The 72089-nt window shown below is 39.9% G+C and overlaps 2 protein-coding genes across 5 annotated transcripts; one reads left to right on the top strand and one right to left on the bottom strand.

Moving 5' to 3' along the window:
- Window positions 1-25982: 25982 nt before the first annotated feature.
- On the top strand, window positions 25983-32322 carry KCNV2 (potassium voltage-gated channel modifier subfamily V member 2). The gene is made up of 2 exons (XM_079330572.1): window positions 25983-27721; window positions 31090-32322. The coding sequence occupies exons 1-2, from the start codon at window positions 26282-26284 to the stop codon at window positions 31363-31365; spliced, it is 1716 nt and encodes a 571-aa protein (XP_079186698.1). The 5' UTR covers window positions 25983-26281; the 3' UTR covers window positions 31366-32322.
- A 10680-nt stretch (window positions 32323-43002) lies between these two features.
- Window positions 43003-67585, bottom strand: PUM3 (pumilio RNA binding family member 3). 4 transcript variants are annotated; one of them, XM_079330674.1, is made up of 18 exons: window positions 67478-67585; window positions 67198-67304; window positions 65420-65602; window positions 63749-63884; window positions 62935-63010; window positions 62156-62249; window positions 61886-61952; window positions 61175-61349; window positions 59501-59604; window positions 58908-58986; window positions 57133-57231; window positions 56015-56068; window positions 54417-54497; window positions 52531-52673; window positions 51629-51851; window positions 50729-50816; window positions 48775-48865; window positions 43003-43255 (listed from the first exon to the last, which is right to left on the bottom strand). In XM_079330674.1, exons 2-18 carry the CDS (start codon window positions 67292-67294, stop codon window positions 43126-43128), a joined length of 1920 nt encoding a protein of 639 aa, XP_079186800.1. In that variant the 5' UTR covers window positions 67295-67304; window positions 67478-67585; the 3' UTR covers window positions 43003-43125. The 4 variants fall into 4 exon arrangements, with proteins under 4 accessions (XP_079186800.1, XP_079186799.1, XP_079186798.1 ...); XM_079330673.1 differs by having other exon boundaries at window positions 67198-67331; window positions 67488-67575; XM_079330672.1 differs by having other exon boundaries at window positions 67428-67551.
- Between the last annotated feature and the right edge of the window lie 4504 nt (window positions 67586-72089).

Below are 72089 nucleotides of genomic sequence, written 5' to 3'. Positions count from 1 at the left end.
AAGGACACAAAACAAGGCATTGTTCTTTGAAAATAGAATGGATTCAAATCCAGATGTCAGCCACCAGAGTGAGTAAGAATGAGATCTTTGGCACAACTATCATAATGCTTTTGATGAAAAGAAATATATTTCAGGGCCTGACTCAGTGAGCTTTATATGTTGACAAGCTTAAGACTGAATTTTTTTGTTAACTCACAGCCTCAGTCAGTAGCTGCAAGACACATATCATGCATATATTCAGGTTGCATAGGAAGTTCAACAATAATCTGGATTTACTTTATGTTGTTTGGAAGTCTCATGTACATACCCACTGTATTGGTCATGCATTGACAGCATAAATACATTTTCAAAAGCATCAAGCTAACAGTGTGAAAAAAGGCCTTAAGGATGTAAAGCTGCTGACCTTCCAATGTTTCTATTCAGTTTTATAGGACTATGCCACTAAGAATATTTTTTAAATCAAGATTTCTCTAAAACCTAAGAGAACTATGGTGCACTGTTGTGATTGTGACAATTACATTGTGATAGTGCTAAACCATCTATGTCCCAAAGAAGTGGAGAATTTATCAAAAGTGTAAGTTAAAGGAGAGAAGAAGGGAAGTGTCTTGGGCTGATTAATTTATTCATCCCAAAGACAAAAAAGTAAAAATCAACACAGCTTAAATCACTATACCATTTTGTTTTGACAGAAGACTGGCATTGGACCTGGATGTACTGTACCAATCTGCCCATCCTTTGCTGTATTACAGGAGAAAATTTGAATAAAATGTGCTATTTGAAAACTGCCTGGTGGCATTAAAAAAGTAATTTGTTAGCTCTTTGATAAAGCTGTAGTACTGAACATGGTTCTGTAAATGGTTCCCTGACTTTGCCTGCTTTGCTTCCAATCCTGTACTGCCTTCTCCCTGGAAGTAGGCATTTTCCACCATAGGTGGTCTTTTGCAGAACAGTCATGAGAAATGTTTCATTTCTGTGTTAATATTGCCATATGATGCTTTCATTTTTAGTTTCTACAGTGCCCAACTTCCTTCTCAACAGACTCCTGAAGTCATTAGCAAACATGAGCAGTCTGGGATAATCAGTTACATAAGAAACAAGACATCAGAGTCAGTAATGTAGGAAGAGACATCTTTCTGCTGGAAGCTATGTCACCCCTGTAATGTTGATGATATCAAAGAAATCAAAGGCTTTTTTTTGTCTCTGCAAACGGCGCTGGGTGTTCAAGTTCATGTGCTGAAGAAATAAATTTCACTGGTAAGTTGGCAGGCCACTCCCCAGCTGATTTCTATCTCCTTGCCCTTCTGCAGTAACACAAAAGGAGCAGAGATGTGCCTGCAGGAGAGCTGAACAAACCTGGACTGTGGTGTGGCAGGAGATCACACTTAACCAGAGCCCTGCTGCAGCCTGGCAGACCCTTTGCTGAGTGGGATGGTCCTGTTCGTGCTGGGGGATTGGGACAGCCCTGAAGAAGCAAAGGAGCACAAAGGTTGTACAGCTGCTCAGTTCCTTCCCTTGCAGCTGGGACTGTGCCAAGCACAGGCGAGCCCTGAGGATGTGTGCTGTCTCCCTCCCTCCTCCCTGCAGCAGCTGTGCACTCCAGCACCCAAAGAAGTCTTAATCACTCCATGGTGGCTCTTTTGTTCAACTGTTTTTGAACTTGAGACCCATTTATGCAGTCAAGTTAACACAAGATTCGGGGCTTGAATCTGCATTGTTGTCTGCTTTGTGCAGTAATTTGATGGGCATGCCAAATGGTAGCTCAACAGCACTAAACCCTTGACCAGTTTTTTTTTTTAAATCTTTTGTATACAGACAATCGATTATACAAGAGGCAAAAGAGAATAGCTTGTTTGATGTAAAACAAGCTGCAAATTTTGTCGTATTGTCATTTGCATCCTTACTACAATAAATTAAAATTCACATCATGCAGCTATAGAAAGAGAGGCCCATACTGAGATACATGCATGACTATACCCAGGCATAACAATTGACATTAGGTGTAGCATTGTGCACACTTAAGGTGGAATGACTTTTTTTCCCTGAATGTTTATGCAAGTTTGCCTTGTTTTCAACAAAATCAAAACAAAATTACTAGCTTTAGACAAAGAGGGGAAAGGAATGGCACAGATTACAGAAAGAAGTTGTATTAGGAGTATTAGGAGGTTTTTTAATTGGTTACTGCTTCAGAATTAAATATTTTTAACAGTATAAAAATAAAATTTTCTGTGTCTGAGACCCTAGTGTGTTTGAGATCTGATTGTGTGGGGTCTGGAGCACAGTGCTTCCTCCAACACCCACAAGAAGCTGGAACCCTGGGACTGGAACCTGGTTTCCTCAAAGTAGCAGCTTCACAGCCCAAGTAATTGCCTGAAAGTAACAGTCAGCTAAGGTCAGCAGGATACATTTTACAGAAGAAAAATCCCCATGATGAGAACAGCTTAAATGGTAGTGGTAATGAGGATATTACTGAGATTAATTGGTTAAATTTACAGCAAAACTTTTCTGTCTCAATTGTCAGGTATCTTGTTCACTGCTCTGTGCAGGAAACAGCAGTCTTTGCACGAGGGGAAAATGTCTGTGATACTGTAAAGATCTGGAGTGTGTATTTATTGCACAACAGTTTAATCTTCTCGAGTCAATAGGGTTTGTCACAATTATACCAGCTTAAGAAACCAATGAAGCATTAAGGACACACCCTGAGTTTAGAATAACCCTTCTCTTCAAGAATAATTTTGATCTGCCTTTAAGAAAGAAAAGAGAGTTTTCTCTGGGTTTTTGGGTTGAAAAATCTATTTTTACCACATGGAGTCAAATGCCAGAAGGAATTCTCTTGCTTGAAATTATGCAAAGAAAATATATATGACATATTTCAATAGTCAATATTTAGACATTCCAAAATTCAAACTACCTTGATGGCAAAGGACATCTTCATAGGTTTAAATATTTAAATAGTAGAATTATCTGTGTTACTTTAAAAAAAAAAAAGAAAAAAAAATTGAACAAAATCATTGGAAGCAAAATTTTGTCTTCTGATGTATTCAGATGCACATGTAGATCCAGCACTATTGTGAACATGAACTATTTAACAAGAAGAACCATGTTATTTCAGAGCTTCCAGGAAAAAAAAAACCCAAACCCTATACTTGAATATGAAGACCCATAAAACAGAGAAAATTATTATTTTAAGAAAAGAATATGTTTTAATTATCGGTGTGTAGCAGAGTAACATGTTTAAATGGAAGAAAATTAATAAATGTAACAATGCCAGCCACCAGTAAGAGCAAGGAAATTTGCACAGAGAAATATCTGGCTTATAGCTTTTATCTTTTGTGTTGTACATCCACTAGAGGCTAAAACTATGACATCATGGATACTTTCCTCATGACACATCTTTGTGTCCACCATGGAGGGCAATGCGATAAATTTTCATCAGGCAGTCTGTCACCCAGCTGGCAGACACTGAAATACAATACTGTCAGAGGGCAAGCCAATAAAGAAAAGGACAGAGACACAATGTTTTCCTGTCCTATGACCACCATTTTAGTTATGCTAATCCAACAAATTAAATGCAAGAAAATCTACTTAAAAGGCAATGTTACGCTCCAGCCGCCAAAAAAATGGAGAAATTGGAGTGTGATGCTGCTTCCAAAATGTGTCCTCTCCACGTGCACATGCACACGTACACAGACACACAGGCTGGTTATGTCATGCTCAAAAGTAAAGCTGAATGTTCCATTTAAAGGGAGCCAAGCAGATGAGTGAGTAAATTAGTGTTCTCAGAACAGCTGGAAATCAGTTTTTCTGTCTGACCCTTTTCAATTTATTCTCATATATTGCATTAATATTCTGTTTTCTGCTGTAAGAAAGAGGGGAAATAAAAGCAGCAGATAATAAATTCCTAGTTTAGCATTTCCATTGTCTTTCATGTAAATGGGTTTTCCCAGTCTCAGGGCTGTACCTTACATTATGGGGCAGCCTGTAATAATTCCTCTGAACAACTAGCTGTTACACTTCAGTATAAATCTGTAGGTTTAATATCATTTTCTACTCCTTTTTCACCACAGACCATGTGTACAAACACATTGTTTCTTTCCTGTGATTTAAATAAAAATATGTTTGGCATGGAATTCAGCAAGAGTTACTTGTAATAAGGAGACAATCTCATTTTGGTATCTACTATTTAAATTGTAGATTTTATTTTAAAGATAACAAGTTATTGTTTTATTGAATTAAAATAATTGCTTTAATTCAAATTACATTAAAAAATTATAGGGCCATCATTTCCTATATTTGTAGATTCTTTTTAAAGAGCTTCTTCTGTACCAGCTCAATTCTCTTGTGATTATATGTCTCTCTTTGACAAGCTGAAAGGGGGTCATGTTACTAAACTGAGATTTTACTTTTTTAGAAAAAGGGGATTGGGTCCTGTAACTGGTAACTGAGGCCAAACACTGTAGTATGAAGCTGAATAAAAACCAGACTCTCCAGGCAGTTTTCTGCTCAAGGAATTAAAAGATGGCAAATAGGACCTTGAAGCAGAAAATCCATGAACTGTTTTGCTACTGCAAATCTGAATGCATCAGGGAGGCAGTAGGTGTGCTTTCCTCCTCACAGAGTAGGGTGGGTATGCCCTGACAGGTGGGAAAGTGTGTGAGGGGTTTCCACATACAAAACTATTTATCCACCTAATTACAGACAGAAAGAATCAAATAGACAGGAAGAATCCAATGAACTGTCATGAGAGAGAGATAAGAGAGGACATACAAATCTTTGGCTCGTCACAGGATGACTACACACAACCTGTTTGGGGTTTCAGTGGCCCTCAGCCATTCAGCAGCAGCCTGGGAAAGGTCTGAAAAGAGAATGCAACTATTATTGACCTCATGAGTCATTAATCTTCCAGTATTATTATTCTTAATTACTAAGACACCATGTGAAAAATAGCAATTCCTAAACTACAGTTCAAGCATGCCATTAAAGACATAAGCATGATGGCACTGTTGGCTGTGTTAGCATCACACTCTGCAACTTAGTGCCCACAAAGGTGTGAAGCAGAGATTCCCATGGCTGGCTCCACACAGAAGGTGCAATTTCAAGCAAAAAAAATTTCAATTTTTCAGGGTCCCCTAAACCAACCCTGGAATATCAAGTTAGTGCAGTTAGGGCATGGAGTTTGGCACTCTTGGAGGCAGAGGCAGGAGAATGCTCTAAGCTTTATGGGGCTTAGAGCTCTCCACACTGCTCCCACCTGCAGGCAGGGGGACTGGGAATGGCACTTTGGTTTCTCCCTTCTTCCTGGGGAAAAGCAGCAGCCCCAGAGGTTACCTGAAAAAGCACAGTACAAGTGGCAGGATTTAAAACTTCTGCCATGGTCTTCCAATGAGACCCAGGGAATGTTGCACTTAGCAGAGGGATGCAATACACCTGGCCTTGGTGTCTGTCTTTACATATGGCAGGCAGATGACTGGGGAAAATTGCATGCTTATATACCCAGGATAGCTTTAAACAGTTTGTGTCCTAATGAATTAAATTTCCTTGGGTTATCAAGAATGAAGAACCTCTGATTTTTTTTGGCCCATTGCTATACCATGGCTTGTTCAAGTAAATCTAGGCCTTTCAGAAACCTTTACCACCATCAATTATATCTACCATCTATTATATCCCTCAGCCTTTCAACCACATTTTCTATATTTTCTCATTTCCAGACCGACTGACATAACAGTTGCTTTCAGGGGTTATAATCTTTAATTAATCAACTTACTAGCAGATGTTTTCTGCAGGCTATAATTTCTCATCTAAAAAGACATTTTTCGACCAAGAAAATATGAGACTAGTAAAAAAACCCAACAAATTGTAGCTGTAAAAAGTAGTAATTTCCTCTGCTGTAAACTTCATCTCATCACTCCAGTGATATGATTTGGCAGCCTAATCTTCAGGGTCTCTGCTGTCAATGCCCATTATTGCACCTTCTGGTGAATGCTGGAGTGTTGAAGCACCATCACAAATAAAATAAATTATGTTGCTGACTTGATTTTTCACAGTGATGGCAGAACCACAATAGTAGCAATAATGACACTTTTTACTCCATAATTGACCTTAGTGAAAACAGGAGCAGAAAATAGGAAAAGAAATTCCAACCTTATATCAAATCATCTGAATTGTTCACCCTCCTTTGCAAATAGTTTTGCAGCTGTTTACCTGTAGAACTGAAAAATGTTAGATGCATCCCTAACCAAAAGTTTATAAAATTAAGAAAGCACAGTGAGCCCCTATTCCTTAGCTGAGTTTCATACAGCTGCTATCACAGTACAAAAGCTGATCATTAGCAATTCTTCTGGTCTTGAAACTTAACTTCATGGCTGCATCACATCCAAGAATATCTAGGGTCCCAGAAAATGTTATGGTTGGCTCTTAGTCTAAGATCACAGTCTGTGGCTGTCAAAGAGTATGAAAAAAAACTATATGGCTTTTGTACAGACTCATTGTTAAAGTTATTGAGACATTTGCCTACCACAAATTCATATAGCAAAATTCAATATCTATCATTTTTACAAAACTCAATCCAATTTATCTGTACAGTTATCAGACTTTTTTGTGTAGCATTGTAAGTTTAGCCTTTGTTTCCTTGTAAATATAATAATAAATGATATTTGGTAATCTGTGCCACATCTCCAGCACCTGTAGCCTCAGATAGGCAGGGCCCAATGCCTTCACACACTGTCGTCTGTCTGCAAAGGGCAGCAGGATTGGGCACCAGGAACTGGGGCTGAACAGCATGGTATGCAGCAGGCACCTGAGCACCAGTGGCTGCATGAAATCTTAGGTCTGCTTTAGTGATATAACCTAAAACAGAACTTGAGGGCTGTAAAATCTGCCTGTTTGGGGTACTGTCTAATCATTGAACAGCATGTGGTCATTTGCATTCCTACTAGCCAGCTAACAGAGAACTGGAAAACACAGGATGTACATTTTCCTCTCATTAATTTCCCTGTCTTGCCAGTCCTTTTATGTTTTAATAAGACTCAATAACATGTCCAAACAGCTCCTGAATGGGAGATGTCACATGAGAAATTTACATTTGACAAAGTTATGAAGAGGGCAAGCCAGGATGGAACTCCTGTCACAGTGACCAGAGTGAGAGTACAACAACTGTTACTCCCACAGCAAATGCAGAAAATCTCAGTCTGAACTGAGAAATCACACTGGAATTTCTCTTAACGAAGTGAAGTTATATCGCTGAGAATTTTGCAGCAGGGCATAGTTGCTTTTTCTATCCAACTCAGCATTAATCATTACAATCCACCTAGATAAAAATAATTGGTGTTTTGTCACATCCTATCACTTTAATGTTACTGTATGGCCACTGTAGTTTTTTATTTGGGGCACATCTGAAGTCTGTAAATTTGAAGAGGCTCAGTCCAAGACAGAAATCAGCAATTGGGTAGTTAGTTTTAGTCAGAAAACTGAGTGCACTGTTTATTGCACAATAGCAGGGGAAATTAATAGAAGAATATCATCTTTATTTTAATGTTACTGACATTTCAGTATAATCCAAATCCACTATAAAAGTAGGGGCTGCCTTGTGTGAAATAATGAACAGAGACAGGACAAGTGATCCTACCTCCTTTCCTACCCTAAAGGATTTCCAGTCCATTGGGAACAGAGTGTAATACAAGGAATAACATTCAGGCAAAATATACAATCATAACAGTCTCTAAACAGTCTCTAAAATGTTTCATTTCATTATCATCATAATAATATTTTCTATACTCAGGAATAGATCTATGAACTGAGCTGCTTTTCACAGTCCTTAGAGCCACAAAGTGAAGCCTTCAGGCATCATTCCAAAAACCAGAGCCCTGAGCAATATTCAAATACTTCCTCCCAATACAAGAGGGGAGGGGGAGAGCTGGGCATCCACATTAGGATTTCCCCAAGCTGCTTTCCCCCAGCAAAAGCCTGACAACAGTGCTCTTGAAGTTTTGCAGACTTAGGGTAATTTTTGAAGAGTCCATAGGATAGCATACATTTGGTCAAAATGTAACAGGGAAAACCGGAACCAAAGCAGACACAGTATTGAAGGAAGCATCAGAAACTAAAGCTGGAAAAGCATTTTCCAGCAGTAGGTTAAAAGAATCCATAGCACAATCAAATTATGGATTTCCACATTTGTATTGATTTGTATTTAACAAACAGACATGGTAATGAGCAAACAACTAAGAATGTGTCTCACAATCATCTGGTGTTCAAGCAGGGAATCTACCTGCAGGTACAGCATGATCCTCTCCTTCCTTTTGTAATGGAACCTCTGGAGCTTAGAATAGATTTGCCCCCTGAGGACAGTCTGCCTACTGGTGTTAGACTTAAGAACCTAAGATTTGCTGTTAAGCTTCCTGGGGATACAGTAAGGTCACAGATGCTGTGTGCCACACAGTGTTTTCTTAATGGATTATTTTTATTGCATTACTCCTTGTAACTTTTCTGTCTTCCCTGCGACTTTCATCTGCAAAGTTCTTTTAGTCTCTCTGTCGAAAACCTTGGTTTTGTAGATAATCACTTCACTGTTTCATACTTCAGACAAAGAACTGCCTACTAAGAACTCCACTCCATCCCCATCATTTTGTCATGATTCACCTTTTTATTTATTCACAAACCTTGGCCTTCAAAACTCTACAAAAATTAGACAATTTTTTTAATGTTCCCTTTAAAAAAAAAAAAAAAAGAGGGAAAGAAATAGTTCCTCCTCACATTCTGAACCTTTCCTTATTCTCTTGACTGGCTTCCCAATAGTTGGGTCATATATATTCTATGTAACCAATACCAAGGACATGAAGAAAGAGGCTCAGTTTGTTCATTTTTTGCCTAATTAGAGTGCTTACTATCCAGGTAGTATTTCCCTGTTATCACAGATGAGCAAAGCAGCAGGGACCAGCCCTTCTGGAAAGGTGAGATAAGGTACAGAAGCATCAACAGCTCTGTTAGGAACTGGTTTCTGAAACTTAGGCAGAGTGGAAGAAAAAGACAAATTTTTGGTTGGCCAATGTGTATATTTGTATTCTTTCACCAATGTTTAATGGTCTATAAAAAGACTTCTAAATTCCACTAAGACTTTCTCCTTCAGGGCAGTGTTACTGATCTTTAAAAGCAGGAGACCCACTAAAGGATGGAAAGTAGAAAAATTTACTGTCCAAGGTAGAACTGCCCTAATTCAGTAGAAATAATAGTTATTTATATAAACTTTGAATTTTTCTTTGCTTCTCTTCTAAGCATAACTAAATTACTGAAAAAGCTACAGGAGAACAAAAAGCCCAATTAGAAATGCTTTCTCATTCAGCTGCTGTTTTCATATGATCCTTTGTTTCAGCTTTACAACAGCCAGAAATGTTGAAACAGTGAGTTTCAAAATTTTTATACTCTAAAATTCTGACAGATTTCAAAGACTGCATAATGGACCAGCATAAGTTCTACACTGTCCTATAATTATGTTAGATATGCCATTGCATTATATATAACTTAAGACCCTACAGAGATTTTAACCTCTTTTACCCCATCCCCAAGCACAGTGGCTGAATCGTGAGCACCCTGACCAAAGTCCATATGATGTTCAGAAAATGTACATGCACCATACAGTCCCACAAGGGCCTCATGTTCTTACTCATTTCCTGCTTTACTGTGCTTTATTGTGCAGTGTTCAGGGTCTGAATGGGTGCTCTGCCAGCTGGAGGTAGCTGTGATTCTGTGATGAGTGAAGCAACCCATACACTGTGGGAGCCTAAGTTTACAGCATGGTACTCTCGGTGTAAATTAGCTGGAACCCTTTAAAATTAATGGAGTGGTGCTGATTTACTGCCTGGGAAAATGGAGATGTTGGTTACTGTGGAGTGTGGCTCTCAGCAGCTCATTAATGAGATCGAATGGCGTCGTATTTTTGGACCTCACAGAAACCAGACTGAACAACTCTCAGTCATTTGGCTGCCCTGAGAGAAAAAAGCGGTAAAGTATGTTGCAATTCCTTGTCTGTGGAACTGGTGATTCAAACTTAGATGGTGCAAATAAAGAAAGCCTGGTAATGTTGAATTCTACATACCCATCCAATTCTCAAGGGAGTGTACACATTTCCAAGTACTTTTGACCTGCTTTTCCAATTGAAAAGATGATGATCCGTCAAAGGTTAGCTGTGACCTTAGAGGTCTTTTCCAACCTAAGTGGTTCTGTGACTCACAGCCAAAAAAATTCTGTTTTCAAATGACAGGATAGTTGAGGTGTCAGCTAAACTCCTCTGGCTGATACATCAACATTTACTGGAATCCCTGTTCTTTTCAACCAGTTTATTATGCACCTTTAATGATCTGTCTGAAGATTGCTCAGCGCTATAACAGCCATAAAGATTCTTCAGGTTATGTTATGCCCTGCAGGCCCTTCATTATCCACTCTCCTGATTCCAGATTACATTGGGAATGTCACGTTTTGGCCAAAGCAAATGAATTGTTCGTGACACATTTTACCTCAAGAATTACTGCATTTTACATCCTGTGCCAAACAGGTAATTGTAACAGGCTATTCTACTGCTATAATGATACTGCTAGGATGAGTATTGTATTGTTCTCTTCTCCAAATCCTTCATGAATGCAAACCCAAAATCTGACATACTTCCAGTGTCACAGTTAGAGTCCCTGAACAGATTGTTACTCTCAGAAGTGAAATCAAATACAGTAAATTGAAAGCACTTCTGACTCCCTCTTACCCTGAGGCGCACAAATGACAAGTGTGCACCTGCAGTGGGAGGCACTCTACTTTTTCCAGTTTTGCTTTTTGAAATGCCTTCTGCCTTTTCTCCCATATCTCATCAGCCAAAAAATCTGAACCTTATTTTGCTCTTAAATAGCATTCACTGCATAAAGATGACCTTATGGCAGGAGGGAAGGCTGATACACTGTCTTTCCAAAAGTGAAAATTTATTTCTCTGTTATTTTTAAGGTGTAGAGTGATGAATACATATCCTCTTGTGAATCACTTATTCCATACCATGAGACATGCTGAAATAAAACCTTTTTTTTTTTTTTTTTTTTTTTTTTTATTTTTTAGAACCTGGGATTTAGAGGGGAACATTGTGCAAAAGTCCCCAAACTAGCTTTTGTTTCCACAGCAATTGTGTCACTCTTGTAACACATTCTCAGTGTGATGGTGGATGAGCTGTTACATATTTAGGTTATGTGCTGCAGGAAGGAGGAAGGGCCATATGGAGTCTCACAACAGCCAGCTCCTACTTCAGCAATTGTTGAATTGGTGGTACACATAGCAGCTGACAGGATGGCACAGTAGGGTAATGCTAGACGTTGTGCCTCACTTTTCTGGACTGCTGCATGGTTAGATTTTACACACCTGGAGATGTTCTACCTAGTCACTTAAGTGTTTTAAAAGCATTTGGGAGAACGGTGTTCTCCATGCAACAAGTGAAAAATGCCAGAAGAAGGACATTATGACAAGGTTGCATTATGATAAGGTTGCATTATGATAAGTACATTCTGATTCCAGATGTGCCTGCAAAATATCCCCTCTGGGCCAGGGAGCAATCCTTGAGTATAAATCAGCTTTATCAGGCAAAGGCAAAGGGTTTCCCTCACCATTTCGCAACCAGTAACAGCAGCAGATTACCAGCCCTAGCAAAAAAAATTATATTGTGCAGACTTAGAAGAGGAATAAGTTCTGCATTCTGTTTAAACTAATCCTTTAAAACACTTCAAGCAACACCATGGTTGAGTGTGGCACCACAGACTACTGTACATTCCAAAGTCATTGAGGCAGAATGGAACTGGCACCACTGTGTGAGCACCAACTACAGAATAATGTCTGTACTGCAGCACTGACCCACTTGCCAACTTGATCAACACTGTTACATGTATTGTCTCATGGCTAGGAATACCAAATATTCAATCAAATTCCCTTGATTTTATAAATGCAGAATACCAAAGCTGTGCTGCCCTCATGACTTCCTGTCAGTGGGCATATTACAGACAACAGTTACAGCAGATGGACAAGGTCATCACATGAGGAGAAAATACCAATTGTGCCAGGGCATATCAGAGATCTATCTCACCCACTGTCTGCTCCCTGGCAGTAGCCATCTGTGGGTGCCTAGGGAGAATTTAAGGACACCATACAGGGGTACTTCAACAGAATACTTTGACAGAATACTTTGTCACTTAAATGAAGTTGCCTTCCTTCACAACTGTCCTTCACATTTTATTCTAAGTATTCATCTAATCTCTTTTATGAGCCATGTAAACTTTAGCACACACAGTGTCTTTGGGTGAGGGACTTCACAGATGATCTAGTTTTGACTGGAGTGGAATTGCTTTTCTTCACAGCAGCGTGGGCTGTGGTTTGGATTTTCGTTGAAAACAGTGTAGGTAACACGGAGATGCTTTCATTATTGCTGATGTTTTCATTACTACACAGCAGCACGGCCTTTTCTGCTGCTCAGCCATGCCATCAGGGAGCAGGCTGGGCATGCAGAAGCACAGCTGACCCCACTGACCACAGGGACATGCTGTACCATATGGTGCCGTGCTCAGCACACAGAGCTGGGGGAAGCTTAGCCAGGGAAGGCTGCAGCTTCGGGCCGTGCATTTCTCCTCAGGGGCTGGCAGGAGGGGATTAGTAGCAGAGCAATTCGGATTTCTGAGCTCGCTGTCCTAGGACTCCTTCAGCCTTGCACCTGGTGACGGGGCTCAGCCTTTGCTCAGCTGCATCACCAGCACACAGACCTGTCCACAGCTGAGCCCTGCCAAGTTATGTCCAAAGCTGTCTGTTCCCTATCCATCCACACCTACAGCTGTGCTTCCACACACTGCTCCCAGCTGGGGAGACTGCAAGGTCTTGTGTTTTAGTCGTCTTGCTGAATCCACTAAGGCAGGGAGAAAGGCTGTGTCTGGTCTCATCAGTATACTGAATATTACACTTATCATACAGAGAGCAGCAACAACTCCGGGGTAATTAATTACTTAAGGTACTCCAGCTCTCAGAAACACAGTAAACAATTAATACAGTTTGACTTTACAGCTAACAAATTAAAATACAGAAAAAAAATCACCCCCCCCCCACTTTTTTTTTTTTTTTTTTTTTTTTTTTGTTCATTAGGCAGGACATAAACTCTCCTGTGAACAGGCCTGATAAATGGAATTTCCCTTTAGGGCATTTCTGATGAAAAATGACAAGTGTAGTATTTCTATCTAGCACTTTGCTGAGAAATCTCCAAACCTTGCAGTCCCAAACTACTCTAAGGAAGATTCTATACCAAAGTCTCTTAGGAGATCCTTCTTTCCCAAACTATGTTGGTGTTCTGACATTATGGTGTTGTTCCTGGAAATGCTTTAAAACCCCAAAGTACTGCCCCTCCCCAGCAGAGCAAATCTGGTTCATAAAAAATAAAATTTTGATCTCATAGGTAGATAAATGTGCTGTGCAAGCATTATGCTGAAACACAGAGAATTTTTCAGCTAAACTGATATTATTCCATAAAAATACAATGTTTCATCTGCCTATATATACTTCCAATCACCATGGCATCCAGTCACAACAAATGGAGAAAAAAACACAAAAACCCCTCTTAATTTGTTAGACATTATTATCAGCATGTACAAGACATTAGATCCTGTTTCCATCGCTCATGCAAGTGCCCTTTACAGCTTCCAGGGTGCTGCATCTGCAGTCTGAATGTGTAGCACTAATTTCTAACTACAGACAATGTGCCATGCTGAATTCTTTAATGCTTTCTCCACTGGAAAGTTTTTTTGGCCATTTGCTTTTGAGGTGGAACACCACTGGAAGCTTGCATAAACTAAAACTAAAAGGGGATTTCTCTGTCAGTGACCTATTAACATCTATTAATGTATATCTTAGTGTGCATATCTTAAGTCTTGCACTGTCTTGAGTTTGAAGGCATCAGTTCATCTCAAATGGACTGAAAATCCATCATCCCACATTCTTTGTCACTGTAACTTGTTAGAACTACAGCTAAAGCAGCATTCCCTTCTGCTATGCACAGTATCATGGTGATTTACACTGATTTCTTTGGACAGAGGACCAAGCTTGCAGAAGACTTGCTTCTTCTACCACGGCTGAGCATGTGTGAGTGCAGGTTTAGCTTGCCTAAATCAAATCAAGGAGGGACTATTTCAATGCTCTTGAAATTCAGCTGAGGCTCAAGGGCCGGTTTAACCCACCTGCTTTCCATTACAACCTAACAAAGAACCTGAATTATTTCGCTCAATCCACCATTCTAGCCAGGCTCATGTTTCTATGGTCCCCCCTGGCACCAAGTTATCAAGCTATCCCTGCCCACCCACCTGGGGATACAGGAGCCCAGGCTAGGCCGTGGCCTCCCAGAGAAACCTGTGTGGGTTGGTGACACCATGGTGCTGATCCCTGGGGAGCAGAAGTGCAGTCCCATGGGCAGCTGCTAGAGGAGATAGTGGTGGCAGTGTGAGGCAGGTTCCCCTCTGCCTATGACACAGGCACTAGTGCCCCAAACTCCCCTCTCAGTGCCTTGTAACTTGGACATCTTAATTAAATTTACTGATTTATGCCATCTGTAGTTAAATGTATTATGTGTGTATATTTCTTCAAATTATAAATAAGACTGCAGTCAAGTAAATTATATTCCTTGTGTGCTGCTTCACTTTCCAAATTGACTATAATGTCTTTTCTGTGCTCTTTACAATTTAGTCTTACCAGCCTAGGATGGGTATGCAATGCTCACATTTGAGAAGAAAATCAGAAAGAAAGAATAAAAAGAGAAAGTACAAGGAATCATGAGAGATATATTATTGGGTTAATTTAAGATCAAGATTTAGCCTAAAGCATAGTCTATGGCAAAACAAAACTAACTGCAGTTTGTAATTCTGAGCACCAGGAAAACAGCAACCTAGGACATTGTAAGGTATGTCAGGTCCCCTGCTATTCTCAGGGTAGCCAAGGAGTAGAAAATACTTCCCCAAAATTTATGCACATCACTGTTTGCAATGGAGCACCACAGGCTTCAGGACAGGCTGTGGTCACCAGCAGCAGACAGGAGCAAGAAGGTGGGAGGAGGCAAAGTAGTGGGAACATCTGAACTGCCAGCACCCCAACCTACAGCTCTCTGTGGTGATCTAATTTTAAGAAAAAATACTTTACGTGAAGTCCCATGAGTATGTGGCAAGTTCAGAGCTGCCCTCTGATGCTTCATGACTACCATGCACTGTCTTGCCTCCAGCAGACTCTGTGTGAACATGTTGGTTCATCTCCATGGGGAGACATGGAGGAAGAGCCAGGAAAAATAAAAATAGCTCTGGAAGCCACCTCTGTGAAGGTTCAGAAAAACAAATGCTAGGAAAACAGTCCAGAGAGCAACTTTCTCTTTAAATATCTCTCACCTTTTAAAAGTTAAGCTTTCTTCTCATGGTCTACAAAATCTACCACAGACCTTGAAAAGCTGAGGTAACTGATGAACTGTGACTATTGGTTATCACAGGGTCACAATCATTTCACTCCCACTGTAAGCCTTCTCCTACATGTGCATTACTACTTTATCTTTTGCAGTGAACTCCAGTCTTAATTAATTTCGGATGAACCACGTTGTTTTTTGTATTACATGGGTCCTTCAGTGAGGATGGGTTTTGGTGCTTCATCTCCTTGCTCTTCAGTGCTCAGTATCTCAGCATCCCTTGGCCAGGAACTATCATTCCTGTGCTGATGCCCTCCACTACTGTGCCCAGAGCTGAAGCAGCTTCTTGTCACCAGGTGTGGTCTTCCTGACTGTTTCCAACCAGGAAGGCCAGCAATCTGAGGTTTCTTCCTTCCTTGTTCTCCACTTCAAAGGTACTGAAGAGGGAGGGAAATGGTGGTGATGTTTTTGTGTCAGTGGTGGTAGGCTTGCTCACAGCAGTAGCTAAAATCTTGAGTGCAACTCGTTGCCTTTGTGCTGTAGAGTAGTAAAATATCACAGAATGGATAATTTCTTTTTTCATTGCAAAAGGGAAAGTGTAAGAAAAGGAATGCCCTCTTTAAACACCTTCTTTATCACTCTCTGGAGTCTTAGAGCAATTTGATATGATGGTTCCCTATTTCCTTGCCTGCCTGACTTCCTATGAAATCTTTAAATGTGAATACCCCCCTGCATGTGCTGTTTTATACCAAGTCTCTTCCTTTCCTTGCTTCCACTCGTCCTTCTGATCTGCAACCACTGCTCCCTACAATTTCGCCCTCACACTTAACTCTCTCTATAATGGCATCCCACAATTTTCATAGCTAAATTATATCTGGCAGATTATTGAACCCCTTGACCCCATATAGACAAGTTTTGCTGTGAAGATACTTGCAAAAACTACAGTGATGAGCCAGTGGAGAATTAAACTGGTAACAAAGTAAAACATTGGATGGAGGACAGTTAATGAAGTCAGACACAACTTAATGCAGTTAGTGAAGCAGAATGGTGACAGAGAATTGTCCTTCAGGACCCACTTGTCCTAGTGGAGGATTTTAGCAAGTTACTGAGAAAGAAATCTGTATTGAAGATATTAAGGAAATCACTGAATGACAGAATATGAAAATGATTATTGGACCATATGGTCTCAGAGGCAGGAAAATATCACATAAGCATGTGTGCCTGACCCATCACAAATGCCTGACTAATCACAAGCCAAGGACCATGCTGGAAGGGACCTCCTGGCCATTAACTCCATATCCTCGGTCCTGTAAGTGGTATCAAAACACATGCAAAAAAATTTAGCATGCATTGTACTGTATTTTACAGCTCCTCAAATGGATTTCAAGCAGAGGTGCCAACAATTTAGACAAATCCCTGTTTGTTACATTGCCTAGAACCTTCATTACATATTATCAGTTAGTTACACATGGATCGCTTCTCCCGAATCTCCTTCATTTGTGAATGAACTGTTCCCTTCCCTGACTGCATTTCCTACTCTTCTTGTTGCTGCCTCAGGTCAAAAAGTGCCAACTTATTCTAGGAAATATTTCCTTCCTTCCTTCCTTCCTTCCTTCCTTCCTTCCTTCCTTCCTTCCTTCCTTCCTTCCTTCCTTCCTTCCTTCCTTCCTTCCTTCCTTCCTTCCTTCCTTCCTTCCTTCCTTACTTCCTGTCCTTCCTTCCTTCCTCTCCTTCCTTCCTTCCTTCCTTCCTTCCTTCCTTCCTCCTTCCTTCCTTCCTTCCGTCTTCCTTCCTTCCTTCCTTCCTTCCCCTTTCCTTCTTCCTTCCTTCCTTCCTTCCTTCCTTCCTTCCTTTCCTTCCTTCCTTCCTATCCTTCCTTCACTTCCTTTCCTTCCTTCCTTCCTTCCTTCCTTCCTTCCTTCCTTCCTTCCTTCCTTCCTTCCTTCCTTTCCTATCCCTTCCTTCCTTCCTTCCTTCCTTCCTTCCTTCCTTCCTTCCTTCCTTCCTTCCTTCCTTCCTTCCTTCCTTCCTTCCTTCCTTCCTTCCTTCCTTCCTTCCTTCCTTTGCCCGTTCCTTCCTTCCTTCCTTCCTTCCTTCCTTCCTTCCTTCCTTCCGTTCCTTCCTTCCTTCCTTCCTTCCTTTCCTTCCTTCCTTCCTTCCTTCCTTCCTTCCTTCCTTCCTTCCTTCCTTCCTTCCTTCCTTCCTCCTTCCTTCCTTCCTTCCGTTCCTTCCTTCCTTCCTCCTTCCTTCCTTCCTTCCTTCCTTCCTTCCTTCCTTCCTTCCTTCCTTCCTCCCTCCTTCCCTTCCTTCCTTCCTTCCTTCCTTCCCTTCCTTCCTTCCGTCCTTCCTTCCTTCCTTCCTTCCGTCCTTCCTTCCTTCCTTCCTTCCTCCTTCCTTCCTTCCTTCCTGCCTTCCTTCCTTCCTCCTTCCTCCTTCCTTCCTTCCTTCCTTCCCTTCCTTCCTATCCTTCCTTCCTTCCTTCCTCTCCTCCTCCTTCCTCCTCCCTTCCTTCCTTCCTCCTCCCCTCCCTCCCTCCTTCCTTCCTTCCTCCCTTCCTTCCTTCCTTCCTTCCTTCTTCCTCCCTCCCTCCCTCCCTCCCTCCCTCCCTCCCTCCCTCCCTCCCTCCCTCCCTCCCTCCCTCCCTCCCTCCCTCCCTCCCTCCCGCCCTCCCTCCCTTCCGCCCTTCCTTCCGCCCTTCCTTCCTTCCTCCCTCCTGACACCCTCACACAGGGTGAATAAGGATGCTCTTACACTTTGAGCATTAGCTTCAGCATGCCCATATAACCCCAGAAACTGTGTCTCACCACTTATGCCACAAGTGCACTTGCATCTGGGAAAAGCTCACCTATGCCTGACTTTTTCTTCTGATTTCATGAAGTCACTCATGATCAAATTAATGTTACTGTGAATCACCTTTCGTTAATATATTTTACTTTTCTAAGTCTACTTAGAGATATAAACTGCAAGTCTGCTGATATTGTTTTTTAGCTATCTAGATCATTTATTTGTGCAATGGTTATTCACAATAGCAATGACATGTTTCTGCAGAATATTTTCTAAATACTCTTTTCCAAGTAAATCTCATGAGAACATCTTGTGTACAGAGGTCTGCAATTCCAGTTTGACAGAAAGCATCTTGGAATTAGCACGTCATTACAGCAAAATTAACATTCATAATTACAGAATAGGTATTTGTGATCTTTTTTAAAACAGCAGAGCACAATGTATTTTCTAAAAGAACCAATTTTCAAGATTATTTTTTAAGCAGTATTTGACAAAGCTAATGATTAGCTTAAACAGGCACTTGTTACTCTGTCACATTAGAAAGCATTCTGCAGTTTTTTAGCTCTACCTATTTCTTTCTCTGGCCAGCCTTTGAGGGCAGGGAAAGGAATGAACTAGTTTTTTACTAGAAGTCAAAATCAAAGGAATATTATCAAAGATATATTCATTATTTCTTCAGAGACAATATCAGCAAGAGATCTTTTCTCAGTCTTGTTCACTCTCCAAACAATGACAGTTTCTGAGAAAAACAAAGAAAAATGTTGTGGGTCCTGCATTGCATTGAGCAAGTATGGAGTTGAGAATTCAATTCTTCTCTAGAAAAGTTTAACCTGTAAATCAAGCCAGTGCAGTGCAGTGAATGGCCACAGCAGGAAAATAAACGATAACTTGTTCAAATCACTAAACTATATTTTCATGATATGCCCAAAATGCTCACTGCATTAAAGTGGTTTGCAAATGGCACATAGTTAGGATAGAAATAGCAAACTTGCTGACAGATTTGCACACATATGTGTAAAATATGTGTGTATGCAAACATCCATACACAAAAACTGGCTAATATCCAAGCTTGCAAAAGCTTTTTTTGCCCCTGAACTGATTTGTTCCTTGGTATGCAGTTCTAAGATAGAGAGCTTTATTATAAATCTGTTAGTGTTCAGAAAATATCCCCCAGAATTTAAAATCACAATCACCTCTGAATTAAGCATGTCAGTAACAACTGAAATCTTCTCTTCCACTGCACAAAGTTAACTAATTTCCTCTGAAAAGTTCAAGGAGCAGCTAGTTTATTTTTAGCCAATCTTCCATGTGTGTAAGGAAACTGTAATAATTTTGCAGCATTTCAATTGGTATGCTAAAAGCATACACTTTGTATTCTTTGAACTTCATCATGACAGAGCATATTAAACTCTCATAATGAAGCTGACAGATGAGCCCTCAAACATGCTGTGGGTAGAGAAGTCTTCATGAGCAACATAAATACCTGACTCAGAGTAATGCTAGTGTGATTGATTTTGCAGGGAGAGATGTTGCTGTAGAACAGCAGATAGGTGGGATCAAGGCAGTACAGCACAGATACAACAGGGGCAGAGAAGGAAGCAAGAATAAGTGCCGGAAAAGCAGAGGACATGCAGGCTGCAATCCCACACTCACAGGGAGAGGAAGGAAGGAAAGGGAAAGATGTGATATGCATATGCATGAAGCAAACAGAATTTCACAACACTACAGCCTTAAAACACCCACTATAGATTATCTGGGGTCAGAAAATTCCCTTCAGGGAGCATGGCACCCCTTTTCCCTTCCTTAAAGATTATGTTTGTGGGAAGCTGGTTGCTCTGGGTGGAGGATCTAGCTAATGCCAAGGTGTTCTTTTGGATTTGGAATGTAGTATTTCATTAGACCTGCACATGATGGTAATTCACCTGCAAAGTAGCAAGTAAATGTTCAGGAGACAGGTAAGCTGTTCTAATTCACAGTCACTGGTAGTGCTAGTATAAGAAAGGCTCAGGAGGAGCAGTTATGCCCAAGGAAACAAGAAGGAGCAATGTAAAAAGTTATTACAATGGATATGTTTGTTAAGGGGCAGAACTTGAAAAAGACTATTCCTGGATATATGCCTTGCACTAAGTCCTTCCAAAGTCTGTATGATCTGGTTACAAGGAAAGTGCATGAATGAGTTGTTTTTTTACATTTTACTAGCTGTTTTTAGTGAAGTCTTGAGTAAAGAACCAGCAGTTTTCAGTACAGCGTACGATAGAATGCATAAATCAAAACAAAATTCCATCCAGAGGCCATGACACATATATCTATCATATTGTTCTGTGACTGAGTCCAACACACTCACTGTTATGCCACCAATTGGAATCCAAGGTGAAATGTACCTCCTTCTTTTCTGGAAGGGGGCTGGCAAAGGTGGGGTGGGGCAGAGGGGAGTTGGTTGGTTGGTTGGTTGGTTGGTTGGTTGGTTGGTTGGTTGGTTGGTTGGTTGGTTGGTTGGAGGTTTTTGTTTGTTATTTTCCAAGATCTTGATTTTTGGATCACTCCAAACTATGTAAATTTGAGATTTGTGTTCCTTTTGGCTGGTTCTTGCTAGGGGTGGGATGCGAACATGGTAAAAAGGAGGAAGTGATGACTGGAACTGTACCGGAATGGTCCAGTTTACAAATGCAGTAGGCTCTTTGTAATTCATAGTACAGATGGATGCCTAGCCCACCACTGATCCTAAAATCAGACAAGGGAATGCATGTCATGCTGCTCAGTGTGCCACGAAGGGCTGTTTGGTTGTTCCACACCTGTGGCTTCTATTTTGTGACTTTATTAGTGTTGATTTTTTGATGTTTTTTCTTTGTATAGCAGCATTTTTGCAGGGAGCTCTCACATTGAAAAAAAAAGCACTTTATCACTGCATGCTGTCAGTCAAAAGTTCCTCTATCATATACAAAGAAACAGCAAAACAAATAAAAAGCCGACAAGTTTCCTGGGGGAGAGAGGAAGTGGAAACACTGTATAAACATATCAATACTTCCTCACATTCAGAGATATGAAAAAGATTCTCCAAGTAAAACTGGCAAATCTGTCAGCAAGAGAAGTGTTTATTCCTGTAAATCTGTAATGCTCAGAAAATGTAAAGCCTGTTGATTGCACAAGTCACTCCTCCCATACCTCTAGCAATGTGTTACTGCCATGACTTGGTCTCTGCTTCCAGCATATTTCCTGTTTCTTTACATAGTTCATATTCATTTCCACTCATTTACTAAACTTTTTCTTGCTGCTGCTGTTGTGTGCTTTTTCTGTTTGCATATGTTCATGGCAGGGCTGGCACCAGTTGCCTGGTGAGCTGTAGAGCTGCTTATGTTTATGAATGAGCCACCACATACAGTAAGCAAGGCCCAGTGGAAAACCCAGCAATATGGAATACAGAAAATACTGTTTTATTCTTCTCCTGCTTGTTTCCAGGTTAAATCACTTTGTTCTTCAGCATCCTATCTGTATAAAAGGGTTATCAACTCACTGAGATAAGGAATGCGGTACTGCTGCTTTTGTGTGTGTCACATTTCATGTGTGTTTGCTGCTGTAAGGCATTGACTTGCTGAAGCACCTAAACACTGTTATTTTGCCTGTTGAAAAAAACTGCAACTTACAACAATAAGTAGAAGTTCACTGGGAAAGAAAAGTGGCCAAGGTAGAGATACCAACAAGGACACACTGATACACAACAGCAGTGGGAGTGCATGTCAGTTGTCCGGGTTTCTGGATTCAGGCATGCTGCTGCAGACAGCTGGTACATCTCTTGGACATACATCACTGCTGCTGCCCTGGATGACACAGCCTGAATGCTCAGGCGAGGAGACGACAACCCCAGCCTGCCCCTCTGCCTCCTGTCTGCCTGTAGCTGGCATCCTGTGCTCTTTCCTTTCCAGATGAAGGCAACACTCTCCATGAACGCATTGCACAGGCACGTGAGCTCTCACCTGGAAGCAGGAAGAGGTCGACTAGATGACACTGATTATCCCTCCCCTCAGTTACCCTCTCTTCCCACGTATCCAACTTTTCTAAGCACTAGCTGGCTGGCTGCAGCAGCAGGGTTGGTAAGTGAGGGAAAAAGAAAACCCAACAAGCAGAAATAGAGAAAGCAATGACCAGGAGTCCTGGGGTGACTTTGTGATGTTGAATTGTAACCCCATTTGTCTGTCTAACCCAGAAGTAAGTTTTGTACCTTTAAGGTTGGATTTGAGAGTGAAGGGAGGAAAGAAGTGGTGAAATGTCTGAGGCAGTTGTTTTCAAAACATAGAGATAGGAATTCCATTGCTTCATCCCCTGGGCTGTGTTGCTGTGGTGGACAGCAGGAGAGGGCTCTTCTCTGAGAGCTTTGCCCTAAACCAGCAGGCTAGGACAATAAAAGAATTACAAGCCCAAAAAACCTAGGGACCAAAGACATATGAAGGCCTCCACCCCAAGAGACATTATGAATTCAAGCAACATGGCTACTGACTGCTTTGTCCCAACACAGTAATTACAACCAAAATTACAACATTTACCAAAACCCTTTGAGCCTGACTCATTTGCCAGTTGCTCACACATCCCATTATGGACTCAACCAGTTGTGTGCCAGGCAGTTTATCCAGCAGGATACTGTGGTAGACAGTACCAAAAAGCTCTTCTAAAACAAAGAACAGTCCACATCTAGCAGCTTCCATTGGTCACCTAGATGGGTTACTTTGACATAAAATAAAATTAAATTGGTCAAATAGAACATTTCCCTTGTGAACCTGTGCTGGCTGTAACCAATGACTGCATTGTCTCTCAAACATTTTTTAGTAACTCCCAGAAAAACCTTCCCTATAATTTTACCACGTGCTGCAGTGAAAATGTCAGGCCTATAACTTAAAGAATTTTCTTTTTTACCCTTCTTGAGAACTGGGACAAATTTCCAGGTTTCTGTTGATTGGAACATCTCCAGATTCACAAGACAAATGAAATATAATGGAGAGAGGTTCTTCCAAGTACAACAGCCAGTTCTTCCATGGAAAGAATCCTATCCAGCCTCATACACCTGTGTATGCGTTCAACTGAAACAGCAAGTCTCAACTTCAGGATTGCCTGGGAATCTATCATTCCCCAAGTGACAGCCTTCCAACAACAGCCTCCAAGGATCCCAGTTCATCATTGGTCTTGAAAACAGATGGCAAAGGTGGCATCATATTCTGCTGTGTCTGCAATTTTATTCGCAGAGGACCAATGTTATATCTGATCCTTTTTTTGCTGTTAACATGTAAAAACCCAAAAAACCCATTTTTATTTACTTCACAGCTTGTCCTGGACAGCTTGAATTCTATCTGAGTTTTGGTCACCCAAATTTTCTCTCCACAGAGATGAGCAGCATCTCTGTAATCCTCCCATGTCAGCTTGCTTCCAATATCCCTATGCCTTCTTTCTCCATCTGAACACACTGCTCAGCCAAGCCAACCTTCTGCCCCATTGCCTTGGCTTTCAACATGTTGTGTTTGACTGCTTCTGCACTCTTAAAAGAGAGCTCTTGAGAAGGGACAAGCATGTAACTCAAAAAAACTTTAAAAAAAGGTTCCCCAAGAGACTTCCTAACTAGTTCTTTAAGCAGCCCATAGTCTCTTCCCCATACAAAAAGACATGCAATTATTACTAATGACATTTATGAAGAAAACCAGCACATTGAATAATAGGTAAGGGGGAAAAGTGGTTCCTTTCTAGTCACTTCTTCTTCTTATGTATCTGTGCTGAGAATCTAGTGTCTCAGAATCAACTACCACCAGAAAATAAAAAACATATATGAAATTATTTGTTTTAGCTATTTTGTCAGAGGCGAGTTTGAGCAGAGTGGAGTGCTTAGGTGCCCCAGAGCTCTATTCCCAAGAATATTTAGGTCAAAGAGATTAGTCTGTTCAGAACAAAGCTAATGATCATCCTTGCTTTGCTTAGTAAGGATGTCCATGAGGAGCTGGTGCCTGACAGTCATGAAGTTCACCCTGTGGAAGCTCCTGCTGCTGCAATATGGTGTAAGAAATGATCTCTTGAATAGTGAGCAATAAACCATTACTGGATATCTACCAGAAGAGGCCAGGGGGCCTGACATAAAGCAAAATTAATTGCTACAGCAGAGAATGGCATGAGGAATATGATTATAGTCTACCCTGGATCTTGATTAAGAAATATTCAAGAATTTCAGCACTAAAATGATGGCATTGTGAACTACCTTTTTCTGGCATCCGAAATAGTTTTCTTAGGAGAAAGAAAAAGCCTTGAAACTTGGCATGAATTTGTATTAAGGTTGCCATACAAAGGACTCACCATGGAATGGTTTAATGCTCAAAGCAAACTGCAAACCAGGTTGGTATCTCTAAAGAGGTACTGACGATCCCTATTAGTAGGGGCCTTGCCTCTTTTGCAGCAAGAAAGAGAACTGGCAGGAGAGACCAATTCACTTTTAAGCAGAGTTATATATGAATTACAAATAATTCAGGCACCTTAAATAGTGTGACTCACAGAAACCTTGAACAGTTTAGTGTGATCCACTCACTAGAATACAGACTGAGGCCAAAAGTATTGCAAAATGCTGAGCTATGGCATCTTCCATTTTGTCAAGAACTAATAAAAATAAATGCAAAAGCTACAACAGGAGGTAAGGAAATAGGAAAAAAGAAGGAGGGATTCTCATAACATCAGCAATTGCTTCATACAGGACACCACCAAAACAACAATATCGGGGTCTGTAGATGCAAGAACACGAGACCAATGCAGAAGAACAGGAGTTTGGGGACAGTAAAGTGAAAATACTGCGGCAGTGCTCTGGGATCCACTGTACCAGCAGCCTGTGTGAAAAAGAGCTGTGAGCAGAAGGCAGGCTACAGAACTGCAGGTGGGAAGCCTTCCAGACCAGCAATGGTGTTGCCAAAGCTAGTAGTTTTCCAGTGCCTTGTCTCTTCCTGCACCAGCCTGCATACAAGTGGAATAACAAGCTGCTGCTTAGGAGCCACAAGTCAGGTGCTAAGAGCATGCACAAGGACCAGAATTTTATTGTGTGCATCCCCCGCTTTACAGGAGCAGCAGCTTAGCTGAAGTGCTCTCAGTGACAAAGGGAAGTAACCTGTTTTTTGGGATGCTCATTGTGACAAGAATCCCTGGTGAAGATGAAACCTCCATCCAAACAAAGAGATTTCTCTGTCCTGTTAGTTACCCACTACAGCTTTACACTACTCCAACACTATCTGCAAAAGAAACAAGAGTGGGTTTATGCTGTTTCTCAGGAGCTCATGGAGAGTTTGAATCTGGAAACCCCTTCACACCACTGTCCTTTGCTTCCAGTGTGCATTAGACCTGCACTTCCAGAGTACATCCAAAACTTTAGGCACAGACTGAAATATTCCTTAACTCTTAACCAAATGGAGGTATTATAACTGTGAATAAAATGAAATTGCTTCATTTTGCTCACCTTTCAGAAACATTTTAAGAGCTACTCCAGTGAGTTCCTCCCCTATATCTGCATATAAATTATTAATTGTTTTCTTTAAAGAAAACCAAGCCATGCTATGCTCATGAGGATGAAAGAAATTTGTAATGCTCTCTTTCTCTCTGCCCCTCATACATTTTTATTTGAGATTATTTTTAATCCATATATACTTGAAATAGGAAAATGTATGGGTTTTATTAGCAATAAAACTTTAGGAGATTTCCCCCCCTACTGATTTTTCATAGTTTTATGGATCCATAATCATTCACGTCACAGCCTAAGGGAAACGAGGCTTGAACAGGATAATAGCCTTTAAATCCCCTCCTCTAAGCACTCAGATCTTTGCTGTCAGCAAGATTAAAACGGTCAACAGCAGTCTTCATGTGTCTATATCCCACACGGAGCTTTCACAACAACTGGAGTGGTGGCTGGCCAGGAGAAATATGCAGAACCACTGCTGCACATGATACTTCTGAGATAAAGAGAGAAGAAAAGCAGATTGTCAGTTTCTGCAGTGGTGAAAAGGACTGGTGTTAACTGCTGGATCGGGTGAATGAAAAGAGGGCAGAAGAGTAAGGAGTAATATTATGTTGCAGTTTAACAGGCAGCAAGAGTTTCCTTTCCTAAAACATAAAGGCAGAGAGATGGAAGCACCAAACATCCTCCTGCAGCCCAGCAAGGGGAAGGAAAAGGAAGTCATTCATGTAGACAAACAGAGTGGTTCCTCTGCCACCACTCCCTCGAATGCCCAGCCCCTACTGCTACTAGGACCTGAGGGGAATTACAACTATTACGTGGATGATGAAGATGAGGAAGATGAAGAGAAAGAACAGGAAAAATGGCCACATGAAGATGCATTTAGAGGAGAAGGCAAGGCCTCATCATTTATCCCTTGTTCCCCTGCTCTTTCCCCTAGATCCCCTGCCACAGCATCTGCTCCCTCTGTGCTGAACATCAATGTTGGTGGCCAAAGCTACCGCCTCACCTACCAGGCAGTGGCCACCTATCCCAAGACCCGCCTGGGCCGCCTGGCCACCTCCACTGACCGTCGTTGCCAGCTGGGGCTGTGCGATGACTACGCTGCCCAGGTGGATGAGTACTTCTTCGACCGGGACCCAGCTGTCTTCCAGCTGGTGTACAACTTCTACGCCTCGGGGGTGCTGCGGGTGAGGGACGAGCTGTGCCCCCGCAGCTTCCTGGAGGAGCTGAGCTACTGGGGCGTGCGTCTCAAATACACACCGCGCTGCTGCCGCATCTGCTTCGAGGAGCGCCGCGACGAGCTGAGCGAGCAGCTGAAGGTCCAGCGGGAGCTGCGCTCCCAGGCAGAGGCTGAGGAGAACGAGCAGCTCTTCCACCACATGCGCTACTACGGTCCCCAGCGCTGGCGCCTCTGGAACCTCATGGAGAAACCCTTCTCCTCTGTCACCGCCAAAGTGATGGCAGTGGCCTCCAGCTTCTTCGTGCTCATCTCTGTGGTGGCCCTGGCACTCAACACAGTAGAGGAGATGCACCAGGTAGACTGGAAGAGTGGGGATAGCCGGCCTGTCTTGGAGCATGTCGAGACCTTGTGCATTGCTTTCTTCACACTGGAGTACCTGCTGCGCTTGGTCTCTACCCCAGACCTGCGCCGCTTTGCCAGCAGTGCCCTCAATGCAGTAGACCTCATTGCCATCCTGCCCCTCTATCTGCAGCTGCTGCTCGAATGTTTTACTGACGACGACCAGCCCCGGGGCCGGGGCTCCCAACATGAGCACGATATTGAGAAGGTGGGACGGGTGAGCAAGGTAGGACAAGTGCTTCGCATCATGCGCCTCATGCGCATCTTCCGCATCCTCAAGCTGGCCCGTCACTCCACAGGGCTGCGTGCCTTTGGCTTTACCTTGCGCCAGTGCTACCAGCAGGTGGGCTGCCTCTTGCTCTTCATTGCTATGGGCATCTTTGCCTTCTCTGCCATGGTCTACACAGTGGAGCACGATGTCTCCAGTACCAACTTCACCAGCATTCCCCATGCTTGGTGGTGGGCTGCCGTAAGTAAACACATCTTACCTTGCTGGGTAGCCAGAGACCCTCCCTTCCTTCCCCTCCCCTTCCTTGCTGGAGTTGCTGACAGACTTGAAAACAACAGGCTCAGATCAGCGAACATCTGCTGTGAATTCTGAGCTTACAGGACATATGTGCACGCACACACACACACACGCACGCACATGCACTCATTCACCTCTCTGTAAGCTTAAATCAAGGCTTAATCAGGCAGGCGGGCTTGAAATTCCCACATCTCCAAATGCAGACAGTATTTTCATTTTTAAAGAAGAAGGCAGATGCATAGGATAAAAAAGCGTTTCCCAATTTACTGCTGTTGTCACTGTTGCCAAAACAATAGGGAAAAATCTGCCAGCATTAGGCTATCTAGTTACAGGGTTTTCATTCTTATTCTATGCACAGATCTTCTGTGACCCATCAGAATACTGCAAGATGGTAAGACACGGTTTATTAACTACAGTCAGATCACTCAAACTTTAAAAGTGAAAGCTGTCCCAGAACTCCGGCTGTTAAAAATCCAGAATCTCTTGTTTTACACAAGAGATTGCATTCTGCTGTGCTGCAGAAGATGTGTGTATTTACAGCATCCTAGACAAAACCAGTGGGTAGCTAGACATTGTCAATGCCAAGGGAAGGCACAGGACCCACATCTTGGCCAACCATAACCCTAAGGCTTGTTCTAGGCTCTTGTCACACATTTTGTTTTGCAGCAGCTGATGCCAGCCTGCACAGTCCATTTTTATGTGGGGGTCCAGGAGCACTTCTGACCCCTGGGCAAGACTATGGGTCTGGCTCTGTCCCAGCCACTTCCCCAGAGAAAGAAGCCCATGCAAATAGACTGGATAGGAGTTAGAATATCTCATGCTGGATGATCAGCACAGACACTGGATGCACAAAGATGCATATGGGGTCCACTGCATAGTAACCCAAACCCATTCAAAGTCACTTCTCCTGGCCAGCTGTCCTGGAGCCCAAGGTCTGCACTTCTGGTTTAGCCATGGACAATGAGATGTGATGGTTTACCACACATTTGCAGTGATTCAGCATATGGCAGAAAAAATGCCTTACAGACAAGCATAGATGCACACATTTATATGCACACATGCAAATGTGTAACTGGGCTGAATATCCTTTAAGGTGGGCCATGTAAGGATGGAAAAATCAGTGAATATAGGAAAGGGTCCTATAATGTGATCTTCACAAACTAAGTGATATACAAAGGCTATGAAAACACTGGTGATTCAGAAATTGCTAAAATGTGTTTTGTTTTCTGAACATTCAGGTTATATGCAAAGTCTTCAGGGCTCATTTTTGCTAACTGTTGACATCAAAATCATTTGGATATTCCTAATAAACTTACATGGCCTGGTGAAAAAGACCTATTTAGCTGAGCAATTCTAGCTGTCTTCAAAACGGGCAATTTTGGATTGTCTTCAAAGCAGAAGCTGTATACTGCATACTGCAATTCCAAAGCATAAAACACTTTTGGAAAGCCTATTTGTTCTTTAAGACTCTAAATTAAAATAGCTAGACCATTCAAATTTTATAAAAATCTAACAGTATTAACCATCCATTTACCAGAAGAAGCATCCCTCCTAAATTGTTACAGACAATATGTATAGGACTATGCCAGTAGTACAGAACCTTACCACAGGATAATGTTTTTGTCCTGGCTGGAACATCTTGCCTTCATCTCAGTATTTATTTTTGGAGATATTTATCCTGTATTATCATTCAAATCCAGTGACTTAATTTCCATTAAACTGAATCACTAATCCTTTTTATTCCACAGGAAGCACCAGGTGCATCCTAAAATTGTGCTCACCCAGTGTTGTCTCATGTACTCTAATGCTTTCTTCATTTAAAATATCATTCTATTTACCATTTTAGAGGGTGGCAAACTCTACACAGTGACCTTCTGAAGACTTATTTCCATGCTAAAGCCACAAGGGTATTACATGTATGTGGCTTTTTTTTTTGACAGAGTTTTAGATTACTGTTTAACAGATACACAGAGAGTGTTGAGACACTGCAAAAAAATTAAATAAAATTCACTGACTGAAAAAGATGCCTTGCACAGACTAGAAAGTGAGAGGTGACAGAAACATGCAAGTTTTAGCTGCCAGAAAAAGAACGTAAGCTATATTTACTAAGTGTAAAAATTATAACACATTAAGACGTGTACAGTGAAACTAAACAAATTAGAAGTTATCTTATGTTGACTTTTGAGAGTATATCTTTCAAATATAGCATCTCCACAATCGTCGATTCATTTTTTATCTGAATTTTACAATGAAAGTATTTCAGTAGTTGGTGCAGCACTGGACCCATAACACAGTTCCCTCTAAAAAGAGAAAATTATACTGGCTGAGAAGAAAAATGTGAAGGTATATGCACAAAGAGCTGGCAAAGTGTTCAGATTTATATAAAACAAATATACTAAACATCATCATTTGTAAAAAAGCAAATTCAGAAGAAACCAAATACAATAACCAAAGCTCAAACATTTTTAACAACCCCTAAATTCTTCTTCATAAGTAAATTCAGCAAAAATTACCCAGCTGTGTACTTTTTTAAAGCTATAACTATACATGTTGCAACCATACACTGCAAGCAAAAACTTCCAGGCCACAGTTCCTTGTAGGTATGTAATTATTGAAGGAGATTTTATCTAGAAACTTGGAAGTCCTGCATCACTTCTTTCTGTATTGCAAATAGGAAAAATCATTTCATAATTAATCGAAGGTTTTCATGTTTTTTTCACTAGTTCCTAACATATATATGACAAATAAGGGCAAAGCTCAATATACAGCCCACAGAATAAGTCCCAAATACAGGGCTTTATCAGCACAGTGGATTTAGACACAGGACATCTGTTCCAAGTGACATGATGAGGGAGCAGGGTTGTAGCTATCAGTGGATTTGCATGGCCAGGGAGTCACATCTCTCCTCTCCCTACAGCCAAGCAAACTCACCTTCTGGACAGGCTGTTGTGGAAATTGGCCGGGAATTCCCTCCGCAGGGTAAAAATCTAAAAATCCTCCTGGACAGCATCAAATCATTGTCTTTCTTTACTTCATGAGAGGGAATTTTTTAATTTTAATTTTAATTTTTATTAGGGATATTTTGCATAAGATAGCTAATATACACAACAAAACCCTGCAAACAAACTAACAAACAAAAAACAACCCCTCAAAAACCATCCCCTCCCCCCAAAATAAACCCCAGCAGAGAGTATTTTTTCAGACTTACAATGCGAAGTACAAAAGAGCTAACTTTATCATTGTCCCTGATCAGTGAACATATCTGTCTATGTATCTCTTCTCTAATAAGTTGCATATTGGTTTACCTGTAGGTCAGCATCTCTACAGTGGGATATGGAGATATGTGTCCAGAAACTCACCTTGGACGCCTGTTTGCTTTCCTCTGCATTGCTTTTGGAATAATCCTGAATGGCATGCCCATCTCCATCCTCTACAATAAATTCTCAGACTATTACAGCAAGCTGAAGGCCTACGAGTACACAGCTCTCAAGAAAGAAAGAGGGAAGGTCGACTTCACACGGAGAGCCATGAGGAAAATATCTGAGTGCTGTGGAGAGGGCACATCCCACCCTCTGTCACAGCAATGATAGAGCTTTGGATACTGGGGAGAAACCAAGAAGCTGGAGGAGAAAGAGGAAAAGTAAATCAGCCAAAAGATAAACAAAAAGGGCCAAAAGCAGCAAAAGTAGATGGTGAAATCTGTTTTGAAGAGGGTTGTTTTTAAAACTAAAAAGGCTCAGATTAAAACAACAGATTTTTTTAAACTCTGATACCCTGTGAGCAGCACCAAAGTGCTCATCAACTCTCTGAAATTACTTCCTTCAGATTAAACACTCTGAATAAGTCCCACAGGAAGATCAAACTCCCTGCTACTGATTAGACTGACAATAAAGACCCAACATAATTGTATAAACTGAAAACAAATTGCTGTCATTAAGGGTCAGCCACCTTAACTCTGTCAAGGCAGTATCAAAAGTTAAACAAATAGAATACCCAATATACTGACTGCATCACTTAAATGAGTTTTGCATCAGTTTTCAATTAGAGGAAAATGACTTCAAGCACTTACCTAAATACTAGCAGCAGCTACACTTCTTAAAATATCAGCCTCTGTTTCTATGGCCAGATAGCTATGCTTCATTGTTCCAATTTTATTTTTCAAATGCAGTCCTGCAAATGAGCCCTCCTATCTTCAAGCCTAGTCAAGTAATGCACTGCTTTTAGCATTTCCCATCCCCCCACCTCTATAGTCATATTTCAGTATGACAAGAAGTAGTGAAGAATTCTGGAGTCTGAGTTGATAAATCTCATTGATCAAATCTGAAAACATTTCCAAACCAAATCCTTTTTAGGTATAGGATTAAGTGATAATTTAATTTGCAGTATTTAATGTATCTACTTATTGGATTGTTAGAATAATAGACCTGTCAAAGAACATAAGTATTAAAGAAGTATTTAAAAAATAATCAAAGGAAATATGATTCCTTTGAGTAATGGGTACTAACTCTTAAAAGATCACACCAAGGATATTATTAGCATCTAACTGTAACCAATTTAAAATATAATTTTAAATCAAGATAATTGATATTATCTGGTAGATACAGCCATTAGGGACACAATCCTGACACCTTAGTTCACCCTCAGGAGTACCTTATGTCTTAAGATTACTGTGTCTTATTGCACAGCTGAAGGGGATTTCTCATGTGTCTAAACTCATTCAAACACATAAATAACAAATAAAACCAACAATAATCAAATGGAATTGCAGTTTTATGTATTATTTCAGAGACTATCAGGAATATTTTTTACATAACAACAGTCATGCCAATTTAGAAACAGTAATCTGAAAAACAGATCTGAAAGAAAAACGATTTTATTGATAATCAGCTGCAAAGACCTTAAAGAAAAGCAGCATAATGAAAAGGTTCAACAGTAACAGTGCACTGATATGACCCATGGCTCTTACTCAGCAGTGCTCCTGCTGCAGGGCATCTTGATGGCAGAGATGCATTTCAAAACTCTTGAACTCTCACATTGTGTCTGTGCTGCCCTGATGAATGCAAACGGCTGCATTAAGATCTAAGGGCCACATGGGACACAGTGGTGTGAAGTTCACTCTGGGACAGCCAAGGGTGAAAACCTTCATTAATTTTGACACATCCATGCGAATTGTGTCAAGCATGGGGACATTTCTCCTTTCAGTGGTGGGAAGGTAATTAGTAACCAACTTGCACTTCTCATTCTCTACCTCCAGACAAACGTATCATAAGCCCATCTGTCATTTTGTTCTTTAGGAATGACAGTCAGAACACTGTGTGCTGATCAGCTCTGTTAAAAGCTAAACCATGTCTTTAAGGCACAGCTGAGCCCTGGGAGTTCAACGTGATAGATGTTTGCTGTTCTGGACTGCACACAATGCAACAGCACAATCCTGGCACTCACTGAGAAGAATAGCTGCTTTGCTTTGCCTGTAGGGAATTTGCATAGCTCTTCTGCACAGCAACAACAGGGCAAGAAGCTTCCAGGAACCACAGGAAACCTCTGACTGCAGTTCAGTGAGGTGACAAGTTACAAGCATGTAGAAACATGACTATGATTCATTTTCAATATGCAAATTGAGTTAGACCCATTAAGAGGTCTTAAAATGTGATGATTACTGAAACTGCCAAAATACAGGACACTGTAAACCAATTTCTTTGCTGAAGGAATTCACACTTGCATGACCATGCAGATGGGACACAGATACTCAGCCTTGCATGGCAGGCTCAGCAGCTTCTGGCCACCTACAGAAACCCAGAGCCTGAGCACTAACTGACTGGACTTTGTCACAGCCTCAGACCTGACAAAGATCACTAGTCTTGTTTTCCACCCTATTTGCCTCAACTGCAGGACCTATTCAGGTAGACATTTTCGAAGACATGTAATGAAATAGATTTTCCACACCAAACATGAGCAGAAAAGGAGTCTTGTCTTTTAATCAGGAGCCAGAATTGAATGTCCTTGGCAAATGCTTTATCTGCTCAGTAAGATTACAATGCACAAATCAGTACTGCCTTAATTGTTCAAATGCAGCTTGAAGAGGGCCTCTTGCATCCCTCTAGTTGAATCTGCTCCACTTTGCACCAGGTCAATAATGGCCCACAGGGTGACAGTAAAAGGAAGATAATAGTGTCTGTGTTTCCAGCACTTAGCTGGGTGGAAAGGAGGGTGTCGCAGACTCTGCTTCAATAAAGAGCTATCAAAGTACCCTGACCAAGTAGCAAAGTCCTCCAAAAAACCCAGTGTGCTTTGGCCCAAGCAATCTTTAGTTGAAGGCTTTAGTTTAGAAGGAATCTAGAGTCTCCACATACTACAGCCACATGTACCTCACAGGCTAATGGCTATGGGCCAAAACACTGCCAGACACAGAATGATTTCTGTCCCTCCAGAAGCACAAGACATTGTGACCAGTACCACCAAGTCTCATTTGGGTGCCATGAGCACCAAGGCCATCACACTTTGGGCATCTCAGCTTACCAAGTAGCTGCTCCATTCTCTTTTTTCTCAATGTACTTTGCCCCCTCATCCCTCATCCAGCCCCACCACCTCACAGATGGCAGCTTTGGTAACACCTCAGAGTAGTCTGTGCACTGACTCAGCACACAAATGTGACTCTTTGGGGGACTGGGGATAGATTCTCACTTGGCTCACAACCAAACTCAGTGCTGAGAGCTCTGACTAGCACCAGAGCTGGCACAAGGTACATATTAGATGTGTGCAGGCCAGAGGACACAACACTAAGCATAAGGCTACAAAAAGATTCTGCTTCTTGTTCTGCCTTATCTGTCATCCCTACTCTGCTGCACTGAGGAGATGAATTGGAGCTTAGTGGAGGAAAGCACTTTCCAGAAAATCAGAAGTTAGTGCTTGGTAGGTTTTTTCCCCAAGGATTTGTCATTTTCTTCTCTGGATTATCTTACACAGTTTTCAGCCTTTAGCTTAACTATTCTTATTTTAGGGGTGACAAGTGTATGTCTAAGCATTTCAATAGCAAAGATTATGCCTAAATTTGAGGTACCATTATAGGAGCCAGACAGTGCTTGGATTGCTCACAGCTCTGTCAGTACCACCACTTTCTACACTACCCATGTAGATGACACTAGCAAGATTCTCTCACAAATTCTCTTCTGCTCCTACCAGACACAGCAGACCTCCAGCCAGCTCAGAGAAAGGAATAAGTTCATATTACCACAGAACAAACTTTGAGAACCTGCAGAAGGCTGTGCAAACCTGAATCAGCTGATTTTGAAAGAGGATGAAGCATTTCTGCCTTTTTTTTTTTTTTGACAAAATGTTTCCCTCAGCAGACTCAGTTAATTTATTGTGCCACATCCACAAAGATTTTCAGCAGCATCACTGTCCCTAAATAACTCAAAGGAAACAGTCAAGGGGAAGACACGATGACATCCAAAAACAACACAGCAGAGTCATGAATGCCTTGGTTATTTGCCTTCCAAAGGGCTTCGGCAATCAAAAGGTTTTGAAATAACACATCAAGGAAAAACATGCTTAAACACAACAAAGATGGGCAATACTATTAAAGTAGACAGTCTTGTTTTATGAGATGCTAATTGGGCATAACTAAGGTTTTGGGGAAACAGGGTGGAGAATTCTCAAACCACTGAGAAATTAGAAATCTCTCTAAATATGGCCATGCTAAAGTCTTCTGTTTTAACTAATTGCAGATACTAATGAGACCCAGAGGGAGAAGGAAAATACATTCTATCATTATGTTTCACCACCAACTTACAAACATGGTGTATCTGTAAGACAAAGAAACAGTTTATCTGGATGTCTGGGCTTCATTTTGGGAGAACCAACCATTGTTTCTTCTACTAATTTAGTCCCGCAAATTACTGGGGGGAAAAGGGATGAAAAAGAAAAGAATAGTAAAAAGAAGAAAAAAAAAAAAAAAGAGAAAGAAAGGAAGAAAGGAAGAGAAAGAAGAAAGAAAGAAAGAAAGAAAGAAAGAAAGAAAGAAAGAAAGAAAGAAAGAAAGAAAGAAAGAAAGAAAGAAAGAAAGAAAGAAAGAAAGAAAGAAAGAAAGAAGAAAGAAAGAAAGAAAGAAAGAAAGAAAGAAAGAAAGAAAGAAAGAAAGAAAGAAAGAAAGAAAGAAAGAAAAGAAAGAAGAAAGAAAGAAAGAAAGAAAGAAAGAAAGAAAGAAAGAAAGAAAGAAAGAAAGAAAGAAAGAAGAAAGAAAGAGAAAGAGAAGAAAGAGAAAGAAAGAAAGAAAGAAAGAAAGAAAGAAAGAAAGAAAGAAGAAAGAAAAAGAAGAAAGAAGAAGAAAAAGAAAGAAAGAAAGAAAGAAAGAAAGAAAGAAAGAAAGAAAGAAAGAAAGAAAGAAAGAAAGAAAGAAAGAAAGGAAGGAAGAAAGGAAGAAAGGAAGAAAGGAAGAAAGGAAGAAAGGAAGAAAGGAAGAAAGAAAGATTTAAAAAAAAAAATATGGGTGGGAGTAGTAGGCTTTTCTCATTCAGAAAGATGGCACTTGAAGGGGCAGCTACAGCACACGATGGATTAATAGGCATCTGGTACTATTCCCAGGTTTCTAAGGCAAATAACAATATTCAGTCTTTACATATTGTAAGTAAACTAAGTGAAATTTTAAAAACAGCAACTAGAAATGCTTCAAGGTTTTTGATCAAATATAATTACTGTCAAAAGACTAAGAAATAAGAATCATCACCTAGCTCCAAAATATAGTTTCAGCTGTTTAGGTCATTCTGCTTTTATGTCATGCAAAAATACACTTATCTACTATTACAAAACTTTCATTTACCTCTTTGTTCAGTAGTATAAAAATTACATGCCTTTTAACAGTAATCCAGTCCTTTGTCTAGGACTAAAATAGGGAAATGTCAAATGTAGAAGTTTTTTTATGTACTTAGTTAATTTAATGGAAATATGCTGAGAAAAATTTAAGCTTTCTACAAGTCTTGAGATAGAGATTATCAAGGTTTTAAAATAAAACTTGTCAGTGTCTAGTTCTACTCTAAAAAATTACTCTGTACTGTCATTCAAATTCCTGAAGTGGATTTGCTTGATTTATAAGCAGAAGAATTTGACATCATTAATAACCAGATAAGCAAGTACCATACTTTAAAACCAGTGTTTTGCCACCACTCAATAACTGCCCTTCAGGCCACCAAACTCACTTCTTCCTTCACCAATTTTGGCAGGGGCTGGGGAGGGGGGAGACAGGGACAACAACAACAACATACAACTACGAACAACACAACAAAGAAGCAAAAACACCCCCAAAACCAGTAAGTTCCAGAAGCTCAGGAAAATTCAGGAAATCACAGGCGGGTTGTCACAGCACCTTCTGCTGTGATGGGGGGGATTTTTTAGGGCAGGACAAAGCAGCTGGGTGGGACCCCTTGTGGGAAGAACAGCTCCTGGCACGGAACATTGCTCACTGCTGCCGCTCAGAGGTTACAGGCTGCCAGCCCTCCCTTCTTTTCCTTAACAATATCTGGAGCCAGGCTACCTAGCCAGCTGTGCTTGCATCTTCCTAAGGCAGTGGACCAAAAGCCTGAGGTCTTGTCACTAAGGGTGGCCTGTTTCCAGTAATACAAAAGTTCAACCATTTAAAATTCATTTGAACAGAAATAATTCAGGTATCTCACACATCCTTAATTGGTACAGTCTATTTTTTTACTGTCCACTATCACAAGATACAGAATTTGAAAGAGGATCTAAATCTAAATATTTTACCTGTTTAGATAAACAGAGGCAAAAACCCATAAAAATTTATTTCTATGCCTACACAGAAAAACAATTGGCATAAATTTGTAATACAGCCTCAGAAAGCATTTCAAATGTAAAAACAACTGCCTTGAAAACTGGTGCTATCACCATGCTGTGAAGATGACTTCACTGCAAGTGTTGTGGCAGCTGATTTTCTTCCTCTCACCACAGCTTGGGAGCAGAAACTTAAACAACCACAAGATACTGAACCAATTATCGTATTATCTTACTACTCTTCCCCCCAGAAAAATGTTTTCTCAAAGATGCTTATAATTGAGTCTACCATTAAAATAATAAATCCTGGTTTGTTCGGGTTTTTTTGGTTTGTTTTTTTGGGGTTTGTTGGGGTTTTTTTTGTTTTTTGGTTTTTTTGGGTTTTTTTTTTTTTTTTTTTGTGGTGGTGGTGATGGTTGGCTGTTTCGGATCAGTTTTCCTTCTTTCCCATCAAGTATCAATTTGTGTCTGCTTTGCAAACAGATAAAAACTTTAGGATGGCTTTTTAATTCAATGCTTATAGCACCTGCATGTCTATGACTGTACACCCAGAGGTACTGTAGGCTCCCTTCATTTTATTTTTTGATTTTAAATTCAAATAAAAGATGTAATCCATTTATACACATTCTAGTTAGAGCACAGACCAACAAGATACTTGAATGGCAGGCAGAACTAGCTGTGGGGAAGACAGTGGAAATCAGAGAATCAGTAGATTTTTGCTTTATGTAAAGTGTAAGTGCATTTGTAAGACACATTCTGATTGAAAGATACATAAATCCAGCAATTAAAACCATTCCTTGACAGCAGATGACAAAATAGTTAAATCCACTTCAGCCAATATATCTCTTGACAAAACTTCCATAATGCAAGAGGAAAATCACAAAGGTATATGATGTTTAGTTGGGCATATGCAAGGAATTACTACCAATAATAGTGTTTAACTCACATATTTTCCACTTTTTCAGCCATCAGTGACTTTCCCTTCCCTCAATCCCTCCAGGCAGAACAGTGTGTAACACCCTACTGGCTACTTTGATGCTGCAGTAAAATGGGTTAGATGTTCTGCATACATTTACAAAGCATGGCAAGGAAAACTGGAACTGCTGAAATTTAGAGTTGTGGAAATGAGAGAAAAGGTGGAGGACCTGCTATGATAATTAATTAGTGGTTTTTAGACAGCGACAATTTCCAGAAATACCTGCTCCTCTTTTATTAATGGTTAACACAAGGTATTTACTATTTATAGATCTCTAAAGAGATTTCACATTTTAAAAGTATAGGATCTTAGAAGAAGACACAGAAAAACATAGAATGGTCTTTAAACAACAAAAAATCTTAGAAAAAGAAAAAAAAAAAAAGTGCAATTTACACAATGGTGAATCTAAGGGAGCAACTCAAAACAATAGTTTTAAACCCCAAGGAGAAAATAAGGAAAGTGATGGATGAATAATGTTAAGGGCACATGAACTCTGGTGTTTTCACAAAGCAGCTGAGCAATGTGATATGCACTGAGGCAAAATGGAAGGGTTTTGGCAATGATCTTGCACTTGATAATACCAAATGTTAAATGGGCAGTACAGATTTCTTCCAAGAAATCAGAAGGAAATATGTCTTGATTAATGCAATGAACTCTTGCATGACTCTGTTTCAAAAGTTGGTGGAATCAGTGGGAAAGTAAAACACTGCATGCTCTTGGTAGATCCTGTTGTCAGCAGCAAAGGAGAAGCCTGACTCTTCTGTACCTTAATCCAAGAGCTACTAAGGTGCAACAGCACCCATCTGCATACCCGTTTCCAGGGAAATACACTGTTACACAGTAATATACATCAATACCAAGGAAATGGGTCTTCTGTCCTCTAAGAACAAAAAATAAAACAATCATTACCACCTCTTCTGTCGTAGCACTCACAATGGTGGTTCACCCTCCAACTTCTGCTACACAAGGTTAGAGTTGTTGGCTGGTCACAAGGGACAGGCATTTCACCCTGCGAAAATGGGTTTAAAACAGACGCCCTGTAACTGCTGTCAACGCCTTTCTTCTGAGCAAGTAGTGGACAAAAATACTTACTTGCAGACTGTGCACTTCTGTTGTTTTCTTGGCAATAAAAAAATTACTACAAGCTATATTAAGAGATGCTAGCAATAATCTGAGCACTTTGGATAATCTATAGTAGGCAAAAATAAAAAAAAAAAAAAGAAGCAAAACCCCCAAATTGAGAAGAAAACCACCATTTCAGAATTTTTCAAAAATTTACTTCTCTGCCTTCACACAGCCACAGAGACCCATGGCAGACTGGGACAGACATGGCACTTCATCCAATCAGATTCTGCACTGGGAAAAACTAGGCAAATCCTTGAAGTAACTTAAGCCATTGAAACAACTTTCATACTCCACATAACCTTCCATTTGGGGTATTCCAGAATTTTTCAATTGACATTAAAGACACATCTTAACATTAAAATTTATATTCTATCCCTGGTAGGAAAACAGTGGCAACTATAGCATAACCTTAACTGATGTCTACTTAATGAAAAGCATTTCTCACCTTGTGGTGAGGAAAACTAACAGCTAGCACTGCAAATTACTACACATAACTGAAAATAAATGATGTACGCACACTCAAAAATGCAAATAAACCGCCTGGTACACATCCAGCTAAAACAACTGTAATTAAAGCACACAATCAAAGCATCAGATCAGATTCATGTAAACTCACATTCTTACATGGCTTTTTGCTATTCAGTTTATTAGCATCTTCTCTAGCTATGACTTATATTCATTCCTCCCTCTAATCCTCTTGATTGGAAGTATGTCTGTGCCAGATTGTAAGTATTAGTTCCCCTTAATAATCCAAAAATTGAGAAGGGTTGTACCAGACTTCTTTTTCCTCTCCCTGTTTTATTTTAACATTAATTATTCAGTCACAAATCTGTTGCATACTTCATTCAGGTTGACTTTTTGGCAGGAACTGAGACTTCTTTAGAAACAGTTCACTACAATTTAAATGCATTATCTGCTGCTAATTAAACCAATCTGTTTTACTGTCACAAAAGAAAATCCCGTTACAGAAACTAATGAGATCCAATCTTCAGTAACTGAGAGGATGTTTACAAGCAGGAGCACTTAATGCCATTGCCAATCAGATGCTAGAATTAAGTACATTTTCTAGGTACATTTAAGTACATTTTAGACGTTTAAGTCTAAATAGTTTAAAGCAGTGAAATGTGCTGTTTCATCTTTATAAATAATCTCTTGCTTTTCACTGATCCTGTCTGGGGGCAATATTTGTTAGTTCACAAAAACCCACGAAACACTCAAACAGGCGAATTCATAAAAACAAATAAGTCATAAACCAAGTTGTAATTTGTAGTTTACTTAGGCTACTTCGGGCAGTACATAAATATTTTAGCTATGAAAATGTTTTCTAACATTGCTTGTTTATTTGCATCTGTTGATTTACTGCTACTTTGCTGACTGTGCTGTCCTCTAATTCCACCTAAGTTTATGAGTAGGTGTAAATATTTAAAGGCTAATCCCAATAAGACCTGCTTGGCCCTGGTATTAAGCGTTCTTGCTTGTAAGCACATCTCTCAGTTACTGACAATTGCAGATCACTAGTGTCTGTAACACAGTTTTCTTTTTTGATTGTTTTGATTAGCAACAGTTAATGAATTTCAACAGTAGTGGATTGTTATTAAGAAGTCTAAGTTACTACCAAAGATGCCAACCTGAACAAAATATGCAGCAGATTTATGCTGAATAATTAGGGAAGTACAGAATCACAGAATAAACCGGTTTGGAAGGGACCACAGCAGGTCATTGGGTCCAACCTTCCTGCTCAGGCAAGGTCATCCTAAAGCACTTCGCAAAGGATTGTGACCAGACTCTGAGCAACCGCCTCCTCATGTTCTGGTGGAACTTCTGTGCATCAGTTTCCACCCTTTGCCTCTCAGGACCAAGCAGAGTCTGACTCTATCCTCCTGGTACCCTCCCTTTGGATACTTACAGGCATTGATGAGGTCTTTACTCAAGTGATTTCAAGGCTGAGCAGGCCCAGTTTCCCCAGCCTTTCCCCACTGGAGAGATATTCTAGTTCCTTGACCAACTCTGTTGTTCCAATTAGTAGTAGAGCAAAACAGGGAGGGCAATAAAATCCCCTTCTCTATTTTCAGGTTACTGAGGGCAATAATCTAATGTTTAGAACCTGGCACAGACATATGGGAGCAATGAAATTAAGTCATAGCTAGAGAAGGTGCTGATAAACTGAATAGCAAATAGCCATGTAAGAATGTGTGCTTACATGAATCTGATGCTTTGATTGTTTCCTTTAACATCAGGGCTGTACAGGTGCTCCCTAGACAACCAGAGTATTTTACTTCAGGCTATGCATTCAAGTCTGAGTCTAACAATGGGTAATCTGGCTGTGATGTGTGCAGGAGTGTGGAGTGCAGGACTAGAGGTGGATCATGATGACCTCTGTCAGTAAATGCAGTAATTTGGGAGACTGATTTCAAGTATGTAAATCATGGGAACTTAAACCATTTACTTAATCACTGGCAACCAACCACTGACAGTGCTGCACATCATGTTGAGGAAACTGTTGTCTTAGGCGAAGCAATGCCTAAGTACCTCTCTTACTAATGGAACCACATCTTGCCAAACTAAGTAACAGTAAAGAGTGACTTCTGCAGCTGGAGATTTAATCAATCAGGTTCTCTGCTTGGATCAGTCTATCAGCATGGCCTCGAGCACCAGCAGGTAGGTGTTCTACAAATGCCTTACAAAGAAGTTTTGGATTTTCTTCTAAATGGAGAAAATAAGACATTGACTTAATTTTTCTAGATGAAAATAAGTTACAGGACAAACCAACAGGATACTGATTTGCTATCATGTGGAAGTGAATTCACCTCTCCCCCATTACCACAAAAAACCCCCAACTCCTCCACCAATGCCCCAAATCCCTTGGGCTTATTAGGGCTTAAAAGTGTGTAGTTAGAAGGTCTGAGTGAAACCAAACTGTAATTGAAACAGTCAGCTATTCCTTCAGGACCTTCTCTGAAAAAAGTCAGAAACACTATTTTAATTTTATTCTTGTTATTTCCTAGGGACGATAGCCTTCATCATAGGGTAAGAATGGGACTTAAGTAGACTTCCTGGTTAGTTAGTTTGTTGTTTTTTTTAAGGAAACCAGGAGGGAAGGGGATTAAAACAAATACAGTTGCCCAAACATAGTATGTCCACAACAGATGCTTGTGTTTTTATGGCAACCATGACACCACACATGCAAATTTTAACAACACTTAAAGCATTTTATGCACGTTACCAGTGAAGATTGAATGCTTTGATTATGTGTTCAGAAGTTTCCATTAGTGCTTAAATCTTAAGATTTCAATCTCTGAGAACAATCTTCTATTGTGTACAATAGAATGAGTACAATGACAAGTTGTTTTAGAAATTATTTAATATACAAATGCATACACTGCCTCTTAAAACAACCATGGTACAAAATCTTACCAAATCTCAGTTGATTACATTGATGTAAATAATTATTTTAGGTTCATTTACATTAAGAAGTCAATTTCTCCAGTAATGCTTCTATTCCTTTTACATTTCTATTCCGCTTCAGCTTTGGGATGAGCTTTTTCAGTCCTTTTTTGACTGTGCTTACCACATTTTCATCACTGCTTCGCAGAAGGCTGCAAGACACAGGAAAAAAATGAAGGATATCAAAGGTCAGAATGCAAGTTATAGAAAAAGCTGTCAATGATGGGAAAAAATTAACTACTTAAGAAGAATAGTTCAAGCCAGATGCTATCACCTCATATTACAAAAAAGATGCAAAACACCAAGTCAGAACACAACAGACAACAGAGAATAAATCAGTCTGCAAGGAACTGCTACCCCTACTCAAAGCATGTTCAAATACTGGGTCAAAACATTGTTCAGGGTTTCACCTAGTCTGGGCTTCAAACCTGCCAGGCTGAGGACAGCCAAAACTCCCTAGGCCCCAGCTCCACTGCTGCACCATCCTCATGGGAAAAAGGTTTCTCTTTATCTCCAGCCTAAGCTTCTTGTGTTTCAGCTCATGCCACTGCCTCTTGCTGTCTATTCTTACACTGCTGTGGAGGGACCAGCTCTCCATCCATCCCATTGGTGCCAGGGATGCTGTTAGGAGCCCACAAGCTGCCCCTTCTCCCAGCTGAAACAGACTTGGCCCCACAGCCTCTCCTTCCAGGCCAAGAGACCCAGCCTATGACTATGCCAGTCACCCTCCATGGAATTCACTCCAGTTGTTGATGCCTTTCTTGTAATGGGGGTCATAAAACTGGATGCAGTGAAGTACCTCTAATATACATCAAGCAGTATTGTACTTTCAGTTAGTGAAGAACGATGAAGCCTTACCAGTTCTGTTCTCCTTTTGGATACTACTTATGGAAAACAAATCATATTTCCCAGAAAAATTAATTTCCTCAGAAACAAAGAAATTCATCATAAGCTGTAAAATACTATCAACTTAGTAGTGACTGTCTTTTTCCCTTCCTTCAGTTAATAATGAAAAGTTCTTGGATGAAATACAAGATCTGTTGAGTTAATGGCACACCTAATTAGCTATTTCAAAATGATGAGTGAACATTGCCTAAAAAAGTGAGTTCTAGAGCCAGTTTGTGCAAACCAGATCAGAACTACAAGTTTGACATACAACTAAACCAAGACTGGAAACAAACTGTAACACCCATGAAGCAGGCTGCATGATGCTACAAGTCCTTACAATACCTAGGATTCTTCCAAGTGACTCCCAAATTTGCACTGACCTAAAAGCTTGTTTCTTACCTACTTTTTAAACAATGACTAGACATGGCAAACTGAACTGAGTAAGACATAAAGGAATTAATGTATCTTAAGACGAGATGTATATTATGTCTCCTTTAGGGCACCAAATCCTGTGCTGGATGGCAACACTACGGGCAGAAAAGTGCTGGATGTCCACCTGACATCACAACTTTCAGCTACTTAATTCCCAGATTCATATCTATGACTATGACTTCACAACAACCTTTAGCAGTAAATTGTACTACATTTTTAGCTGTAATGGTATCATTTAATCAAGAGGCCTTCTTTAAAACTGAATTCAACACAGCTTAGGGTGATATTTTCTCATCTCTTCTATGAGTCATGTACCCTGATAAAAGCAAAACGTCCAGAATTCTGGAAAAGGATGTGAACACATTGGTTATTAACATGGAGAGGTATGTATGTTTCACTCACAAGAGACAAGGACCACACAAAGCAGCAAGCCACTCTGGACTGCATTTTACTTATTTCTAAAATTGAATGTCAGCTTCTGACAGCTATATATGTAAAGCTGATTTCAAACTCATAATAACCACAGGTACATCAGAACAACATTCTTAATACAGAACACCTGCATGTTTGATAACACAGCCAGAAGACCAACACAGTGACATGGTGGGGTATTAGTCTAGAATGCTGGCACCTATGTATTTTGTATATGGAAAAGATGACTTCCACAGATTACAGAAATAAAGGAAGTCAGAACCACATTTGGTGAAACCATTTTCTACCCTGATGCTATACATAATTTAAAAATTTAAAAATATACAGAAAAGTCATATATAGGAATTTATATAGGCAAGCATCTATGACATTCATGTACTTGCAACACTTAACACACATGTGAACATGCAGAGGGTACTCTCATTACCTTTGGGCTCCTCAAGATAGAACTAATTCAGAACCAGGCCCAAGATATTTTTATAAAAATCAAAAGCAAGTAGGGAAAGGTCTATAGGATACCAGGTTCTGAGAAGCCAAGCACATGCAGTGACTGCTTATAACTGACTATTAAGTTGAAAGGATTAAATAGCCAAAAATCTTCAAACAGACTCACTAAGTAATTCTGAGCTTCAGATCAGCACATATGTGACAGATGGCTTCTGAAAGCCAGCAACAAAACAAAAATCAATCACGGCTTTAGAAGGAATTAGCATTGTCTGAAAATTACCTCTGTCTGAGCATTTGAGATTCTTTATGACAAATGATGTGTGTTGGTTTTATACAGCCTGGTTTTTGGTGGGGGGTGTGGTGGTCACAGAGGTGGCTGCTGTGAGAAACTGCTGCAAGTTTCAACCACATCCAGCAAAGCAAATCCCTGATGGCTCTGAGGATGGACACACTACACTGCTGGTCAAGGCTGGGCCAACTAGAGATATGGGTGATGCCTCTGTGATGACATATTTAAAAAGAAATTCAAAACGAAGTAGACACACAATTTTTTCCTAGCCAGCGAAGAGGAGGTGAGAACATGTGAGGGAAACAAGGTGGAGACACCAAGGTCAGTGCAGAAGGAGGGGAGGAGCTGCTCCAGGCACTGGAGCTGAGATTCCTCTGCAGGTTGTGGTGAGATCATGGTGAAGCAAATGTGCCCTGCAGCCAAGAGGATCCATGGGGATGCAGAGATCCACCCACAGCCCATAGAGGTGCCCATGCCTGAGCAGGTGGGTGCCTGGAGGAGGCTGTGATCCTGTGGGAGATCTGGGGCAGAGAGGGCCCTGCTTCCAGGCTGGAGCAGCCTGTCCTTGGAGAACTGCACCCTGTGGAAGAGTGACCCACACCACAGCATTTTGGGAGGACAGGGTGCCCGTGGGAGGGACTCATGTTGCAGTGGTTTTGATAGGACTGCTGCTCATGAGATTGGACCCATGCTGGGGAAGTTCATGGAGAACTGTGTCTCAAGGCAGGGATCCCATGGCCTCACAGGAGAAGGATTCCTCTGCCTGAGCAAAAGAAAATCTTGGTGATGAACTGACCAAAACCCTAACGCCCTGTGCTGTCAGAGGGATGCAAGAAGAGGCTAGGGGAGAAAAAGGTGGGTTTTTTTAAGGGCTTATTTTACTTCTCATTATCCTCCTCTGATTCTGTTAGTGATAAATTCACTTTCTACCTTTAAGTAAAACCTGTTTTGCCCTTGGAGTGTTTTCTCCTGGTCCTTAACTCATGAACCCATTGATAGTTTTCTTTTCCTCTCCTCTGTCCAGCTGTGGCCAGGGAGGGTGAGCGAGCAGCTTTCACGGGCACCTGCCATTTGACTAGTGTCAAACCACAAAAAGTATCTGGGTTTTTTGAACAAAAAGGTTTCTCAAGACTCAACAATTACTTTATGCTAACCACCCACCCCCCACTGTTACTTTACACCAGACTAAATTAATCACTGCTGTACAATTTAGGTAATCTCTTGACTTCAGTGCATGCATTAAATAAAAATGTGAATAATTGCCATGTGTTAGTGAAGTAAGCAAGTGTCACATAAAACGGAACAAAAGGAGATCATTATGTTTGTGTGTTCTCAGCTGCCTAAACAAAAGGACATAATGCCTAAAGAGTCATCAGAAGAAGTTCATTCTACAAAGGAAGTGAAATAAACGAAACACTACCAACAAAATTCCATCAGACAAACAAACAGTCCTACAATATACCTTTTAAGTTAAGTTACAGTCTGGGTAAAAATAGTGGAAGGTAAGATCCCCCACTTGGTAACAAAGGACACTTGTCAAGGCTCCACCTGGCAATATATGAGCAATAGCAAAGAAGGAGAAAGACTGCAATTCCTCACAGACTTTCCCACAAAATACTCCTGTGCTAGTTTCTTTAATGGGTTATTACCAATTTCCTGTTTTATCTCTAAGTCTTCCATGTCTATTAGAAGACTTCTGTAACAGTGATCACCACAGCTATTAAAGTGCCAAATAGTAGAAAAAATCTATTAATTTACTTTACAACTTTATTTGGACAATCCCAACAGCTTAGTACATAGACCAGCAATGTCACATGTTAAATTAATCTGTTCAGCCTGGACTTACAGGAAAAACGTCCCAGCATTAATATAGTGTCAGTGAATAAGCCTAACAAAACTTCACTGAACATCTGTGCACAGGATCAGATAACTTAAAGGCATTAGGTGCATTTGTTGAATTCTAAAGGCCTGTTGTAAGAGGCAAAGAAAGAGCATTATCATTTTGGCAGCTGAACAATCTTAACATCCACACACATATGACTAGTAAGACGCTGTGTGAACTGGTTTTGTATCTGTATTGCAGCTACTCTTCTACTATCAGTTCTTCTGACTAGTGATCTGAATGATAATGACTAAAAAAAGTTAGAATTAAACTCAGATTAGCTAACAGATGTGAAAATGGCTTTGGATTCACAAACTAGCTTTGGATTTGCAAAAGAGCACAAACATCAAAGTAGCCCTACTCTAGATATACACCAGAGATGGAAAGCAAACACCAAGGAATCCATTGTTACTTTAGGAGAGAGGAAAGTGGAGCAGCAAAAAGAGATCAAGGGACTTAACGTTCAAAATCATGTTGCCAGTTTGAATTGCTTGGCTGACTTTGGTTCAGTGAAAGCCTTTATGAGGTGCCAGAAGGGCGAGGCTGATACACAAGTTCCAGAACACAGACCACACACTTCAGGTTACAGGATAAAACCTTGGGTTTCTATGACCTGATACTGACAGCTAGCTACAAAGTGAAAACAGCAATGATTAACACTGCAGTTCACTCTTGATTAAACAAAATGCTAACGTTAATCTGATCCCTGTGGTGTGTTTTTGATCTCACTAGTTGAATGGTTCACTGCTTCAAATTTGTGAATCAGTTAGCTCATCATAGGCCTTTGCACAATCTATTCTCATGTATGGTCTCTTCAAACACTTCTCTACTTCAGTATGAGAACTTTTTAGGCTTTGCAATTAAGGCACCAATGCAAAGCAGTAATTTACCAAAACAAACATCACAAAACCATTTCCAGATTTTTGTGTGCTACCACCAGTCCCAGATATTCAAAAATTAATTATTTTAACATAGGTATTTGTGGAATGCTCTTTTGAGAGTTTTGTGCTTGTAAAACAAGACATGATAAGCTCAATTTTAAAAATAATTTTGTTTTTTATCTCCAGATTTTCTCATACTGAGCTGCTTACTGGTACTGTAAAAGATGGAAATTAAGGAACAACCTGTGGAAACTCTGGTTTGCATTTTTCTAATGCCTGTTTTATGCAAGACTTGCCAGCTGCATTCAAGACAGCACACTCCGAGTGTGATTCTGCTGGTAGAAATTTCAATTGATGTTCTCAGCTGCTCAAGACATTAACCACATGATCTAATCAGAAGTAGCTACGTGCCTTACTTACCAACAAAGAATAATGGCACCTCGATTTACTTCTGCCCAGGTCTTCAGATTCTCAATACCAACATGTTCCACCAGTGTTCTTCCAAAGCAAACTGCAAAATGTAGGAAAGAAGCAGGGGAAGAAAAAAAATGAGAAAAAAAAAAAATCTTTTTGACAAGAAGTCTGTTGAAAGTACTCTGTAGTTTTGATTTAATCAAATTTGTTTTAGTCCCCCAAGTATTCACAAAGTTCTGCTCCCTCAAAAATAATGGACTGTTTAATGCAATGTAAACCCTTATAGATGCTAGACTACTTCCATGTACTGCATGGAACTTGTTAAAAAGCAGCACTGTGTGACAGCTTGCTATTATGAAGTATGCAAACTTGTTTGTTTTCTAAAAAGGGCACAAAAGGCTATTAATATCTTACAGAAGGCATCCACTCCAAAGAGAGACTTGGCAAGAATCACAAAGTCATTCTGGTTGAACAGATCATTCTACTCAATATACAAAATACATAAAATGTATTTGTATAAAAATGCTCCATTTTTAAGCATCTGACTCTACAACTGGAGGAAAAGAATTTGAACAGAAGTTACTTAAAATTTCAGAGTTAATCCTTTATTGATGCAAAAACTTTGTCTTTTTCAGTTGTACTGATGCTTCAGGGCTCTATTTCTTCTGTGGCTTTGAAAGCCTAGGTTGACTTCAGATTCATCACACTAACCTAGGCTGACTTCAAGGCCCCAGCTGAATTTAAAGAACTGAACTGCATGGAAACTGTTCTTACAACTTTGCATGCTGAGCAAACTTACGAGTAAACAATGCAAAAAACCCCACCCAACCCCAATAAGCACCAGCTTCCAAACACTGAAGCCATTTTTCACTCTCACTTTAGATCCTAATTCCACCTGAAGACATGTGAGATTTCATACAACTTGTTCCCCATGTGTTACCAATTTGCTTGGGGTTTACTGACAATTTAATAAACTCAGAGCAACAATTCTGAATGGTACTTTTTGTAGGGAACCAACATGAACAGAATGTGATTAAACTGGAAATGGTACCATTTTTACAGAAATAAATGCAGATGACTATAATAATTTCAGAGAAGCAAGTCTCTGAAAGACATCTCTGAAACTCTTACTTTGCACATTTTCAATGATCTGCTTGAGAAGTGGAAAAACAGCCTACTTTCAGAAACATTTAATAAAGCTAACATTTTTAAAGAAATACCTGAATGTAGCAAGAGTAAAATGAATAAAAAGTTCAACAAGATCTGGTAATTCTACATAGAAAAACCTATTACACACAGAGCAGTTCCTTTAGATTACATTTTGGCAACCACACGCTTTTATTTCTTGAGCATTTTGTATGAGAAAAAGTAATCACTATTAGAATAGAGTGATACATACAGAAGATTTTACAGTTATGTAATAACTTAAGTTTAAAAGCTAAATTAAGATGACAACATCTGTGCCCAATATCTGCCTCATGGAACATAAACTAGCAAAGATGTCCTATTTTTGTGCACAAATTATTTTAGTAACAGTTACAAAACATTAACACAGCAGCATTAATAAACACATTAAGATTACAGCCTGGCTTACAAGCATTAATGAAACAGGGGTTCCTGTAAGAAAGACTTTACTGTTTCTATTATTATCCTTAAACTACTGTGTAACTTAGCAAAGCTATCAAGATATTTTTAGCACAGAAATGAGCTCCGCCCCAAATACACATTAAAGCCCTGAGAAAAAAAACACAACCACTGCTTGCATTGCAAAAAAAAGCAAACATATCCTTGGCATTCTGTTTGTACAGCAGCTCACAACAGCAAAAAGGTAGAAACAATAACATTAATTTTTCCATATACGAGTATACGCAAAGAAATAACTGCAACTATCTTATTTGAGGCCAGATAGCAAATTACTCTGAATTCAATCTGAGCAAATAAAGCTGCATTTCCAACATACCTTCTTTTCCGCTCTCCTTCATTTTTTCATCTTGCTCTATTAACCATTTCAAAACTAGATGGCCTGCCGGATGCTCTGCAATGTGAAGCTTTAAGGGGAATAGACAAACCAAATTAAAACACAATTATTTAGTGATGTTGGTACAAAATTCAATTACATGTCTGGCCATGAGTATTTCTGCTTGATTTGTTCACTCTGCCATCACACTGATTCACTGAGTCATGACCTATGCTAATATCAACAAGAAAGCTTCTGGATACTCATTCAAATTGACCATTTTAACTCTTACCATCTACCCTATAACATTTTTGCCTTATTTAACATTATTTTGCTTTCTAGTCTATGGACACACATCCAATTGAGTTTAACAAAATAGGGGGGTGAACTCTCTGAAGAGAAGGTCATACTGTGAAGACAAACAACTCTTATCTAAGCTCTTTCCTTGCAGGGAGATATGCACACCTGAAAGGTAAGAGATCCCGTCGCTCTCAGTGTAAATAGTCAAATGACTTATATAACTTTTCTAAGTGCTTGATTGCAGTGATAAAATTAAGAGAGACTGCGTAACACACTCATCAGCAACCTTCCCACTAAGTGTTTAAAGGAGTTCTGAAGATTAAAGATCATGAAGCACCTTGCCCTACAACTCATACAAAATGCTGATGGTGGCTCAAGCCACCATCACTCCTCATGCACTAATAACAAACTATGAAATCCCCAAGTCAGAAAACAGGATCACATCAAATGTACAAGTGCTATCAGGGCAGTACACTGATGTTTCTATAAAGGGAAACAAGACCAGAATTCATTTTAGTAATACAGAAGATCTGCAAGATCTCAGCATGCTATGATTACTGTATACCTCATTACAACATCAGCACCTTGTCTTCTGTACATTACCTGTCCATCACGGCCCCCTGGAACCAGCTCTTCTGCTGCTAACTTAGCAATTGCATCTAGTGCAGGCTGGATGTCACCAACAGCTGTTCTTAAAATATCAGCAACCAAGACAAAAGTAGCTTTGTCTATCACTACTTCCTGAGTATGTTCTTGCAAATATTCCAGAAGAGGTGAGGAAATGGCTTCCAGAAGTTCATGGCGACGGAGTTCAGTGTTCTTCTTACTGATGAAAAAGACAGCACATTACTGCAGAAGATTTGCACTGTGTGCACATCAAGTAACAAGAAATTTCAGAGTGTATGTGCTGTTTGAGACATTTAAATTACTGCTAGATTCAAATACATTTGAATGTAAGCACTATTGACTCCTCTGTTTCATGTACAATTAAACATATGTCAGACCTAGGAATTTAAGAACACATGGAGTGAAAAAGCATTTAAAGTTGACTGTCTCAAAACCTCATAAAATTTTTCTTATTAGTGACTATTCACTATTTCTTTTCATTTTGTTATCTCGACTATGGATATGTATTTTTTAGACAGCCTACTACTCATCTAGAATTGCTCCTTCTTCAAAAACTGGTAAGCATCAATGTCAATTGACTCAAATCAAATAAACAATTTCCATTTTTATTGCAAGATTTTGAGATATACTTTTATGCTACCCAAAGCACCAGCAACGCATATTACAGATTTTCTTCTCTATTAAATTTGATACCTAAGCTCACACAAAAAATATATCACAATATTTGCCCTTTTCAAAAGGGGCAAACGTATTATTTTTATATATTTATATTACTTAGATTTATTACAAAGAAAAGTTGAAATTAAATCATGACAAAAAGTCGCACAACTTCTTCTGGACTCTTAAGAAAAAACATGTAACCTTCACATCTGAGTTACCTATAGGCATTTCCATCTCCCTGTTGCAGAAGTGTGATGATTTCTGGAACAAAATGTGCAGGATCTCTAGGACTCAGCAAGTACAACAAGACCTTCTTTCCATATTTGTTGTTTATTATATCAGGCAAAGAAGCCTTTATTTCCTGTGTGAGTAAACAAACCACAATGAAACATCAATGAAATAAATGTTCTTGGTCATTATCAGTATTAGAACTGTATCAGAAGAAGTACCAGAAGAAACTCTAGAGACATTGACATGCTATCTCTTGTTGGTAAAGTCTCCATCTTTTTGGAGTCCTCATGAAAGAGAGGGATTTTGTGCTAAAATCTGCCTGAATCCTTACACATGCCAAGCACTCAATGTACAGTTTTAATAACTTATGAAAGTTCAAAGCAGCACATACACACTTCGGTCCAGGATTAAGACTCTGTGGATCTAAGAGATGATGATAAGACTTTCCTCAAAAGAATTTTAAAAGCTCAAAACCCTCCTTTACCCACAAATTCTCAGCTATACTGCCAACTCATATAAATTATGAATTTTGCAATACTACAAAAAAAAAATTCCAAACCAACAAAAAGTTAATTTTTTAATGGACAGAAATCTAATGTCTATAGGGTATTTTTGAAGTCTGTTTCTGAAATAATTTTAAGGATTGGTTTCCTCTACAAAATATGCTTCAATGTTTGATTTTAAGATGCCCCCACCTCATCATCTGCTACTTGTTTTCATCCACTATCTGAACAGCTGGTTTTGATCCCAAGATTTTTTTTTCCTTTTCCTGTCATCCTCTCCCATTATTGACCTCACATAATCTCTGATGGGCCAACTGTGTATGTGTGAATGCCATATCTTGTTCTCCATTTTCTGTCCAGATCAATGTGGTAGGATGACCAAGCAGTAAACATTTCATTGCCTTTGATACTGGATTAATACCTGATCTCAGATGATTCTGTAATTTAATGATACCTTGAAAGCTCAGCTAAAGACATAGTATCCGAACTAATAAACTCTCCAGAAGCAGAGTGCTTGTTACACAGTACAGGAACAGGTCAAATATCTCATACTAGACAGCTCAGATACATCAGAACTAATTTCCTTACATCTTTCCCAGAAGTTGTTACATTCCTGACTGGGCTCTGGGAACAAAATCTAGCTGCAATCACAGCTGAAGTCCTTAATGAACAGAAGCCACCTCCACACGAAGATGCTTTCATCTCTCCAGACCCACTAGAGACAGTGTAAGGGCCAAATCCTTATGACAGGGTACAAAACCCCAAGTGCACCCTACACAAAGTTGCTCAAGGGAAGAATTGTTTCTATTTTTCAAAACAAGCCTCATCAGAACCACTCATCTTTATCTTCCTGCCACTTCCCTTAAACCAGTCAGCCCTTACAACTACAGCATGAGTACTACTGCAAGCAGATTACATGTACATCAATGTTAATTTCTCTGCTGAGAGGATGCAAACAGTTTTGCTTGTAAAATCAATAAGGTAACATCATCATTCTGAAGTTTTTCACTAATTTTAATCTCTAGAAATACCACTACAGCTCAAACTTCTATGATGAAAGACAGTGACTTTTTAAAGAGACTCCAGTCACCCATCATCCAAAATGAATGTGTACTAAAAGGGAAAATTTCAGCAAGAATTGAACCTACCATAAAAATTAATTAAATAATTAAAGCAATGTATGAAAGTGCTACGGTCTGCTAGGCAAAGAAAAAACTAATCAAGATACATAAATATAATGAAACAATAAAGGTGGGTAGTATTTAAATGGTCTAAAAAAGCAGATGGATTCCTACATTCATTCTCCTATACACTGACAAACATACTGACACTACTGAATGCACTATTTTAGGAGAAATTAAATTACTTACTGATATAATTAACTGCTTCATAAGTTTAGTATCATCAATGCAATCAAAAGCTGCCAGCAAGACCAGATGAGAAAATTCACCCTGCAAAAACAAAATATCAGAAACCACATACAGTCATTTTTTATTAGTATACTAACTGAATGAGAATCAGGATTTCTGAGGGTTCTCAAACATAACAGAACATGAAGCACAAGCAAACTCTGACTACTGTCATAGAATGAGAGAAGTCCAACATTTAGATTTCTCTCTAAAAGCAAGGCTCATTAATAGAAGTATGTTATTAAAACAAAGGCAGATCTTCCATTTTAAGTGGATATACTGTTTTATCACATTCAAGCTATTAGCCTAATCCTACTGTATTGTCAACACTTGAAATCAGTATTTTCCCTACAGCATCATTACATACAGACTTTATTTTTACTGTAGATTTGCTTGAAATTAAACTAAGTCCCATACAATGTTTTTGGAGATCATACCTCTGTAATGAGACATAGCCTCTACTGCTGTATGTCTCAACTCAAAAGGGCACAATCAAATGCACTTGTATGTCAGTGAGGCTCTACATCAAAGTGAAGCCAGATCTTCTGTGCTCCAGTGTTGTGTCAGTCATTATTTATCCACTGACTCATATTTCCAAATAACATGCAATATTAAGCAACTCATTTATTCTGGTGGAAAATTATGGAGAGAAACATCACCTAGAACAGCAGCCCTCAAAGTGGGTTGCACAAGACAATCCATTGTGATGCAGAAAGAAACAATTTTTTGCACCATTAATAAAAAAATAAAAACAACCAGAGGTTATTATTAAAAATAGTCTCTGGTTATTTTTGTCCCATCCTTTCAAATTTTCTGTTTCTGTGTATGCTTTATAATGTACACCATTATAAAAGTAAAGACATGTAATTTATGCATAAATATATATAATGGGGATACATGCCCAGGATGTGATCAAAATGTCTGAAGGCCACTGATCGAGATCACAATAACTATTAGGAAATAAAAAACCCCACAGCAACCAGGAAGGGAAATTTAAAAAGCTCTTCTTTACAGCTGCACTTTTGCCCAACTCAATGAAATCTGGTTTCAACTGTTATTCTGCAGGTGCTGCAGTCTCCAAACCATGTTATTCATTAAAAAGTAAAACAGACTTATTCCATTGTATGCCAATGTATTTTAAAGGTTCCTGACTTGAAAAAAATACTGAGCATCTTCTAAGAAATATGCATGTTCAAAGAGCCTTTTCAATGACATCTCCAACACACCTTGATTTTTCTTCCTCTTCCTTATACACGCTTTTTTACTCCCAGTCAAGGAGAATTACCAATGAGCACATGATGCAATACAAAGCTGGGATCCACAAAATAAAAAGCAGAAAGAAAACTGAGGAAGAATAATGAACTCAGCCATAATGAAGCATACTACAACATGTAGTGCCCACAATGAAGCCTCCTGGTATGTCTCTAAATACTCCATGCATTTAAATTGTTTTACATTATCTAATACATCACTGCTAAGTTCTCAAAGAACATTCAAGCTATCCTCTATCAAATCACTAGTTTCAGAGACTATGAAATAAATGGTTAATGAACACTCACCGTTGCTATTTTTTCAACATATGTCTTCATGGTTTTCACAATAACTTTTCGGTCCTATCCAAAAGGAAAAAAGAAACTCAAATGAGCCCAGAATATCAGTGATTCTGAGCAACTAAACTGCTATTTACACCTTCCAAAAATATAATCTTCAATTTGCTTTCTAAAGCAAAGGCATTTACCAAACACTCACACATATTCTATTAGTTTACACCTAAAACCTGTGTGAGAAGTTAAACCTGAATTGTGACTTGATTTCAGAGAGATCCTGTGGCATATTTACAAGTCCAGATCACCAATGAGAGATGTCAGGAAAATTTGGGAAAAAAACCACAGCAAACAAAAAACCCCAAACCACTACATATATTCACTCATATTTTGTCCATTAATTAGAGAAGAATACATTTCATCTCTTCATTTGGAAAGAAACATATTGAACAGGATCTGAAACTCTAGCTTGGTTTAAACCCCTATTACTAGCAAGAATATTTGGTTTTCTCTCTGTATTTTTTGGCTCTTGGAATCACTGCTCAGTTTTCTTTTGATACATTACTACACTTAGATACTAGGAACTTGATTTTTTTCCTGTATTCTTTAACAAGTGGACTGTTTTAGTATGTAATTTTTATAGTTTTTAATACAGAAAAAAATAGGAGGCATTACAGTACTTCCAAGACAAGATGACATACATTACACCAAAATATTTTTTAATACTGCATCAGCAGATGGAAATAAAACACATTTCCTATAATATTTTATAAGTCTTGGTATTCCAAAGCCAAACATGATTTCACATTATGATTTCTCTACTGACCTCTCCCTACTGTAAGTTTTACTTATATTAAGAAATACATGGGACAAATGAAATGCCAATGGATAAATGGAAAAATTACTCCATGTGTCACTGCCAAAAGCTCTGCTAAAAATAAAAGGAGATGCTTCCACTAGTTCTAATGAAAGCATTTGATTCACAAAAAAACCCACTGTTTAAGTCTGCCAAGAGATAAAGAGCAACCAGTTTTTAACCTTGCCCTCAATCTGTTAATTCCAAGAAAATGTGTACAAGCAGAAGGACTCGTGGGCAGTCAGGAAAGACTCAGAAGACGGAAACCAAACATTACCTTGGGAGTGCCATGCCACAAACAGTGCATTGCTACTCGAGCTCCATCATGAGTGTGTGCCAGGTAGATGACAGCCTCTCTGATAGCTTCTATCATTTCCTGGGGAGGAAAAGGCGATAAAGCAAAAAGATGAAAGAAAAGGCTTGAGGAGCTCAAGGCAGATGAGTGTACCAACAAAAGCCCTATTTTGTCTGCTCACATTATACTGCATCACTGGCTCTGCAGAACCACTCCCATTTCCCTGCCCTGTGAAAAACTGGCTCAAGAGGAGTCCAAAAGACTCTAAATGACACAAGCTTTCTCTCTTTAAAACTACACTGTTCATCATAATCTGCCATGAAATCACAACTGTATTGAAGCTTGTCAACTGTCCTATTACAAAAAATTTAAGAAAGGGTATTCATAACTGTGACAGAAACTAGAGAAAAAGACAACCACTAATTTAGGAAGAAATCTTTGAAGCTGATGAGTATTCACACATACAGAGTACGACCCAGAAAAGAAGAAGAACTAAAACATCATTTAAGCACCAGGTTACATTATAAATCATATGTTACAATATCTGATATTCATATCCAAGGGAAAAGGATTTCTGAAGCTATCTGGCAATACCATCAGCCAAAGGAAAAATTCAAACCAAATCAAATGACACCCTCTTGGGTTACTAGATACTACTTCTGTTACTATCCAATTATTCCAGATCTCCGGGAAGCACAGCTCCCACCTATGCCTCATTCTATTCTTAGCTCTTCTTGCTCTCTAGCCAAAGGCTCCAAGCATTTTACCAATTATTTCAAACTGCTCAATCACAACACATCTGGTGTCACTAGCTGTAAGCACAAGCAGGAATAGATCCACAGAAGGGGTTTCCAAATCCCAAAGAGCATGTCCATATACCAGCACATTTGTACAGAAAGCCAAGCAAGGACATACACCCTTATTCCTCTGATTCATGCAAGCCTGCCAATCCAAAAGCATTCTCAGACATAGTATTACATGAAACCATGCACAGAAATGTTCTGGGCTCTGAAGATTTGGACTCAGAATAGGCCAAAAATAATTCACTCCCTACCCTTAGCTTTGGGTCTGTTAAAAGTAACAAAGAAGTATTCAGGAGTCTGGTCTGGCAGAAAGAAGCAAGAGACAGCAAGTGTAGAAAGCTCTGCCTGACTTGAAGTGAGACAGTTCTGAGCTGCAGAACCAAGGTGATGCTGAGCCACACATCCTGAAGACAAGTCAAACATGATACCAGCTTAACCATGTCACATCACACAGATGGATTTAGGCCTAAATACAAGAATGTCTGATGTAATATTAAATTTGCAATTTAATACAGATACAGCAGACAAAGTTTTGGCTGCTGACAGAAGGGCCGATCTCTCTGCATTTTGGTCAGGAGATTTTTGGACAGTCACTGCAAGCTGCTGAGAAACTACACATTGGAAAGCTAAACTAGTGCAAGTAATGCTCCTCACTTTAATTATTCCCCAGCTACTAAGAAGGATCATTTAGCAGGAAGAGAGGAAACATCAGAGTAATCTCATATTTTTTTTAATTCAAGTATCACAAACACTACCGTGAAAGTTCACTGTGACTATAAATCTCCATACAAAACTACTCTCCAATCATCTATCTAGAATCACCAGATGTGTAGAACTCTATCAATGAAAGATGTGTATTTTTGTCTAGTTAAGAAGATAAAAAACATTCCATGGAAAGGCAAAAGAAAACAAAATACAAAATACAAAGACAAAAAACAAAATACAGATACTTACAGATCTTTGTTTCGGAAGAGCATAAGTGAAAAAGTCCAAAAATACTTTATGTACCAGTGAGTGTTTGATCACCGTCTCTCTGTATTTGGATAGATGAAAATAAGCAACAAGTTCATCACAAATTATAATTTTCAATGATGCTAGGAATACCTCATTTGTATTTTAAAAAGTTAGACAGTGTGGTGAGCAAAAAACACACAGTCATTACAGATTCAGATGTCTAACATTTACAATACATGGAAGATTCTACCAAAGCTTACAAATAACAGAACCTATTTTCTCATAAAGACCACTGGAGAAGCATATCAAATAATGCATTATGGAAATACACGACAATGCAACATTTCTACCAATTGTCTAACTGGGAGAGAGAACACTTTAATTCACAAAAAGTGAAGCTCAAAGTTAAGGTTAGATACTCATTATGACACCTGGGACAAAACCACAGACTATTCAGCACAACATTACAGCTTAAAAGAGTATCAGTATCACTGTCATCTGAACTTAGAAATTTACCAGTGTCATTGTTTGTATGTCAGAAACAAACTGGTTTGTATTTGACTGTCACACCTTCAGCCAATTTTCATCCTTACTTTTGTGCCATTGGTGTAAGAATCTGCTTCATTTCATCCAAGATGGCCTCTCTCTTTTCAGGCTGAGCTTCTAGCACTTTATCCAGTGTTGGGACAGCTGGTGTCTGAAATGAATGAGAGGTTTAATCATACCAATAAATATCAAAGTCCATAGGAATTTACAATGCTTAGACCTTTTTCAATAAAATGTCACAAATATCAAAAACAAAATTAATTTTCCGCAAAACTAATAATTCTAGCAATTTTAAAAATAAAAAGCTATCTTTTCTGAGTATGTCATAAGCTGTAAACTTAAGTTTCTACAAATTAAATATTCCTCATTAGCAAACAAAACCCACTTTTATAGTCTGAGCTGCTTTTTGCCAGTTATATCAGCAAAATACACAAAACTGGCATTGTGTTAAGGTGCTCCTGAGCTAAGCATAAATCCTGCTTTATGCATACATCAAAGGGCAACACAACAAGTTAATAAACTGAGATGCCAACAAAGGCCCAGGAAATTCCATTTCAGGGAACAGCAGAGAGAAGGAATATATACCATATACCTTACGCACAGAAATACCTTCTGGTATAATAGCAAAAGAATTACAGTGGCAACACTTTTAAAATAATCTGCTGTTAGAAGAGAAGCCTGATTGGATAGACAATTAGAAGCATTTTTAAAGCACCCCTGCTATTTTTAAAGACTACACTGCAATTTTTTATAAACCTACATTTGTGCTGAATCTTGGTTTTGCACCACAATGCATAGCTACTTATAGAAGTTATGCCAAAAACAGCAGAACGATGGAAGCTAACACTGCACTTGATTTCATGGGCTGTTTGACTCAGTACAAATTACAGCCCATAATCACAACAAACATGCCTCTCTACAAAGTGTTGCGAAATGCCTAACTAGAACTTATCAAAACCTATTAAGAAAATACAGGTTCAGAAATGAGGTGTTAATTTCTTAAGATGATTTTAACAGAAATCTTGGGTATAAGTGACAAGGTGAAAATGTCATTGGAGTGAAGTTAGCAATTGGGTAAAACAGTTCTGTACTTGGTAGCAAAATTCCTAATGGATACCAACTTCCCTAGTCAGCAAAAATAAAAAGCAGAATTTAAAAGAATGGAGGTTGTAGTTTTTAAGAAGGTTCCAAATGCCTGCTGAGGATCTACCACAGACCTAGGTTTCAGTGGAATTCGAACTCAAGTCCTACAGTTCCCATGGGAAAAGAAAACAAAGAGAAAAACTAAGCCTAAATGGAACACTGTATGTGGATACCAGCCCATTCTGCCCACACTCAGCTCTTCTGAGATATAAGGCAGCTCTGACAGAAGTCATCTACAGTATTAGTGAAGAATTACACCTAAGTCTCACCTCAGCAAGGATGATTTCAGCCTAGACACTATGAGAACTGAAACTATATAAGAACAATCTCTTTGATGAGCAGAGAGCAATCTTATACACGAACATGGCATATTTTATATAGTTCAAACTAAAAAAACCCACAATTCCATCTAGACGAGAAATGTGCATTACATTTAAACATGCTAAACTGGACTACCTTTGTACAGCTGACAGAAGGAAATGTAATCAGAAGAAATCATAGGTAAGAGAGGTAAGGCATTACTAACACAATATCTTACAGGCTAGACTATCTAAAACTACAAAGTATTGAAATACCACCTTGTAAACCTGGAAAGTGTTCCCATATAGCTCCTCTGTCAGCATATTCCTCTGCTCCAGAATGGCTTTGTCATTATATGCATATTCCACTACAGCAGATGCTTCGGCATGACGGAGCATTTTTTTCACATGGCCTTTAAAACTTTTTATTATTTCTGCAATTTGTGCTTTTGTCCTGTTTTACAGGGAAATACAAACAGCAAGGGTTAAAACCTCTAGAGATAACCTTATCTTTGATAGTTTTATTTTTAGAAACACATTTAGGTAGTAAGTTTTATCATGGAAACGTTGATATTTATGAATCTGTATCAGCCTTATGGCACTTTTGAAAATATGTAACAAAAGCCAAGAATGTGGAAAAATTGTAAGGCGTTTCAAGGGAAAGTAAATAGTGAATAAATTCTAGAGAATAACGAATGCCATCCTGAAACGCTTAGCACAGAAAATTTTAAAAAGCCAGAGTTTTATATACAGCAAAGATTAACTCTGAGCATACATCTAACCAATTTTCTGTCATGCTGTCCTTGACATGGTACAGCATTAGCATTACTTCCTGCAAAAGGAAAAATACTGTTAGCACTTCCCTGCCTTTACTCAATAAAGATGTTTCCAGAGACATATTTTTTATTCATGATCAATAGATTAAGAAGCAGAATTCACACTGGAAATGAAACAACACAACAGTGATAAGCAAATTCACTTGATACTCACCCATACATGAGAAACTTCTTCACAATATTTCTGGAATATTTTGACTTGCTCAGCTCTACTAGGCTATCTAGAAGAAGGGAGAAGCATTCAGCTGGTTTATTTCTCACTACATTAACTCCATGAAACGATATGTCATTATTTAAATAAGTACGAAGAGTTCACTAGAAATGATATACCAGTTAAAAAAAAAAGCAAAAATATTCAAAACAACATCATTTTTTAAATGCATCCCAACCACAATACAGAAGCATGTAAGTAAAATTAAAATACCTTTCAATTCTTCAAATGTCTCTTGCCTTTGCTTCTCATTACCATACCGAATAAAGCACTGGATCACTCGGGTTGAATCGTGTGCAAATGCCAACTAAAACAGAGATATTTCATTACTCTAGGCCATTCAAAAGGCAGTATGCACCATAATAATCTTTATGCATGTGCTCTCTGGTATAGTTTCATGCTACACTTAATGCCAATTATAAAATTAGAAAAGAAGTTACCTGCTTATAACAAACCAAGACTTATGGACATTTACCCCTTCACAAGTACTCTATCAAAGAAAATACAGACAACAGCTGCTGACAATTAAGCATCAAGGTTTTTCATAATGAAATAAAACCATTAAATGGTATCTCCATTTTGTTCCTTTTCTTTATAATTTCAGAGTAAGTATGATGGAACAGTTCCACTTCAGCATGGAATACAAAAAGCTCAACATGTTCTTCACTGCAAATTTATACATTTCAAGTATAAAGCAGACTGTTTAGTATAATTAAGCAAGAGGATACTAACTTGCCTAGAAAATTGCAAAGCAACACTGTAACTTATTAAACCTCTGAGTTCCTGAACCCCAGCTAACATCGAATTTCAGGGGACTAAAGCTACTTGGCAGCCTTTCACAATTGACAACTGACAAAGCATCCCAGGACTACTGTCCTGAAATAAAGGTGCCAAATGCAGTCTTTCAGCCCTGTTTTTATTCTTTTTACTCCCAAGAGTTCTTTAAATAAGATTTTGTGAATTTATGCACTATGGCATTAACTTTTTCTTACATTTTTAATTTTCCCGCGAAGAAGCTTCTGTAGTTCATTCATCAGCTTTTCTCGTTTTTCCTTATCACATTTCTTCCTACAAGCAAAAAAACCTAGTAAAACAATTCTAATTGAAGAAGCAGCTTTTTTGTAGTATGATTCACTTATATCTATAAATTAAGAAGCAAGACAGTACAAATAAAACCAGGCTGGCTTCTGCCAATCCAAATTTACATTCATTAACCCTGTACAGAGATGTGATTAAGCTGTTTTAGTTTGCAGAAATCAAACCAAAATTCCACACTTTAACTTTATTCTTCTTTTGAGTAAAAATATTTTTCAAAATAAACTCAAATTTGCAGTCAGAGTGGCTTACAGGTCCAAAGATTTCTAAGCATGCGAAACACAAACACTTAGAACAAGTAAAATTAACTTTTCTTGCTGACATGGGGCACCAGCTCTAGAATTACACCCTCAGAGAAACAACGACCCTTCACAAAAACTCATGCAGTAATCCCACTGCAGAATCATGGTGAATCATGTTTTGTATTTCAGGGTTGAAAAGAAAAGAAAAAAAAAAAAAAAAAAAAAAAAGAAGAAGACATTTTCTTAAGCAATTACTCACAAATTTATAAATTTTAGCCTAAAAAACAAGTTCAATCCAAATATTCCTAGGACTGTGGGTTACCATACTCTGAACTACCTAGAAAATTGCATGCAATGTTACCGTTCACCCAAAGAGATTCAAAATTTTACATAATTACAAGACAATAAAGAGGTTATTCTATCTATTTACAGCTAAAAGTCAACAGAGCAGAAGAAAAAAAGTCATTACCTTCTCATGCTTTCCCATATTTGTTTTGATTTTACAATTATGTCATAATTACTTTTATCATTAATTTGTCTAGTTTGCTTTAACTCTTTCCTTTTCTTTTTGAAGTCATCCCATTTTGGCTTCTTAGAATCTGACCCTTAGGACAAAAACAAATATATTTTCTACAGTCAATAGAAAAGCATCAACAGAATTCTTCACCAGCCTAAACTGTGACAGTATGCATCACAACTCTCTTAATAGCTTGAAAATTGACTGAAGATGTACTCAGCAATTATGGCTGCACCAGTAATTCTTCTGTTTTAGTTCTCTCTTAATTCATGCAAATCTTTTCCCTCTCTCAAAAGGAGAACCCTAACTCAAAGATACATATCTGAAAACTCAAAAAAGAAAAAATACTAAACCCATCTCACATTCCTAATCTTTTTACTCAATCAAATTCCTTAAGCATGACATTTTAGGATACACTGCACACTGACCACACATTTGGGCAAAATAATGTTATAAAAGGGCCACAAATCATGCATTAAAGACACAGTCTTAAATTTTTAGAGCTTAAAGCACTGCTCATTGGTATTTAGCAGCATGTACTTAACTGTTTTACCCATTCAAAAACCCATGCTTTCCTTTTTACAAAGAATATTACTGATTTTTATATCACTCTCCTAAGTGATTACAAGAAAAAATTTGTAATGCTTTGAGAGCAGTGCAATACAGAGGCTTTCATTTACTCTTACTAACAATATTTAAAGGTTTGCTGTGGGTTTCATTTTTTTAAAGCAGCCTAATAAAAACATTCTACTGTTATTAGATTTTCAGACATCTAGTGCATATTCTATGTTAATCCATTCTGCAAACATGCAAGAACAGCAATAATAAAATACTCGACATAATCTACTGTCCTTCAAACAAATGACATATTTCTGCAGATCTTCAGAACCCCTCAATTTAAGATTCCACTTCTCATTTTGCAAGACTAGTTAACTGCCCCATTACAGATTTACTTTAGAAGAGAGGACAGGAAAAGATGAAGATCTCAAGCAGAATGTATTAATTTGAAAAAGAAATTAATTTAAATGTGATAAAACCAGACAACTATTTAAGCTTACTGCATAACCACCAAAAAAAAACCTGCCATAAAACATGCAAATGCAATGTTAACACCCATTACGCTTTTTTTTTTCCCTCTTAAAGGATGTGATCAGATAATCTGGACCACAGAGAGGGAATAATGTAAAAGATAAACAACTTCGTTGTATTAATTTCTATTCCAAAGCTTATAGCAAGTACTTTTAGAACAGTCCAAAACATGCTATGAAAAGCTCAGTATGCAAACACAGTTTGCAAACTGTGTAACAATTGCCAATTTCTAGCTAATCACTTAACTTTGCCATTAAAATAAACAGAGCTTTAAGATGGTATGATGATTTTTAAATTTGCTATTGTGTCTTTACTTTTCACTTCCAAGAAAATTCTGAACTGTTGATTTTCGTGACTTCAGCTTTAAGCTTAGTCAAGTGGAGTAATTTTTCCCACAGCAAAGATTAAAAAGGAAGTAAACCTAGAGTTATTCAGCCAGTTTGGAAAGGCTGACAGAAAGAGGAAGCTCTAGATGTACAATGTGTTTCCCAAAACGCGGCTTCCCTTGATATCCAGGCTTAAAAATCTGCTCACCTCCCTCTTCACTACCCTGTAGTTTTCTCTTCTTTGCAAACTTTTCTGGTTGCTGTTTATTCTTGAATTGTTTGACAGTAGCTTTTCCAGGTCTTAACTGTCCTTTAACAAATTTCTTGGAAATGGATTTAGGCTTTCCTTCATCATCTCCTTTGTTGAAGACCTTCTTTGGTGTACCTGAATCTATTAATCAAAACAACAGAAATCAAAATGCCATCATACAGTTATTGCTGCTACAAAACTAAAAAAAAATACTGCAACAAGAATTAAACTACTTTGTAATAACAGTCCCATATTTATCAAAAATTCTTATGTGCTTCTCAAAGCTGTTGTTTTCACTGCAGTCCCTGGGTATGTATGTTTTCTACAGGAAATTTTGCCCAGGCATTATTCTCTGGGCAGCACTGTTAATAGCTCAGGCATAGAAAGGATTACTCTATATTATGAATTTCCCTATCCCTGACATGAAAGTTATCAATCCCCAAATCCCTAAACTTTTCATAGTTCATGATCAGAGCTGTTTCAACATCATCTGTTCTAAGACAGCAGTGAAAGCCATATTCTCAATCTAACCCACAGCAGGCTCCCACCTAACTTCACCTCTCAGATAATCTTGTCTTAATGTAGGAATGCCAAGTCTAGAATCAAAAGATTATCAACTTCAAGTTTTTAACTCAGAATATTTTAGGTGAATCAGACAGAGATTAAGGGCTTGCAATGCAATCTATTTAAAGCATTTCAGCAAGTTAGTGGCTCATACAGTCAGCACAGTTTTGAATACAAGACACAGTTACAGAATGGCTGGGGTTGGAAGGCACCTCTCGGTCACCTGGTTCAACCCTCCTGCTCACACAGGGCCACCCAACACTGGTTGTCCATGACCATGTCTGGGTAGCTTTTGACCATCTCTAATGCAGTAAACTCCACCATGTCCCTGGGCAACCTGTGCCTGTGCACAGTCAGACCCAGAGTAAATATGTTTTCCTGGTAATGAGAAGGAATCTCCTATGTTTTAGTTTGTGCTCACTGTTCTCTGGTCCTGTCACTGGGCACTACTGCTGAAGAAGTCTGGCTCTCTTTGAACCCTCCCTTCAGACACCTATACACATTGAGCAGATCCCCCTCAGCCCTGTCTTCTCTCTGGGACAGGCTGAATGGACCCAGATGTCTCAGCCTTTCCTACAAGAAGGTCCCTCATCATCTTTGCAGCCATTCACTGAGCTCTCTCCAGAATGTCCATATCTCTATTACACTGAAGAGCCAGAGTTGGGACACAGCACTTCAGGTAAAGCCTCACCAGGGCTGAGGAGAGGGCAAGCCCTCAATCTGCTGACAGCACTCCTCCTAATGCACCCCAAGATCCAGCTAGCCACCAGGGCACCCTGCTGGCTTATGTTCATCCAGGTTCTCCATGAAACTGTTGAACCAAAATCGACCTTGTGCTGACTCTTGGGGTCCACTGCTAATCAATGGTCTCCAGGGTACATACCAGTCTGGACCCAGCCGTCCAGGCAATTTTCAATCTACCTCACCAACTGCTCTTGCAGCCCTTAAATCATCAGCACCTCTGGGAGGATCTCAAAGGAGGGAAAATACTGTCAAATTTTTATCGAAGTCCAGGCAGACAACACCCACTTCCTGTTGCCTCATCTGCCAAACTAGTCGTTTAAAAACATGAATTTACGAAGGGAGACAAAAAAAAAACAACTCCAAGCGTGACACCAGACAACCATAACCATTCAGTCAGGACTCCTATTGAGAACCCTTCGCCTTCTTACCATTATCCTTTTTAAATTTTCTCTTCCCGTGCGGCGCTTTTCCACGAGGTCCTTTCCCATTCTTCCCCACGAACTTCTTTTTACCTTTGTTCTCCATCGCAGCAACACTGCAAACAGAGCAAGAGACAGCATTACTGGACCGCCGCGGTTCCCCTGCGAGGAGAAGACAGCCTGCGCCTCCCGGCTAACACCCATGGCGAAGTCACACCCTCCCAGCGGGCGGTGGGTACCAGAGGCCGCGCAGGGCAGGGAGGCTCAGGGAGGGGCAGGGAGGCTCGGCGGGGCTCGGCGGGGCTCGGCGGGGCTCGCCGCGGTCGCCGCTGCCCACACGCGCAGCCCGGCCCGCCGCCGCTCCCGCGCACACGTGCGGCCCGACCGCGCCTGACGGCCGCGTGCGCCGGACGCCACTCCCCATTGGCCGCCGCGCTGCTGCCGCACGACAATGCCGCGCGGCCGTGCCGTACAGTGCGCCGGGGCGGCCCTTCGCGGGGCGCCCTGCTGTGGGGCTGGGACAGGCCGGGAATGCCCCCGGGCTCTGCGGAGAGAGACCTGGCGGAAACGCGCCTCCGTGAGCCCGCAGTATGCCGTTGTGGGCAGTGGTGTTCTGAGGGGCATTATTCCCAGGAGATAGAAGGAGATAATCCTTTCCATTCCAGGGGCTTACCCTGATAAGGCCTCACCTGGAGTGCTGCGTCCAGTTCTGGACTCCTCAGAAGAAGAGAGACGTGGAGCTCCTGGAGCAGGTTCAACAGAGAGCAAGAGAGGTGACTGCGAGACTGGACCATCTCTTAGAATGAAAGGCTGAGAGAGAATTCTGTTCAGACAGTTATAGAATATGCTGAGTTGGAAGGGACCCAAAAGGATCATCAAGTCCAGCTCCTGGTGCTGCACAGATACCCCCCAGAATCACACCATATATCTGAGAGTATTGTCCAAATGCCTCCATCAGGCTTGGTGCTGGATCCACTGCCCTGGGGAGCCTATTCCAGTGGTCAGCCACTTTCTGGGTGAAAAACCTTTTCCTGATATCCACCCTAAATCTCCCCTGACACAAATTCAGTCCTTTCCCTCAGGTGCTGTGACTGTCACCACATGGGAGAGATCAGTGCCTGCCCCTCCTCTTCCCCTCACAAGGAGAGGATGTAGGCTGCAGCGAGGTCCCCTCAGTGTCCTCCAGGCTGAACAGACCAAGTGACCTCAGGTGTTCCTCACACAGCTTCCCCTCAAGGCCCTTCACCATCCTCATGGACCCTCTGTAGCCTTACATTAGGCTGTTGTGGCACCAGAGCTGCCCCCAGCACTGGAGGTGAGGCTGCCCCAGTGCAGAGCAGAGCAGGACAATCCCCTCCCTTGCCTGGCTGGTGATGCTGTGCCTGATGCCCCCCAGGACACAGGTGGCCCTCCTGGCTGCCAGGGCACTGCTGAGTCGTGTGCAACTTGCCATCAACGATCCTCTTCCTTTTCTGCCTTTACTGCATCCTGGGCCCCTCTTCTATGATGTGGATTGCCTGGGGCACAGCAGAATTGAGAACGTGCCACAACCCTGATTAAGTGCCCTAGGGAGCATGGGGTGGCACCAGCTCTGTGCAGATGTGTGGTGGTGTGAAAGGCCACTGGCAAGTGCTAGTTCATCTGAGGGGGGTTGGGTAAGGGCTGGTGAACTGGGAAGGTGCTCATCAATGTGCTAATTATCACACTTGATCACAGGGGTAATTCTCTTCTCTTGGTCCTCATTTTACTGTGGTCCCATCACTAATGTTTGCTGAAAGAGCCAAGGCAAGCAGTTCCAGGGAGTCTGTGCAGAGCAGAGCAGGTGTGTGAACCCCGCAGAGGTTGAGGCTCTTGCTGCAGCTTGGGCTTCCTTGGTTCACTCTCATGGTTCTAAGCATCGTGACTGGGAATCCCTAAAAACAAAACATCCCTGAGAACAGGAATGAGGGAAATCCATGGTTACATGTGGCTTGGCTCAGCCAAATTCTGACATGTTTTCTGATGCCAGGAGTACCTGAGAAGGACCCTACAAAATCACCATAAAACTTGTCATTTATCACTCCTGGTGATCCTTGTGCCTCCCAGCTCCCCACTGTGTGTAGATGCTGCCTTTTTCTGTGCAGCTGGGGAAGAAACCTGGAGGGCTACAGTGTCATGTCACAAGGGTGTGCTGTGTGATGGAGCACAGGACAGAGCACAGGACACAGATGTGCAAGTTAACAGGGTGTAGCACAGCTTCTGCTCTGTCTTTTAGGCCAGTTTCAACAACTCTCAACCTGCTTACACTGAGGAGCTACCTTTTATGCACAGCATCTGCCTTTCTGCAATCCCTTGACTCCCACACTGATATTGCTTTCCAATTCTGAGGGAAGGGATGCCCTTCCCTGAGGAGTAACATGCTCTAGCACCTCCTGTAAATGTGTCCTGAGTCTTCTGTGTTGAGTATGGGCTGCACCTGTGAATTGTAGTGTTTCCAAAGACAGATTTGGAAGAAGTCTGGTACTGCTGGTCCAGACTCCCCAGTTCTGATAGAAGTTTTGTGAGGGGCTCCTGGTTGTGCCTGAAGTCAATAGAAATTGAGTCAGATTTGCAGTTAATATAGCTGCATACTCAAAACCTCATGTGAGACCTTAAATTGGTTGCTGGTCTTTATACAGCTTTACATCAGTGAAAATGCACTGAAGGCTGTACTCAATAACAATAATACAGTGTTCATACTTTGCTCTAACTATATCCAACCATTTCATCATTGCAAAAATATCCTCTCTTTGCCAGCATCTGATGTGTAGGCATAACTGAATTTTGCTGCCCAAAAGGGTCGCCAAAGATGGAGATCTAAAGACAGCCTGTAACTGGTTGCCAGTTACTCCTGCTGCCATGCTGAAGCTGGGAAGGGTGGTGACAGCATCTAGAGTTTTTATGAGTTACTATCCATTACCTGGGCTATGGCACAGCAGTGGAGGCAGCAGAGCCACAGGTGTTTCTCTGCCTCCTGCTGCCTACTCCCTATTTTGCTTTCCCCTGTGGCTGTCTACAAGTTTGTTTTAGCTTGAATTTTAATTTTCTGATTGACTTAGAATTCAGTGCATTGTTCATTAAAAGTTAGCTGAGTTGGAAAAGATGATGAGATGCAATTGAAAAGAAATGGTGAATTCTTAGTAGCGCTCACAGTTTGTTACTCTGGGATATCTGTTTACACTGAGAGCCACAGACTAATTATTGTTTTTGTTTTATTTCCATACTTTGAGTGTGTGAGAGAGGAATCTATTTGTGCTCTTTTTCCAAAGTGTAGAAGTGACAGGGAAAGTAATTTAGCTACCTATTGAGAAGAATGGAGTGCAGGCTTCCGGGCCTCTTGATACTACTTGCTTTCTGTTGTTTATAGTTAGATAGACCTGCTAGGAATTTCATTCACTTGACAATTAAAGTGAACTATTTTAGGCCTTTTCTAAAGTTGGCTCAAAACACTGAGCTGGAGAACCATTTCTCAGCTCACTATTTCAAGAGCAGATGGAGTGTGACATGTACATGTTTTAGAATCAGTGTTCCTGGGAGAATTTCTGAGATCCTCTGAAATTCAGTATTATAGTTGAATGTTGTGAGTGAAGTCTGGCCTTTTTCTCTTGTCTTGTTTTCTATATAAAACCATGAGTGCTCTTTGATCTACTGGCTTACCTGACCAAGCCCTGTGTATTCCCTGAGTATTCCTATCGAATCTTGAGAAGAAAGCACTATTCTCTTTGAATTCTTGGGAAATTCCTACTATATTCTAGCAAAATTGAATCCATGTTCCTCCTCTCAAGATATACGTTAGCTTGGGAATATTTTTTCTGTTGGGATTTTGTGTGATAATGGTTTATTTTAGAGGCAGTAGCATGTTCAGTTCTGTGCTATTTCCTGAACTCAACCATAATGCATACTGTATGGTAACGTCCTCTTTTATTAATGCTTTTGAGTGTTTGATTAATGTGCATTTGAGGATCTCTGTAGTGTTAGCTGTATCACCTCAGCATAGAAAACTACCTATAACTCTGAAAACGAGTTTCTGTTTCCCCTTCCACACTGAAGAAATGATAAAGATTGGGATTTCTTCACAGATACTCACAAATATTTATTGTAGAAAAAATCAAATTAAAAATAGCAGTTCAAAGTAAAAGCTTAACACTGACTTTTGTTCAGAGTCTGTTAAACATAAGATTGATTTTCCTAAGTTCTGTAGAGCCATTCAGCAATGCTTTGTTCAGTGCAGTAGTTTGGAATCATAATCCATTGACTACAGGCTAACCAGTTACACGAGGATCACCTAATACTTCCTGTAAAAAATGCTGAAGTCTCAGCAAACTCAGGCTGAAGTCTCAGTTTAGTGTTGTGAGATGACTGTCTGAGAAATAGGTAATCTGGGGAGGGGCAGCCACTGAAGGAAAGGTATTTTTATACTTTCCACTCCCTTTTCTTTGATTTCCCGACTTTACTTTTGTTTATTTTTCTTCTGCAAATATGTGCATCGAATGTCATTACAGACCTTGTGTGTTCAATGTGGTGAGCTGAACCTGAGCAGGTAACAGATATTCAATACCATCTTGGGTGCTTGCAGCAAGAAAATAATTTTTCTGCCTGGAGTCTCCTGTTGAACTGTTGTCCTCTATCCTGCTGACTCTCCAGCTACACCCATGGCAGTGCACCTTTCCCCAGTTTTAGCTCCCTTTTAATCAATGCACAATTGTAAATATGTGTATTTTCTAATTATGAAGTGTAGAAACATGTATCTCACATGCCAGGGCTTAAGGAAGAATAAAAAGCATGCAGTCTGCAGACTTATTCTTCCAGCCTCTAAATGCCTGCTGTATTAAATGATACTAGAAATAACAAGCCAATCATTGTCTGATGATTCAGTGATTTCA

The sequence above is a fragment of the Erithacus rubecula genome (genome assembly GCF_903797595.1).
Source record: "Erithacus rubecula genome assembly, chromosome: Z".
NCBI lineage: Eukaryota > Metazoa > Chordata > Aves > Passeriformes > Muscicapidae > Erithacus > Erithacus rubecula.
Note: the sequence above shows the minus strand (reverse complement) of the source record. Positions and strands in the feature narration are given on the sequence as shown.

What these genes read in the sequence shown, in the direction of transcription:
- KCNV2 (XM_079330572.1), top strand. Translation starts at nt 26,282, where the DNA reads ATGTTGCAGTTTAACAGGCAGCAAGAGTTTCCTTTCCTAAAACATAAA. An exon ending in ATGCTTGGTGGTGGGCTGCC is followed by an intron (nt 27,722 to 31,089) that starts GTAAGTAAACAC and finishes GTTTACCTGTAG; the next exon opens with GTCAGCATCTCTACAGTGGG.
- PUM3 (XM_079330674.1), bottom strand. Translation starts at nt 67,294, where the DNA reads ATGGAGAACAAAGGTAAAAAGAAGTTCGTGGGGAAGAATGGGAAAGGA. An exon ending in TTCGCGGGAAAATTAAAAAT is followed by an intron (nt 62,250 to 62,934) that starts GTAAGAAAAAGT and finishes TCTCTGTTTTAG; the next exon opens with TTGGCATTTGCACACGATTC. An exon ending in AAGAAGTTTCTCATGTATGG is followed by an intron (nt 61,350 to 61,885) that starts GTGAGTATCAAG and finishes CCTGTAAAACAG; the next exon opens with GACAAAAGCACAAATTGCAG.